Genomic DNA, 72089 nt, shown 5'->3' with positions numbered 1-72089 from the left:
ATTATAAGTGAAGCACATTGTGAACCTCATTTCTTCTATTTGAACAGAAAAGCAGACCACTTCTTCTTGTGGCTGAGGATTTGGAGAGTGATGCACTTGCTTTACTTATTCTCAATAAGCATCATGCTGGTTTGAAGGTAAGTAATTGTCTAGATTCTGGCTTTGCTTTAAGTTTACTTTTCCATGCATTACAAGATGTTTTATACTTTATATGACACCTCAACCTTATTAATTGTGAAATCTTATGTATTTAGGTGTGTGCCATAAAAGCTCCTGGTTTTGGGGATAACAGACGGGCAAATTTGGATGACCTTGCCATTCTTACCCGGTGGAGAGGTAAAACATTCTCATTGCTCTGGTTTTGTCCTTTAATAATTTTGTAGTCATTATTAACTATCAAAACTACAGGTTATCAGTGAAGAACGCGGCTTAACTCTCGACAAAGTCAAAGTTGAAATGCTCGGTACTGCAAAAAGGGTATGCATGTATCTATATAACATGCCTGATTTTCTTCTTTCTTCTGCAATTGACCTAATTATTGGCAGATCACTGTCTCACTTGATGACACAATAATTCTACATGGGGGAGGGGATAAGAAGCTGATTGAAGAAAGATGCGAGGAGGTATCCGTATTCTGATGCCCTATTTGGTTGTTTCTTCATTTTCTAAAAGCTTCAACTCATTTTAAATGTCGTTCTATTTATACGCTACCATGCATGTGCTTGTGCTATATAATAGTTTTTTGGGTTTGGGTGTGGGGGATGCAACTGTTATCTATTTGTGCTCTTATGATCCCTGCTTTCCTTTTTTGGCATTATGATTCTTGAAAACATCTACAGCTGAGGATGGCCATGGAGAAGAGCACTGCCGTGTGTTTGACAGGGAGAAAGCACAGGAGCGATTATCGAAACTATCTGGAGGTGTAGCTGTTTTCAAGGTCTATAATTCATATTTCTATGTTAAAGTGGCATGTGCATCTTATGCTGTCAAAGGTGAGTACTTATTAGTTGTTTTCTCAGGTTGGTGGAGCTAGTGAGGCAGAAGTTGGAGAAAGGAAAGATAGAGTCACAGATGCTTTGAATGCTACCAGAGCAGCTGTGGAGGAGGGTATTGTGCCAGGTGAAGAACTTCTCCCTCTTGGGTTTCAAATGACAATGCTCCAAGTCATAACATTAAACGTCTTTTGTTAGGTGGTGGGTGTTGCTCTCTTGTATGGTACAAAGGCTTTGCAGAATCTTCAAACTGAAAATGAAGGCCAAAAAAGAGGCGTTCAGATAGTTCAAGATGCTCTTAAGGTTTTATTTCTGACAACTCTATGCATGTGTTCCTGATCTCATTATCATGTTTAGTACCTCACAGTATCTATGACTGCACTTTAGGCACCGACTTTAACTATAGCTTCAAATGCTGGTTATGATGGCTCTCTGGTTCTCGGCAAACTACTGGAACAAGATGATGATAAGTTGGGATTTGATGCTTCAAAAGGTTTGTTCCTTTCAATCTTATGAAAATACTTGCTTCAAGCCATATAATTTGATCTTAGTTTCGTCAGGTTATACCGCACTCATTCTTCTTAATATGCACACACACTGTCATGCCATATTTATTTTTCGAAAAATACCCTGCCACTTCTTTTCTTTTATGGGAACGCACAGATCCTCCGCCCTGATCATTATCTTGTTTGGTGTGCTAAAACAGGTACATATTTGGATATGGTGAAAGCTGGAATCATTGACCCTCTAAAAGTAGTTAGAACAGCTTTGGTTGATGCTGCCAGGTGAAGCTCTAGTTACAAATATGTGCTTATACATGATCGTTTTATAAGTTTAACTGAACAAACATGCTTTTTGATCACAGCGTTTCATTGCTATTGACGACAACCGAGGCCTCTGTCCTGGAAAATCCAGATGAGAAAAAACCACCAAGTCGTATGCCGGACATAGATAATGACTACTAGGTAGTGTGTCCCTTTGTATGATTAGTTGCTTACTTCACAATTTCTGCTTAAGATAGCAGAGAACATAAATTGAGTTTGAGAGCCAAGGTTCGATTTTGATGAACTCTTATGAGAAATACATGAGGACGGCGATCAAATTATAAAAGAAAAGATAATAGGGCACGCAATTCTTGGTGTTCAAAGAAAAACAGTTGAGTTCTTTATTGCAGCTCTGGTTCCTTTCCTTTCCCCGGTTTTCCTATGTTACATGGATTACATTTTGGGCTGTTTAATGGATCTTTGGATCCCTGGTATCCTTGGAAGCAGTGGTGATCAGGACTTATTTGATTAAAAAAACAAGTAAATTTTTTAACTCAGATTTTCTTACTTTGAGGTGTTGGAATAACTTCAATTTTATTGGTTTAGATTTTAAATCCGAGTCTAGTTTCAATTTTATTGGTTCCTTCAATTATAGTACCCTCCCACCCGTTTTCAATTGCAAATGACAGAAGGCCAGTGCTTTCATGGATTCTGCATTGTGTTACAGGGACGAATGTAAGATTTTATATTAAGAAATGAATATAAGAGGAACTTGTAAAATTAAAGTGGAATGAATATAAAAGGAATTTGTAAAATTATAGGAATTGTCAGAACAATTTTTTATTAATAAGATACATAAGAAAAATCTAAAATTTATTGTAATTTTAAATTTTCGGAGGGAAGGTTACCTCTACCCATCACCTTTCTTCGATTCATTTATGAGTGATGTACACACTCAGGTTACGTGCAGGTACCTCCACGACGAGTCCACGGTGACCTCGGACAATCACACCAATAGCAGCCAAGGTATACTGCATATATTATCAGCTTAAGTTCGCTTCTTTCCCTTTACATATACATCTGGCGCGGTACTATGCGTTACAATTTTCTTTTTATTTTTTTTAAATTCGTATATTAAATTACAAGATAGATAAAAATATATTAAAATTAAATATATAAACATACTAATTTTTGTATTTTTTCTGATTTTTTTTAAATTCAAATAGATTAATTTGTAAGATTGATAAAAATACATTAAAATTAGATAAATAAACATACTAATTTTTTGAAATGCACTAATCGAACATTTGTGGAATGAATATTCCAATTCCGAGAATTAAAATATATAGTTATGTAACTTATGTTTTTTTGCATTATTATTATGAAATGTAATTTTCTTATTTATTTGTATTTTCGTAATGTTATTTATGAATGTTTTATTTATGTTTTTTATCTTGATATTTATTAGAAATATATATGTTTTATTTTATATTTGCAAAATCAATATTATAATAGTTAAATATTGTGAATAAAGTAGAGTTGATGATAATGTAGAGATAATGTTGGAGATGAATTACTGTTTCATCTTTAGAGTAGAGATAGAGACGTTGTAGAGTATAGATGAGGACTGGAGATGATATTAGACCATTTCACAATGACATTCTACCTAGTTTGGTACGCATAATGGAAAACATGTCGTAAACATGACATTTTCCCCTAAAGATAAATTACACTTATGATCAAATAATTATTGATTTAATAAATATACCTATCAATTTTTTTCAAAAAAAATAAACAATTTATCAATAAATATTTTTATTAAAATTAAAACGAACATATAATGTTATGTAATATAAAACGTTTTATCTCTATAATTTATATATTTTAATGATTTTATTTTAATTAAAACCAATTTAATAAATTAACTTTTTATAATTTCAAAAAAAATCGATAAATTAAAAATTATTATTGAATAAATGTATTCAGTCATAAACAATAATAAATTAGTGATAAATAATTGTCATATCTGAAAAGTAAATATAAAATAATACAATACTTTTAGAAGAAAAATAAATAATTTAGAAAAATAAAATAGTGAAAATTTTAAGTGTGAAAAATTAAATTTATTAACTTATTTTGAATTAGAATAAAACTAATAGAATATCTAAATTTATTAATGTTGGTGATATATTTGTAATAACTTTTTAATTGAATGATGTATTTGTAAATTTCAAAAGAAAATGAGCTATTTATTATTAAAGCTATAATTATATGACCTTGCGTGTCGTTTACCATTTATACAAATAACAGGTCACTCTTCAATAGTATATATATTTATCACGATATTTTCCTTCATCTCTCTTATTACACTCTCCAGATTATTGGCAGAGGGACTCAATCGAAAAGATTTTTCTCCGTGAAGTTTAAGGTTCCGATTCTCCTTTTTCTTGTGTTGCCTTGCCTATTATATGGTCTGCGGTTATTTCTCTTTTCTTTTATTGTTTATATTTTCCCTTTAATCTAGCGTTTGATGGTGAAGAGGAAACAGAAGGTAGGAAAGTAAAATTCTTTAGCTGGCTTGGGGATAGGTGGGCATTACAGTTGATTTGAATTTGAGAAAATGGATTCTTAACCAGAACTGCCTTTTTCCTTTGGAATCAAATTCTATTTATTTTTTAAGGATTTGTGTTCCTTATGAGAAAAATAAGTAACCGCTTGCAGTTCTTGTATAAATTTTGAGAAAAGATGAGTTGTAGTTTTCGTGATTTAGATTGATTTGCTTCTTTTGTTAGATTGTTGAAAACTTGCCTATGAGAATTGGAAATCCTAAGAATGTTCTATGGAAGTTGTGTGTCTAGAACCTGCAGCTAGGTTTTGCTGTTAAGTGCTTTCAAGGCTTTAGAACTGAAGTCTGGAATAAGTTAAAAATGAAGAATTGGAAGAGATTTTTCCTATATGGGATTGATTGTTTCATATTCAGTTATGCTTGTAGGTTTGTTGAATGCTTAGTCCTATGGATCAGAAATCAAGGAGGAAAAAGCTGCCCATATTTAATAGTTACCATTTTTCCTTAGTTAAGTAGGCTTTCTTGTTTATTAGTCAGCAAAATTCTAATCTAGATTCTAGAGTCAAGGTGCTTTAGATGTGAGTCGAACTATAACTGTAATTAGATGAATGGTTGTATCTAGGAATTCTTGATCTTCATCATGTTTAACAATCTGGCAGATTATTTCAGTCGTATGGCTTATTTGGTCTCATTAAACATTGCTGTTCAAGTTTAAAATCTGTAATCTCACGTACCAGTCCGGGATACATGGATGTTTCAATTCCTGTTGCTTTGGTTGACTTTTGTAGTGGGAATGTGTAAACTTGTGAAAATTTCAATCTTGGGGGGGGGGGGGATGAAGTAAAAGATTAGACTGTTCGGAATTCAGGCAGCCAATCAAAATTTTTTGTGATCTTCTATCCGTTTACATTTTCAATCATTTAATGCATGATACGGTAGCAAGCATGAAAGTTTTACGGGTTAGATTAACCGGATTTATTAACAGTTTTGATGTATATACTTCTTCGAATGAGAATAGACGTTTGAATTGTTGTCGAATTGTAAAATTTGCAGATTCTTTGACAAAAATATGGCTGTGAAACCAACAGTAGCATTGAGGGCTTTTCTTGTTGGAGGGATAGCTGTTTTTGCTAAATTAGCTGGGGCAATGAAGGCTGCCGGCGGTGCTAAGCTGGGTGCAGCCGCAGCTGCCATGACCGTGGCAGCATCTGCTGCAATGACAGGATCGAAACAGGACCCAAGTGATGGGTCTAAGCAACCTCCAAAATGATATGCCTTTTTTGGTCTTTCTTTCAGCAGCTTGTAGACATTTGTATTGTAGGTAGCATAGTTGGCTGCTCATTGGAGCTTGTCAAGAGCAGATGGCTATGCTTGGAATTCTATTTTTGGTCATTTCCGAGTTTGCTTTTTGAAATCAGTTGAAATAAGAAAACCAGCACGTTGCATTTGAATTAAGCTATATTGCTCTTTAAGTTCAATTGTGAATGTCTCTCATACCCAAATGCACATTCCCTCTGGGAAATGGAAACAATGTCAAGTAGTTCCTCTTAAAACGAGCACAACACAGTATGTGTGTATATATATATATATTTCGAAATTGTTTTGAGTTCTAACATCGTGAAAATCGTGTATTTGAGCCTTTCCATAGAAAAACACATACATCGTGATATGGGCCACCAATTGGGGCCTGGGTCCACTTCCAAATCGTGAGACGAGTTTTTTTTTTTTTTGTCTTTTTGTTAAAGCTATATAAAACCAAAAAGAATTACAGTAATATTTTGTTTGATAAATACAGTAATTAAACTGTAGAAAACACATTACATTTACTAGTTATTACTATTGTTTATAACTAATAAGGGAGCAAAATCCAGAGGGGGAAAAGCGAGGGATTTTATGAAGAGGTGAAAAGGGTGGAAGTTGAAGACAAGTCAAAGATAAAAGGGCATACATGCAGTACATACTAATAATTAAAACACAGAGGGATCATGTTTACAGGGACAAGTCAACTAGGTGTTTCTTTTTTACTATTCGTAATCATATGCTTCAATCCCCCACGCCATGGAAATACTCAAAACAACATCATCTTTTCTACCTACCCGATCACATCTTCCATTATTACCAACTTTTCTCGTATGCATATCTAACATACATGTATAATTTTAATCACTTTATTGACAAAAAGTAGGAGACATCACACATGGGATTAGGGGTTTGTGCTTTTATCCCACCATGCAAACCTCATCCCTTGCCCATACTATCATAATACCATTTCCTTCTACAATGTTATTATTATCGCCCCAAGCGAGGACTCCATGTGTGCAAATGACAAAACATGCCATTCTTTTAAACCGATCATGGATGTTAAAAAGAAAGTGGGCAAAAATTGCTCACTCCAACATTTATTATTAATCTTTAATTTCTCTACACGTGGAGAGAGACACATAAAGAAAGGGATGAACATGCATGCAAAGTGGGGATTTTTTTTCTTTTATATATTATAAATTTTTTCTAAACAAAAATGAAAAGACAGGTTCCGTTGGCACTATCAAAGTGAGCTCGTACATATGTTTAAATTGACCTAACATATCAACATGCATCTTTCCTCCCACAGGCCACAGTCCTCTATTATTGTAAAGGTTACAATCACTGTTCTTATGATAGCTTAATCATATCAACAGCTACCCTCTATTGCAAAAGTTCTTCAGGGACAAAAGGAAAAAGCAACAACAACAAAAAAGGGTTTTTTCTCTCTCTCTTGGAATAATAAGAGTAATGCACTACCATGATATCCCTTTCTTTAGCATTATTGTTCAACTTTTGGGTAATTATTAATGAACTTTTTTAGTCTCATTGCTATATTCACAGGGAGAAACCATTGGAGTTCAAATTTATAAATAGAATAATTAATATGGATCTAAGTTCATTTATAACATTAGGTTTTTAAATCTTGTGAATTTGATACTATTATCAAAGGGCAAAATCTCGTTGATAGTGCGTTGAAATTTTTTTATTCGTTAAATAGTGGGATCGCCAGATTAATTGCTAAAGTAGTGTCCTCTACAGTAACGGAGGTAGGTCGCCATGTACGCCCGGCGACCAACCAGGTCACCATGCACGCCCGGCGACCAACCAGGTCGCCATGCACGCCATATACTCACCATGCAGACGAGCCATACCCATGCAGACGCCATACAAGCCATATACTCACCATGCAGACGAGCCAGCCAACGGAGAACCATGCAGACGAGCCAGCCAACGGAGAGGTCGCCATGCGAGCCAGCCAATAGAGAGGTCGCCATGCAGTCTGGGCGACCTTGTAGGTCGCCATGTAGTCCCGGCGACCTTGTAGGTCGCCATGTAGTCCCGGCGACCTTGTAGGTCGCCCCCTGCGAACCATGCATGCACCAGCCGACCATGCATGCACCAGCCAAATAACTTCACGTGCTCCTGCTCCCGCTGCATGCCTGCATGCATGCCAAGATAACTTCACGTGCTCCTGCTCCCCGCTGCATGCCTACAGCATGCCATGTGATCCTAGCTCACGAGACGAGACCATGCATGAACAATAATTGAACCATTGTTGGTGAAATAATTGAGGCAGCCGGTTATATATGGGGTGCAAATTGCAAGAAGAAAGATCACACATAAAAGAAAGAAAGAAAGGGAGAAGAGATTCAGCCGAGAAAGAAAGAAAGGGAGAAAGAAAGGAAAGTAAGAAGAAAAAGGGAGATAAGGTAAATTTGTTTATATTTAAATTAGTTTATTATTATAAATGTTAATTAGTTTATTAGTTTAGGTTATATGATTGTTAGTTTAAGTTATAGTATACATAAATTAAAAATTATTTAATTAGTATATGTTTGATAGTTATATAGTTAAAAAATAATTAATTAGTTTGTTTTGTTAATAGTTAGTTATATAAAAAATTATTTAATTAGTTTTTGTTAGTTAAATAGTTAAGTTATATTTGTTTGTTGAATATATTATATAAAAATTAGTTAGTTTATTAGTTAGTTTTAGTTAGTAAGTTTATTAGTAGTATTATAATGAAAAAATAGTTTATTAGTTAGTTTTAGTTATATAAAAAAATATTTTTAGTTGTTTAAGGGTTTGGTGTTTACGTTTATATTTTAAAAAGTTTAGTTTGTTAGTTTATTAGTTTCTTATATTATAGTTATTATATTAAAGTTTAGTGTTGTAAATTAGTTAGTTTATATTAGATTATATTAAATGATTTTTTAAATATTGTTGTTTAATTTTTTTACAGATTCATTCCAATGGCTGACCAAATTCCACTGTTGAGGCTTGACAATGAACATATTTCAAGTCATTTGGGAATAATGGTGAATAAATATTTGTTTAATGAATTATAATTAATAATTTGAATATTATTTTATGATTGTGATAATTTTTTTGAAATATTTAATTGTAGGACGAGCAGCGAGTCCTTCGTCTTCGACTACATAAAGTGCCCAAGCCACACCCACTAATAGAAGAAAATTTGCAAGAGGCTGGATTTTGGTATGTCACATTTGTGCGAGATTACAAGTTGGTCCCAGGTTTGATCAGTGCGTTGATTGAACGCTGGAGACCAGAAACGCACGTTTCATTTGCCGTGTGGCGAATGCACGATAACTTTGGAGGATGGCAATGCAACTCGGGGTCCAAACTAATGGGATGCCGGTGGTAATGTCACATGAGTTTAATAAGGTGGAACAACTTTGCAACTTGTTTCTTGGGAAAGCGCCCGTACCACCAGAGTGTAAAGGGTGGCGGGTGAGGTTGTCATGGTTGAAGAATGAATTTCAACTTCAATCAAATAGTACGGAGCACGAAATTATATATGCACACGAGCATATATATTACAATTGATTGGGGGAATTTTGATGCCTGATAAATCCGGTAGTTATTTCACACTCAGTATCTTCTTTTTTTAACAAATTTTGAGAATTGTAGGCAATATAGCTGGGTTCGCGATATTGGCGTTCTTGTATCGTGAGATGTGCAAGGCGTCATTAGTCGTGAATGATAATAATACAGTAGAAATCGGTGGATGTCTGTTGCTTCTACAATCATGGGCTTGGCATAGACTTCCGTTTCTGACACCGATTAGTCGGACTGCGGTTGACTTTCCACTTGCCGGACGGTAATATGAATCCTCTATTTTAATATAAAATATTAATTAAAAATATTTATTTTGATTAAAATTATTGAACAAAATGTCTCTATTTTTGTTTTGATTGATATACAGATGGAGGCATAAAATTGAAGGCACAGGGTTGGTGCACAACAACATTAAAGAGTTCAGGTTGAAGATAGACATTAAGGCCAAAAGAAGGTATGCATAATTTGTATTTTTTAATTATTATTTTAATTAACTATATTATCTAATTTAAATAAATTTTATTGTTTTTGTAATTTTACAGTTTAATTGGAGACCATACATGAATGAAGAATTATTTGCGTTGATACCGCACGATATTTTAGATGGGTTTCAATATTGGTGTGCTGTTACACCATTGATCAATTTTGCTTTTGTTGAGATCCAATTTGGGATAGAGTGCTGAGGCAATTCCACTTCCACCAACCTATTCCGCGGAGTCCATGGGATCATGACCTCCTCCAAAACTTAGATGGTCGTCGTCCAGTGAATTGGGTTGAGACGCATGACGACCTGCACAGATTTGATGGTCGTCGTAAAGAAAGCGTTAATTGGGTTGAGAAGCATGCAACATATATTAATGCTTGGAACAATAGGGCTTCATTCATGCCAACTCTTGACGCCATTCAAGACGACGACTTTAATTTTGAGACTTCGGCTTACCTTGCTTATTTTTTGGATAATGGAAAGCCGTTCCTCACAACAATAGTAGAGAGGCGACAATTTTTGAGGTTTAAGAAAAGATTTGGTAAAGCTGAATACTCTCTACCGAGTGGGAGTGGGAGTTCATCTCTACAAACTGAAGCGGAAATGACCGATGTGGATAATAGCGCACCACAATCGTTGCATCACGCAGTTGATGACTCTACTGGCCCGGCATACATACCAGAGTTTGTGCAGCCTGAGGCACCCATCTATTCTCCTACGTTTTCGTCGACGTATGACTTTGAACACATGACAGTTCAAATACCCCCAATGAATGAGGGGGATGAGTACAATACTCCTGAGCCACAACGGCCACAACGTATCAGACGTCCGCCCCGACATTATCATTCAACAACACCCCGACATCGACAACAATTGTAAACTCGTTTGCTATTTATTACAAATTATTTATTGAAATTAGACTGCTTTTTTAACCTTAACAATGATGTTTAGTATCAAATATTACTAGTATCAAATAATTAGTATTAATCATTAGTAATAATTAGTAAATCATTAGTATCAAATCATTAAATATTTAAAAATCATTAATAAATTCGACTATGTATAAATTACTAAATCATCAAATCATTAAATATTTAAATCATTATTAAATCATTTTATAATGATTATTACTAAATCATTGTTCATTGTTCATTGTTCATTGAACCAAAAATCATTAGTTTGATAATTTTTTTTATGGTTAATTGAACCAAACATTGTTCATTGTTCAAGTCGTAAATCATTACTATCAAATCATTACTAAATCATTAATATCAATCATTAAATATTAATAATAAATTATTATTACTAATCATTACTATCAAATCATTAAAAATTAATAATAATTTCATTATTACTAATCATTACTAAATCATTACTATCAAATCATACATAATTAATAATAATTTCATTATTACTAATCATTACTAAATCATTACTATCAAATCATTAAAAATTAATAATAATTTCATCATTACTAATCATTACTAAATCTATAAATACATAGAAATTCATAGAAATACATATATCATTACTAATGATGAGGCCTATATCTTGGTAAATTAGGACAATTGTTTTTTGAATGGCCTTCACCCCTACATAATCCGCATCTCTTTGTTTGACCTCTCTCTCTAGCATGGAAATCCATACTGGTATGAATACGAGTGGACTCAGGTCGACCCTTTGGACTTCTGCGAAGCATTGGATTTGGCAGCCATTCGTCATGATCTTTTCTGAGCCAATATGATTCATTTGGTATCTGTCTGAACTCATAGCTGTAGACATTTAATATCCTACGTAAGTGAAAGCACTCATCAACATAAGTGTATGCGCTTACACCAGCATACATACATGCTGCGACTGCATGAGCACATGGATATTTCCATGCCTGAAAACGACCACAATCACACCATTTATGTCGTAAATCAACTCTAAATGTTTGGTCTTCTCCTCCGACGTTACGGCGTATGCACGACACGACAAAAGTATGACCAACTCGGTCGAAATTATGAACACCATTGATGTTGCCAATCGCTCATTTGCTTCCATTGATTCCACCACTGTAGGAGCCCAAGTTTTACCTCTATTATAAGACTCTCTATTTCTTTGCCTTTGTCCGACCAAACTTTACCCAATCTAAAGTACGTCTCTTTCATCACACTCGCAATTGGGAGATGGCGTGTACCTTTTAGTACCGAATTAATGGCCTCAGCAAGGTTTGTGGTCATATGTCCGTATCTCCGACCTTCGTCATATGCTTGTGACCATTTTTCCCGCGGTATTTTTGAAGCCCACTTCCAAACACGCTGATCATCGTAAAATACCTTCAAATTCTCCAATCTCTTATCAAAATTTGGTCGACGTAGTTCGTATCCTGTTTCATAATATACTGTGTTAAACCGCAATTAAAAAAACCATGTAAAAAATGCACAAATATTGAAAATAAAACTTACCCATGCTGACTATCTCGCTACGAATGTGTGCGTTATGAAATTGGTCGATACTATTCTTGCCAATATGACGGATACAATATGTCGGATATGCATACGGAGGTATCCAACGACTTCCTGGTCGTTCAATTGCCGCCAAAATACCCGTTCCTCTATCGGATATCAAGCAAACTCCATCTTCACGAACGACATATTGACGTAGATTGGTCAGAAAGAAATCCCAAGCCTCTGTTGTCTCTCCCTCAACAATGGCGAATGCAATTGGGAAGATATTTCGCTCACCATCTTGAGCAACTGCCATCAAAAGTACATGCCTATATTGACCATACAGCCACGTACCATCTACTTGGATCATACGTTTACAAAATGGAAATCCTTCAATACATGCCTTGAATGCCCAAAATAGTCTATGAAATATTTTCTTCCCTGGCAGAAGTTGACCTTCTTCGTCATATGCGGGCATGGTTTGAGACTTCACTATGGTTCCTGGATAAATCGCTTCATTGCTTGTAGCAAATGTGGTAGCTCATTGTACGATGTATCCCAATCTCCATACGTCAGCTTCATTGCCTTCATCTTCGCATTCCACACCTTGCCATATTTTACTTGATATCCAAATTGGCTTCGAATAGATGCAGCTAACACTGAACAAGATATCCTTGGATCCTTTTCAACCATCGCCTTCACGTATTCACATATTACATCGGAGTCCAATAGTCGGTGGTCTTGTTCGATGAAGTTTCGCAAACACGTGTGCGGACCATTGTACCTCGTGATGACCCAACATCGTGCCTTTGATTTTTCGACACTCTGATCTTCCACTTGCACTCTAGGCCATATTTTACACACTTCGCGTATAGGGTTTTCTGGTTGGACTCTGCAACATGGATATCAACATGGCATTTTATGCAGTACTCTTTAATCGCTAGGGTAGCTTCATTTTTCCTCTGAATTGCACCCCAACTGAAAATTCACCAGAATTATCGAATGATGCAGTCATTTGGTATGGAGGTAAATGTGGCATGTCTGGGAATTCAGGTGCCCTCATCGCATCATAGTCTATCTCGTACATGTGAGGAGTAGCTTCATACGGTGCCGGAACTTCATCAATTGCACCTCCACCAAAAATATTTTCGTCGCCGCCCAAAACGGGTTCTTCGGTTTCTTCATCTTCGCTTGAATCATCATGAATTTCTCCCCATCGATTTTCAGCGTCAATATCAACAACCAATTCCGGTATGTTTCTCGTCTCACACTCTTCTGTTGCAGATGTCCCCCGACTTCATTTACACTTTCCAATAGTGCCATAAAACTGTTCGGGAACCTGTATGTCGGCTCCTCAAACTGACTATATAAAGTCATTTCAGATGGATTTTGAGCCACACCTCTTGATGACCCAGGAACATCACATATGTTATGCACATCAACAAATAACTCAATAACTGCTATATTGGTTAACTCATGTAATCGAACCATGGTTCCAATATCATCATCTTCTTCAAGTGGAACTGCAGCATATTTGACTGGGTTGGGGCATATCATAAACCTATACCTCAAACCATCAACTGCAACTCGAATTTTTCTTTCTATCTTATGCTTCATTTCTATAAATGTGATGTCTTTTTTGAACATCATATTTATTGGTTTTTCAGACTGAAAAACTACTCCGATCTCATTTTCCATAATCTGTCCATTATAATGGACAATCGTGAAAAAGTTGTTGCTCATTTCCTTTCCTTTCCTTTCCTTTATTGTTTCTTTCTTCGAATCAATATGTGCGTGGAAAAATGTTGTGGAATAATGCTCTGTACGTGTAAAAAATTATTTCTTTAAACAACAATAAATTAAAAAATTAAATTTATATAATCTAATATATTATAATATAACTTAAACTAATAAACTTTTTCTTATTATAATATAATTTAGTTAAAATAACAAACTAACAAACTAATTAAGCACTAATTAACTTTTTAATATTTTAACTTAAACTTCAACAAACAACTTAATATACGTTTAAACACACTAACAAATTAATTAAATATTTTTACATTTAATAACTTAAACTAAGAAACTAATTAACTAATTTTTTATATAATCTAATATATAACTTAAACTAACAAATTAATATAATATAACTTAAACTAACAACTAATAATTTATACTAACAAACTAATTAACTAAATTTCTGTTTTATCCTAAACCCTAAACTAACAAACTAATTATTTCATAATTTCATATTAATAAACTAAATTAAACAATTAAAAATTACCTCACAAACGATATTTGAGCCTTTATCTCCATTTCCTCTTCTTCTTATTTTCCTTTCATTTCCTTTCTCTCGCCAAATTTTCTTTCTTTCTTATGATTCTACCCTAAACCCTCATATCCAATATATAATGATATTTCAACGGTTGGTAGGTAAGTTGCAATCAATTTGAGCTGTATAATTCACGTTAAAAGCTGTAAATTTTTCAACCGTTGAACGCTGCAATAATACAACACAGCTGATTTTATGCTGCACCAATACAGCTATGATAACAAGAGTGAACAGTCTCGAAGCTATGGCATGAGGGACAAGCTATGGCTAGAAGCTAGGGCACGAATCTATGACACTTTGCAGCTCAAATCATGCTGCAATAATACAGCAGATGTAAGAGGAATCACGCGAGGAGCAGGAGGAATAGGTTCTCCTGAGCAGCTGCAAGTGGAGAGGATTGTATGGCTACCTATCCTACATGGCCCAACGTTGTTCAGTCCAAGCATGGACTGCATGGTGACCTTTGGCGAGCTGGGCGTGTATGGAGGTCGTTGGGCGTGCATGGCCGTGCATGGAGGTCGTTGGACGTGCCTGGGCATGCATGGAGGTCGTTGGGCGTGCATGGGCGTGCATGGGCGTGCATGGAGGTCGTGGGGTAGGTCGCAGGGCGTGCATGGCGACCTGGTTGGTCGCCGGGCGTGCATGGCGACCTGGTTGGTCGCCGGGCGTGCATGGCGACCTGGTTGGTCGCCGGGCGTACATGGCGACCTACCTCCGTTACTGTAGAGGACACTACTTTAGCAATTAATCTGGCGATCCCACTATTTAACGAATAAAAAATTTCAACGCACTATCAACGAGATTTTGCCATTATCAAAGATATTCGGCAAAATCTCGTTGATAGTGCGTTGAAATTTTTTTATTCGTTAAATAGTGGGATCGCCAGATTAATTGCTAAAGTAGTGTCCTCTACAGTAACGGAGGTAGGTCGCCATGTACGCCCGGCGACCAACCAGGTCGCCATGCACGCCCGGCGACCAACCAGGTCGCCATGCACGCCCGGCGACCAACCAGGTCGCCATGCACGCCCTGCGACCTACCCCACGACCTCCATGCACGCCCATGCACGCCCATGCACGCCCAACGACCTCCATGCATGCCCAGGCACGTCCAACGACCTCCATGCACGGCCATGCACGCCCAACGACCTCCATACACGCCCAGCTCGCCAAAGGTCACCATGCAGTCCATGCTTGGACTGAACAACGTTGGGCCATGTAGGATAGGTAGCCATACAATCCTCTCCACTTGCAGCTGCTCAGGAGAACCTATTCCTCCTGCTCCTCGCGTGATTCCTCTTACATCTGCTGTATTATTGCAGCATGATTTGAGCTGCAAAGTGTCATAGATTCGTGCCCTAGCTTCTAGCCATAGCTTGTCCCTCATGCCATAGCTTCGAGACTGTTCACTCTTGTTATCATAGCTGTATTGGTGCAGCATAAAATCAGCTGTGTTGTATTATTGCAGCGTTCAACGGTTGAAAAATTTACAGCTTTTAACGTGAATTATACAGCTCAAATTGATTGCAACTTACCTACCAACCGTTGAAATATCATTATATTGGATATGAGGGGTTTAGGGTAGAATCATAAGAAAGAAAGAAAATTTGGCGAGAGAAAGGAAATGAAAGGAAAATAAGAAGAAGAGGAAATGGAGATAAAGGCTCAAATATCGTTTGTGAGGTAATTTTTAATTGTTTAATTTAGTTTATTAATATGAAATTATGAAATAATTAGTTTGTTAGTTTAGGGTTTAGGATAAACAGAAATTTAGTTAATTAGTTTGTTAGTATAAATTATTAGTTTGTTAGTTTAAGTTATATTATATTAATTTGTTAGTTTAAGTTATATATTAGATTATATAAAAAATTAGTTAATTAGTTTCTTAGTTTAAGTTATTAAATGTAAAAAATATTTAATTAATTTGTTAGTGTGTTTAAACGTATATTAAGTTGTTTGTTGAAGTTTAAGTTAAAATATTAAAAAGTTAATTAGTGCTTAATTAGTTTGTTAGTTTGTTATTTTAACTAAATTATATTATAATAAAGAAAAAGTTTATTAGTTTAAGTTATATTTAATATATTAGATTATATAAATTTAATTTTTTTAATTTATTGTTGTTTAAAGAAATAATTTTTTTACACGTACAGAGCATTATTCCACAACATTTTTCCACGCACATATTGATTCGAAGAAAGAAACAATAAAGGAAAGGAAAGGAAAGGAAATGAGCAACAACTTTTTCACGATTGTCCATTATAATGGACAGATTATGGAAAATGAGATCGGAGTAGTTTTTCAGTCTGAAAACCAATAAATATGATGTTCAAAAAAGACATCACATTTATAGAAATGAAGCATAAGATAGAAAAAAATTCGAGTTGCAGTTGATGGTTTGAGGTATAGGTTTATGATATGCCCCAACCCAGTCAAATATGCTGCAGTTCCACTTGAAGAAGATGATGATATTGGAACCATGGTTCGATTACATGAGTTAACCAATATAGCAGTTATTGAGTTATTTGTTGATGTGCATAACATATGTGATGTTCCTGGGTCATCAAGAGGTGTGGCTCAAAATCCATCTGAAATGACTTTATATAGTCAGTTTGAGGAGCCGACATACAGGTTCCCGAACAGTTTTATGGCACTATTGGAAAGTGTAAATGAAGTCGGGGGGACATCTGCAACAGAAGAGTGTGAGACGAGAAACATACCGGAATTGGTTGTTGATATTGACGCTGAAAATCGATGGGGAGAAATTCATGATGATTCAAGCGAAGATGAAGAAACCGAAGAACCCGTTTTGGGCGGCGACGAAAATATTTTTGGTGGAGGTGCAATTGATGAAGTTCCGGCACCGTATGAAGCTACTCCTCACATGTACGAGATAGACTATGATGCGATGAGGGCACCTGAATTCCCAGACATGCCACATTTACCTCCATACCAAATGACTGCATCATTCGATAATTCTGGTGAATTTTCAGTTGGGGTGCAATTCAGAGGAAAAAATGAAGCTACCCTAGCGATTAAAGAGTACTGCATAAAATGCCATGTTGATATCCATGTTGCAGAGTCCAACCAGAAAACCCTATACGCGAAGTGTGTAAAATATGGCCTAGAGTGCAAGTGGAAGATCAGAGTGTCGAAAAATCAAAGGCACGATGTTTGGGTCATCACGAGGTACAATGGTCCGCACACGTGTTTGCGAAACTTCATCGAACAAGACCACCGACTATTGGACTCCGATGTAATATGTGAATACGTGAAGGCGATGGTTGAAAAGGATCCAAGGATATCTTGTTCAGTGTTAGCTGCATCTATTCGAAGCCAATTTGGATATCAAGTAAAATATGGCAAGGTGTGGAATGCGAAGATGAAGGCAATGAAGCTGACGTATGGAGATTGGGATACATCGTACAATGAGCTACCACATTTGCTACAAGCAATGAAGCGATTTATCCCAGGAACCATAGTGAAGTCTCAAACCATGCCCGCATATGACGAAGAAGGTCAACTTCTGCCAGGGAAGAAAATATTTCATAGACTATTTTGGGCATTCAAGGCATGTATTGAAGGATTTCCATTTTGTAAACGTATGATCCAAGTAGATGGTACGTGGCTGTATGGTCAATATAGGCATGTACTTTTGATGGCAGTTGCTCAAGATGGTGAGCGAAATATCTTCCCAATTGCATTCGCCATTGTTGAGGGAGAGACAACAGAGGCTTGGGATTTCTTTCTGACCAATCTACGTCAATATGTCGTTCGTGAAGATGGAGTTTGCTTGATATCCGATAGAGGAACGGGTATTTTGGCGGCAATTGAACGACCAGGAAGTCGTTGGATACCTCCGTATGCATATCCGACATATTGTATCCGTCATATTGGCAAGAATAGTATCGACCAATTTCATAACGCACACATTCGTAGCGAGATAGTCAGCATGGGTAAGTTTTATTTTCAATATTTGTGCATTTTTTACATGGTTTTTTTAATTGCGGTTTAACACAGTATATTATGAAACAGGATACGAACTACGTCGACCAAATTTTGATAAGAGATTGGAGAATTTGAAGGTATTTTACGATGATCAGCGTGTTTGGAAGTGGGCTTCAAAAATACCGCGGGAAAAATGGTCACAAGCATATGACGAAGGTCGGAGATACGGACATATGACCACAAACCTTGCTGAGGCCATTAATTCGGTACTAAAAGGTACACGCCATCTCCCAATTGCGAGTGTGATGAAAGAGACGTACTTTAGATTGGGTAAAGTTTGGTCGGACAAAGGCAAAGAAATAGAGAGTCTTATAAATAGAGGTAAAACTTGGGCTCCTACAGTGGTGGAATCAATGGAAGCAAATGAGCGATTGGCAACATCAATGGTTGTTCATAATTTCGACCGAGTTGGTCATACTTTTGTCGTGTCGTGCATACGCCGTAACGTCGGAGGAGAAGACCAAACATTTAGAGTTGATTTACGACATAAATGGTGTGATTGTGGTCGTTTTCAGGCATGGAAATATCCATGTGCTCATGCAGTCGCAGCATGTATGTATGCTGGTGTAAGCGCATACACTTATGTTGATGAGTGCTTTCACTTACGTAGGATATTAAATGTCTACAGCTATGAGTTCAGACAGATACCAAATGAATCATATTGGCTCAGAAAAGATCATGACGAATGGCTGCCAAATCCAATGCTTCGCAGAAGTCCAAAGGGTCGACCTGAGTCCACTCGTATTCATACCAGTATGGATTTCCATGCTAGAGAGAGAGGTCAAACAAAGAGATGCGGATTATGTAGGGGTGAAGGCCATTCAAAAAACAATTGTCCTAATTTACCAAGATATAGGCCTCATCATTAGTAATGATATATGTATTTCTATGAATTTCTATGTATTTATAAGATTTAGTAATGATTAGTAATGATGAAATTATTATTAATTTTTAATGATTTGATAGTAATGATTTAGTAATGATTAGTAATAATGAAATTATTATTAATTATGTATGATTTGATAGTAATGATTTAGTAATGATTAGTAATAATGAAATTATTATTAATTTTTAATGATTTGATAGTAATGATTAGTAATATAATTTATTATTAATATTTAATGATTTGATATTAATGATTTAGTAATGATTTGATAGTAATGATTTACGACTTGAACAATGAACAATGTTTGGTTCAATTAACCATAAAAAAATTATCAAACTAATGATTTTTGGTTCAATGAACAATGAACAATGAACAATGATTTAGTAATAATCATTATAAAAATGATTTAATAATGATTTAAATATTTAATGATTTGATGATTTAGTAATTTATACATAGTCGAATTTATTAATGATTTTTAAATATTTAATGATTTGATACTAATGATTTACTAATTATTACTAATGATTTAATACTAATTATTTGATACTAGTAATTATTTGATACTAAACATCATTGTTAAGGTTAAAAAAAGCAGTCTAATTTCAATAAATAATTTGTAATAAATAGCAAACGAGTTTACAATTGTTGTCGATGTCGGGGTGTTGTTGAATGATAATGTCGGGGCGGACGTCTGATACGTTGTGGCCGTTGTGGCTCAGGAGTATTGTACTCATCCCCCTCATTCATTGGGGTATTTGAACTGTCATGTGTTCAAAGTCATACGTCGACGAAAACGTAGGAGAATAGATGGGTGCCTCAGGCTGCACAAACTCTGGTATGTATGCCGGGCCAGTAGAGTCATCAACTGCGTGATGCAACGATTGTGGTGCGCTATTATCCACATCGGTCATTTCCGCTTCAGTTTGTAGAGATGAACTCCCACTCCCACTCGGTAGAGAGTATTCAGCTTTACCAAATCTTTTCTTAAACCTCAAAAATTGTCGCCTCTCTACTATTGTTGTGAGGAACGGCTTTCCATTATCCAAAAAATAAGCAAGGTAAGCCGAAGTCTCAAAATTAAAGTCGTCGTCTTGAATGGCGTCAAGAGTTGGCATGAATGAAGCCCTATTGTTCCAAGCATTAATATATGTTGCATGCTTCTCAACCCAATTAACGCTTTCTTTACGACGACCATCAAATCTGTGCAGGTCGTCATGCGTCTCAACCCAATTCACTGGACGACGACCATCTAAGTTTTGGAGGAGGTCATGATCCCATGGACTCCGCGGAATAGGTTGGTGGAAGTGGAATTGCCTCAGCACTCTATCCCCAAATTGGATCTCAACAAAAGCAAAATTGATCAATGGTGTAACAGCACACCAATATTGAAACCCATCTAAAATATCGTGCGGTATCAACGCAAATAATTCTTCATTCATGTATGGTCTCCAATTAAACTGTAAAATTACAAAAACAATAAAATTTATTTAAATTAGATAATATAGTTAATTAAAATAATAATTAAAAAATACAAATTATGCATACCTCCTTTTTGGCCTTAATGTCTATCTTCAACCTGAACTCTTTAATGTTGTTGTGCACCAACCCTGTGCCTTCAATTTTATGCCTCCATCTGTATATCAAAACAAAAATAGAGACATTTTGTTCAATAATTTTAATCAAAATAAATATTTTTAATTAATATTTTATATTAAAATAGAGGATTCATATTACCGTCCGGCAAGTGGAAAGTCAACCGCAGTCCGACTAATCGGTGTCAGAAACGGAAGTCTATGCCAAGCCCATGATTGTAGAAGCAACTGACATCCACCGATTTCTACTGTATTATTATCATTCACGACTAATGACGCCTTGCACATCTCACGATACAAGAACGCCAATATCGCCGAACCCCAGCTATATTGCCTACAATTCTCAAAATTTGTTAAAAAAAGAAGATACTGAGTGTGAACATAACTACCTGATTTATCAGGCATCAAAATTCCCCCAATCAATTGTAATATATGCTCGTGTTGCATATATAATTTCGTGCTCCGTACTATTTGATTGAAGTTGAAATTCATTCTTCAACCATGACAACCTCACCCGCCACCCTTTACACTCTGGTGGTACGGGCGCTTTCCCAAGAAACAAGTTGCAAAGTTGTTCCACCTTATTAAACTCATGTGACATTACCACCGGCATCCCATTAGTTTGGACCCCGAGTTGCATTGCCACATCCTCCAAAGTTATCGTGCATTCGCCACACGGCAAATGAAACGTGTGCGTTTCTGGTCTCCAGCGTTCAATCAACGCACTGATCAAACCTGGGACCAACTTGTAATCTCGCACAAATGTGACATACCAAAATCCAGCCTCTTGCAAATTTTCTTCTATTAGTGGGTGTGGCTTGGGCACTTTATGTAGTCGAAGACGAAGGACTCGCTGCTCGTCCTCCTACAATTAAATATTTCAAAAAAATTATCACAATCATAAAATAATATTCAAATATTTATTAATTATAATTCATTAAACAAATATTTTATTCACCATTATTCCCAAATGACTTGAAATATGTTCATTGTCAAGCCTCAACAGTGGAATTTGGTCAGCCATTGGAATGAATCTGTAAAAAAAATTAAACAACAATATTTAAAAAATCATTTAATATAATCTAATATAAACTAACTAACTAATTTACAACACTAAACTTTAATATAATAACTTATAATATAAGAAACTAATAAACTAACAAACTAAACTTTTTAAAATATAAACGTAAACACCAAACCCTTAAACAACTAATAAAATATTTTTTATATAACTAAAACTAACTAATAAACTATTTTTTCATTATAATATACTACTAATAAACTTACTAACTAAAACTAACTAATAAACTAACTAATTTTTTATATAATATATATTCAACAAACAAATATAACTTAACTATTTAACTAACAAAAACTAATTAAATAATTTTTTTATATAACTAACTATTAACAAAACAAACTAATTAATTATTTTTTAACTATATAACTATCAAACATATACTAATTAAATAATTTTTAATTTATGTATACTATAACTTAAACTAACAATCATATAACCCTAAACTAATAAACTAATTAACATTTATAATAATAAACTAATTTAAATATAAACAAATTTACCTTATCTCCCTTTCTTCTTCTTACTTTCCTTTCTTTCTCCCTTTCTTTCTTTCTCGGCTGAATCTCTTCTCCCTTTCTTTCTTTCTTTTATGTGTGATCTTTCTTCTTGCAATTTGCACACCCCATATATAACCGGCTGCCTCAATTATTTCACCAACAATGGTTCAATTATTGTTCATGCATGGTCTCGTCTCGTGAGCTAGGATCACATGGCATGCTGTAGGCATGCAGCGGGGAGCAGGAGCACGTGAAGTTATCTTGGCATGCATGCAGGCATGCAGCGGGAGCAGGAGCACGTGAAGTTATTTGGCTGGTGCATGCATGGTCGGCTGGTGCATGCATGGTTCGCAGGGGGCGACCTACAAGGTCGCCGGGACTACATGGCGACCTACAAGGTCGCCGGGACTACATGGCGACCTACAAGGTCGCCCAGACTGCATGGCGACCTCTCTATTGGCTGGCTCGCATGGCGACCTCTCCGTTGGCTGGCTCGTCTGCATGGTTCTCCGTTGGCTGGCTCGTCTGCATGGTGAGTATATGGCTTGTATGGCGTCTGCATGGGTATGGCTCGTCTGCATGGTGAGTATATGGCGTGCATGGCGACCTGGTTGGTCGCCGGGCGTGCATGGCGACCTGGTTGGTCGCCGGGCGTACATGGCGACCTACCTCCGTTACTGTAGAGGACACTACTTTAGCAATTAATCTGGCGATCCCACTATTTAACGAATAAAAAAATTTCAACGCACTATCAACGAGATTTTGCCAAGATATTCAATGACGTATAAAGATAATAATTTATTATAATTATAATTTTTTATATGCTTTAAATATATATTTGCTGAGAAGATTTATTTATACAAAAGCATAGCACATTGACATTATTTGAAAAATATTCTACTATATATGCATCTCTTTGACATTAATCACTTTTATTTACCCCAAGGATGGTATTTAGTTGACAATATAAATGTTTTGTTTAAAACATAAATATATACTACATTCACTTCAATATATATATATATATATATATATATATATATATATATATAAAGATTTTATTTTTTCCCCACTCACATGTGAATGAACAAAAATAATGTATGTAAGAAAATATTTTTTTATCAAAATTCATTCAATAAATTATTCTTGATGGAATGGTAAAAAATTTATATATAAACTTACGAGTCCCCCCCACTTACACTCACATGGATCAATGATAAACTATTATTGGGAGGGGCAAAAGTCTTCCCACTTGCTCGTCCCTTATTATGAATTAACTTTTGTGTGTGTGTGTATATATATATATATTCACGTCATTAGATTTCAGCAAATGAGAGAGAGAGAGAGAGAGAGAGAGAGAGAGAGAGAGAGAGAGAGAGAGAGAGAGAGAGAGAGAGAGAGAGAGAGGATATTGTTAATTTTAAAGATAATCAAAAGTGAGATCTAAGGATTTGGGGATCACCATGAGTATGGACATGGCTAGTGGGAGCATCATGAGTTTACTTCTAGTGGAAAATTTTCACTTTAGCGTAAATATTAAAATGGTAAGAAAAAACTTGTCTTATAGTAAAATGTCAAATATTTGTAAAGAAACTACATCGATACTAAAAGTTTTGTGATATTTAATTTTTGGTTCAGTGAGGAACAAATATAAATTTATAATTAGGACTGAATATATATTTTAAAGTTTGGCTTCAATTTATAATTTTATTAAAAAAAAACTTATTTAATTATAAGGTCATTGTTGTAACATACAATAGAATGTGAGTTTGAATATACTTCAGAATGTATCTTCTTATATATAAGCGAAGAAAGAATCTATTTAATTTAAGCATTGTATCAAAACGAGTTTGGATTTTTTTAGTTAAATAAGCATTAAATTCGTGTTCAGGAGGATAAAGTGAGTTTTACGTAAAATTTTGGGACTCATCGCAAGTGACGGTAAAAAAGTGGATTGACCAAATGGAGGGAGAGAAAAAAAAAAGAAAAGAAAGAAATAATAAAAGAGAAAAATAAGAGATTATTTTTTAACTTTTTATAGGGGTTCAAAATGATATCGTTTTGATATGTTGTGTAATCTCATAATTTATGATTTAAAAAGTTAAAAAAATAATTTTAATTATCAAAACGATAAAATCAAGTTATGAGATGTGTCGTTTACCCATTGTACTGAAAAGAGGGGAAATGGAGAGGAGTTCCGTAGATGTTTCATGGCAAAGATAAGCCATGTTTATATCGTACAAATTGTTGAAGTTTTAGTTCGAAAATAGGGCATTCCGATGGTATAACTTTTTAAAGAGATGATCTAATCAAGCAAATTAAATTTCGATTTCATATTATAAAGTCATAAGTTATTAGAGGTGTCATGAAAATAGTGTATATACTATTAAAATTGTATTTTTAATTTGATGAGAGACATAGTTATAAGTACAAAAAATAACACATTCTTAATTCATGTATACAAAGGAGTTATGTTCCCCAAGAAATAGATAATCTCGTATTTACACTTATATCTAATAGTGAGTTTATACGGAAACTCTTTCTTCTTCGAAGATCACAACTAAAGAAAGACTCAAAGATTTCAACCTATAAATTAAGTCAAGTACAATTCCTCATCTAGTATTTATTTTATTATATATGATTTAGTATAATTAGATCCTAGTTTGATTTCATATTTATTATGATTTGGTTCAACTAATTTATCTTAAACTCAATCATAACAAATAAAAATATAAACACAATATTCTCTCGAAAAAAACGCTAACCCAATCATTGATTAAATATTTAAAAATAATAATATTAACTTATGAACTAAATTGACATTAGTTTATTAGTTACAATTTACAAGGCACTTGCGAATTGAAAGAACACCTAATTAATATGATTAAATTAGAAGACTAAAGCCACTAATTCAATGTCATATTCATCGTGACCTTGCTTCTTTTTTTCCCCTTTGGAAGCTGATTTTATATACTCACCATCTCATAAAAATGTCTTTTATTGATCTTTTAAAAATTAATTTTTTTAAAAAAATTTTGATCATGATTATTTTAAATATTTTAAAAATTAAATTTCATAAAATATATATTTGAAAATTACTTGATTAAAGGTTTTTAAGATATATTTTTTAGAAATTACAAATTTTTAAATAATAACCAGTTCAAGTTTAAAAAATTGAAGAAGAAAAAAGTCAATAATGAACGTATTTTATGGGACAGAGGGAGTATTAAACATCGACCACTAACTTTAAATATATATGGTTTTGACGTTTCAGAAAAATAATATTTGGCTTTATATATATTATTTATCTTAAAGATCCTAATAATAATAACATTTATTGGTCAAACAATTAATCTTTATTTTAATATTTTTTTAGGTCATAGATTCTACATTATCTAGAAGCATTTTCTTTCCTTCATATCTACTCGGATAGGATTAGAATTAGATTTAGAATTTGTAAAAAAAAAATTAGGTTTCCTTGGCAGGTCAGCATTTATAAATAATATGTAAAACTAGATATTCTAACATTATATTTAAACAAAAAGGCGGAATTAGTATGATGGGCTAATCATAAATGAATATCAAGATCTTACATTATATATTAGTAACTTTAGAGGTTCTTCCCTTTAGAAAGATGGTGGCAAAGAGATTATAAAATTTAAGATATGTTTGAAAAGAAATTGAAATTAAAAAAAGAAAGAAAGAAAAGTTGGCATATTACCTAACCTTGCCATGGTTTTTGAGACTGGTCGCGTTGCTCATCCGAAGTGTCGATGCAGTAAGTACTGGGACCAGTGATGTCGAGAATATCGGCATGAGAGAAAGCTGTAAGACCCAAGAAATCTCTTGTCAGGCCTTCACTCTGCTGAGTTGTAGCGTTTGTCGTCGTTGTTTTCGAGAATGATTCGTTGATGGAACTCCCATCTATCTTCTTTGTGTTCAAGATGCCACCACCAAATGCGAGATCATCGAAGGAATTAGTGGCCACAAATCCAGTGGCGGAAGACAAAGAATCAATCATGTCTTGGAGAAGGGAAGGAGTAGCACCTGAGACAACGTTGTCATGATGATCATCATCATCATCGCCTGCGATGGAGGCAGCAGGTTTACTGTTCCCGAAAGGAGGCAAGCCATGGATAAGTGCACCACTACTACCCACATGGAGTTCTTGTTCACGTGAAGGCAAGTCGAGTCCAAAACCAGCTGTTGTTGTGTTGTTGTTAGTGCCTGCAGAACCAGCAGACACGTGAGTCGGTTGGTGGGGTCTAATCAACGAGGCCGGTATTGTTGGTGACCCAATTTTAACGCTCACGGTCGAACCCATATGAGCTGCTTTCTGAAGCAATGCAGTGGCTGACATGTGAGGGGAAGGCACTGTCGTTTCATGGTATGGAGGAGGAGGGAGAGTGGGGACAAGACTAGGGTTAGGACTGGGGTTCCCATGTAGCGTTAAATCTTGATGATCTAATCTCGAGGAGAATATTGACGATGATGAGGAGGAAAGGTCTATAGGGTGCTGTGGGCCAGGACCAGCCCCGAGCATTGCTTGGCTGGCCAGCCATGGAGGAATCTCTGCCCCTGCCCTTAGAGGAGTGAAACTTTGCTGCTCTTTCTTAAGTGAAAATGCATGGGGATTGAACTGGGGCGCTTGTAAATTAATGTGAGACGAGGCTTCACCTTGCTGATGACCGAAAAGAAACGGGTTGGCTCGTGCATTCTCCACTGCCAAAGCTTCGCAGAATGCTCTATGAGTGATGAAACTATCCCTCCTGGAGAAGAAGAAAAAAACAAAGGTTTTAAAAAATAAACACAACAAAACAAAAACTAAACCAGTGATCATAAAGTGCTGTGACAATGGCAGAAATACTTTTCTCTCCCTTTTTCCTGCATCCCATTCATTTTAATTTTTTCTCCCTCTTTGAAAGGATAGGACAAACTGTCCACTCGCGCTAGTGCAGAAAATAAAATTTAATTCCATGTATATTCTTTCCATATCTCTCTCTCTTTCTCTCTCTCTCTCTACTCTCTAGGGTGTGAAAACTAGGAACTGCCAGATGTATATATTTGCTATTAATTCTTCAGTTTAAAAGTTTATCCGTGAGAACCGTTTTCGTTTCAAAGCTATACTTGAGTGCACGTCACAGTAAATGAAGATTTGATTATTGTTGTTGTGCTTCAATGGATATCACTATTGTGTTCATGGGGAGGATGAAGGGTTTAGTTATTTATTATACCTTGAGAAGAGGGTTCCACAATCACATCTATATTCTCTAGTGCCACAAATCTTGGAATGAGCCTTCCAATCCGATTGAACTGCATACTTCTTCGAACACTTTTCGCATTTCCACTTCTTTTCGCCATGTTTCCTCGAGAAGTGCTTCTTGATTCCAGTCAAGTCTCCGAGCGCTCTCGACGGATCATGGTGAACGCAATTTGCTTCCGGACACACGTATACCTTCTTCCTCACCTCTTTGCTTGTTCGTTGCTTTAACTTCCATGGCAGATTATGTCCTCTTCTATGAAGCTGAAGGTTCTGGTCTCTTTGAAACCCTTTGTTGCAGATCTCACACACGAATCTATTAGTCGCCATGAGTGTTTTAGGAGACAAAGCTATCACTTCTGCACCGGGTCTGGTTCCAAGAAATAAAAAACCCACCAAAAAAATGCATAAAAAAAATGAAAAGGAGACAAACAAAACAAGTACATAAAAAAAACCCAAACCTGGGTTGCCTGGTAGGTTTCTCTTCTTCTTGGCCGGCAGAGCTTGAGGTTGTTGAGTGGTGAAGTTTTGTTGAGGATAATTGGAACCAGCTTCAATTCTATTACCGGATGAACCACTGGCTTCACCAGATGCAGAAGCCGAAGTCAAATTCGACATATTCTCTTCAAAAACTCGTTCTTGTTGCTGTTGATGGTTGGAATAATAAGCCTTTTATCATCTTCTACTGCATGAACCAATGAACCAGACCTCCAGAATTGGCATCATGCGTCATGGATCTTGGTTTTAAACACACACAAAAAAAATAGTAGGGTACAAAAAGAAAATCCAAAGATAAAAAAAAAACCAAAACTAAATGATAAAAGAGAAAGAAATTGATACTTGATTAGCTAGGCTTAACATATATGAATGAATACATACGATAATCATCGTATTGTATTCAACCCAAGAGACAATGGGTGTTTTGTTGTTTAGAAATACTTTAAGAAGAAACAAATAGAGCAGGTAATATATTATAACTCATGTATATATATAACCAGATATAGAGCTCAAGCAGATCCTCCATCTCTGTCCGCTTTTAAGCTTCATGCTTTTAATAAAAAATAATCTAACAATAACCACACAAGAATTGAACCTGATCAACTCACGAAACTGAGGCAAAGAGAGGGAGAGACAGAGAAAGAGATGTGGATGAGATGAAATCCCTCTTTAATCCTCAAAGCTGTCCGAAAACAAGAACCCAAAACCACAAGCCAAAGGGGTGGGGAACCCTCTGATGTTCCACTTTCTGTCTTTTCCCTTCACACTCCTTACAATAATAATAATAATAATAATAAATTATGCTTGATAAATTATTAAAAATAACATCTTTTAATTTATTGAGGATTTCAAATTTGGTTATTTGCTTAGTAGGAAGCAAAAGGGAGGTGTTATACTATATATATTGACATCATGATCATGGGGTAGAGACCTTTTTCACATTTACAGTGAAATGATTGATCCATTGATTAAATATATATAAGAGGCATGGCTAAAAGTAAAATCCATTTCCCTCTTGCTTTCAATTCTACCTTTTTTTTTTTAGTTTCATGACCATGACTATAGTTTACTATTTGTATATATATATATATATACTGTGAAGGACTTGGCTTCATTCTCTGACAATTCTGCATGCTACACCAATTTCTTATTTAGTAAAAATAAGTATTAATAACCCCTTAGGTATTAGAGGTTAATAAGTGGAAAAGTGTGGACCAAACTCTAGATTCCTAACTTAACTGGATTCTTAGGATTGGGACTGGCTTTCTGAATGGAACTATTTAGTTGAAGTTTTTCTTTTTTCTAATGAAATTAACCTTTAACTTTATTATTTTTATCACTATAAAAGTATTTTCTAAACTAATAATATTAGTTAATTTTACTAAGAGAAAATATTTAAAATTATAAGAAGAATTTTTAAAAAATAATTATATAAATTAAATATTTTTAATATTTTAAAATGTACAAATTAACTGCTTATAAATAAAAGGAACTATATAAGAACAAGAATAAAACCCAAGAGAAGAATTCATATAAATGATAGATATGAAACAAACATTATTTGTCTACGTTTAAGGATAAATATCACATTAACCTAAAAATATATATAATTTGTTGATAAACTAACATTATTATAATTTAACTGTGATCTATATGTGTTTGGCTTCCTCGCCGTTGTGGGAAAAATTAATTTCTCATATAAGACATCCACCATATTATTTCTTAAACTATGACTTCTTATTGATCTAAAGACGTCGTGTACTCATGGGATCTTCTCAATTTGTCTGAAGACGTCATGCAATCGTAGAGTCTTCATATTTAGCTTGAAGAAGCATGGAACACTTGGCGTCTTTAGGTTGGTACTGTTCAATTCACCCTAGATGGGGAAATAATCTCCAAGTTGAACTATATTCAAAATTAAAAAATCTCACTTACATTATCTCAGTCATTTTACTGTGTTTATTAAGATATAATTTGAAAATCTAAAATAAAAATAAATCAGTAAAATATTTAAATAAAGATCATTTAAAGATATGGTTATCCCAAGTTATTGCTGATACTATTGTCAATAATACTTCGTAAGGTTAATGATAACTACGTCTTTTGATTAAAAGAAAAGAGATGAATATTAAGTCTAACCATTATAAATGACATTAATAAAGTTAAGCGCATATGTTATATAATTAGTTTTTATATAAATAGATAAAAAAAACATTTTAAAAATGGTTACAATGAGTATCTCCTTTGTCATTTTTTTTAGTTTGTATCGTTTTTCATAGATTAGATCAATTTTTTCTTTTTTAATTTTCTTTAGTTGGCAGTGACATCGACTTTGATGTTGGTTGCCGACCGCCAGTTCTCTTTTTTATTTATTTTTTCTTTTATTTTATAATAAGAATTATTCTATCTGTGTTGCATGTTTATCTCTATTTGTGTTGCACATTTATCTCTGCTTTTGTGACATATTTTTCGATTTTTTTCTCGGTCGTTTGTTCGTTCTTTTATTTATGTTTTCTCAGGGTTGTATTTGACGACGCCACAACTGATCAAGATGGTGCTTATTCGAAATCTCATTGATCTTCCCTGCTATGAACCTTTGGATTGAATTTGGATGCGTGATTTTACGTTTGTGGATAGTTTCTCACGACGCTCGGCTCTGATCTGCAGTTCTCAGTGGTCTTTCAATAAATTAATTTCCTTTTGTGGTTTGTTTGCCGATGCAATCAGATTTATCTGTATGTCTTTTGGTTGGGTTTTTAACATTTTCCATTTATGGTACTTATATGATCTAAAGCGGTTAGTTTCAATGTTATAAGAAAAATCCAAATTATGTATTTAGTTTATGATGATAGTTGTAAATTCTTATTTTAATTTCGGATATTTTTACTTTTTTAATAATACTAATTGCTTCTATAAAAGAAATTGTTACAATGAATATAACCATACAAATGTCATTAAAATACCATTTTAAATGAAATTTTGTTTATATTGCTTAATAATGATTTTCAATTGAAATCTAAACGAGCTTTAACGGGATAATTTTGTCTAAATCGTAATGTTAATAGAAATTAATCACCCCACACATCTGTGGAGGAATTTAAAATTTCACGAACTTAATATGGTGGCATATATCCTACATCTATTCTGTTGGATCCAAGTCTTGAATTAATATAGTTAATCATTACATCCGAAAATGAACGAGAAAGATCACAACAAATCCATGTAATTTTTTTTTGGGGGGGGGGGGGGAGGTACTCTACAATTGTGGACAGCTCGAGATTATGGCCCCAAAACATTACTATTAATTAATCTATCCTTTCCCATCCCATCACAAGAAAAGGTTAAAACATTTTAAAAAAATATATATAATTTGTTATTAATATTTCAGTAAAAATAAATTGACAAATAATAATAAAATCTTTTATTTCAATTTAAAAATATCGTTATTATGTTATTATATCTAAGTTTATTTGATAAAAAGTAAAAGTTCAATAATTAATAAAAATATAATAACTAATAAAAGTAAGGGCAAAAAAAATACTTTTGTCTTGAATAAAAGAGAAGTATCATGTCTACCGTGTAATATTTTTAAAATCGGACTGGACATTGAACCGATAAATGTACTGGTTCTCTGGTTCAACAGCGGTTGAACCGGATTTTATATAAAATAATATTATTTTTAAAATTTTACATAATATTCAAAGTAATATTAATATATATGTAACACTTTTTTTAAGTTTACAATATTAAAAGGTATAAAATATCACAAGTCATAACATATAAATTAAAAACCATAAAATCAAGTGAAACAAAATGATTCAAATCAACTACAACATAATATTTAAGGTAAAACATATTAAATAATAAATAATTATATAACTATAATCAAAAAAATAAAATTAGAGCTTAAAAAAATCATAACAAATGATGTCATTTGGTTTAATTTTTTTTTTTAAAAACAATCTCACATGACTAAGAAACATAGAAGAGCGTCCCAAAAGTTTAAAATATAAAAATATGAGAACAAAACAATCACACATGGCTAAGAAACATAGAAGAGCATCCCAACTTACTTTTATAAATAATAGAAGTAATTTGACATTCAAAATCATTGATCTTTTTGGTGAGCACACAACAAACTATTCTTTTGCTTCAATCGAGCTCAAATTTTAGGCTTCAATCGAACTTCTAAATTCTTTTTGAGTTCTAGTCTTTTCGAGTTCAAGTTTTAATATTATATTTCGAGTTCGAGTTGAACTTGATAATTTTTAGCTCGTGAGTTTTTGAGTCGAGTTAAGCTTACTTTTAAAGTTTTCGAGTTCGAGTCGAGCTCAACAACACTCGAATTTGACTTGGCTCGTTGAACAAACGACGTCGTTTGGTTTATTTTTTTTTAAAAGAAAAAAAGTGAACCGGCGGTTCAAATCAGTTTTGCCGGTTTTCAGCCGGTTCACCCCGGTTTTATCGGTTTTCAGCCGGTTCATTGCCAGCCCGGGTTTGTGAGATAACCGGACCAGACAGGCCACCGGTTCACGGTTCAACCGGCCGGTCCGGTCCGGTTTTGATAACCATGCTACTGTGTGATATCAATGATAGAAGGAATTATTGTTCTTTTTAAAGGTTTTGAATTCGAATAATTATATCTATATGGTATGTGTAACTAAGAAATATTCTAAACAAATATTAGCTTATAATCACCTAATATTAAGATATTTGCATGGCTATTCTCACATTTTAAATTGTTAAATTAGATAATTTATTAATTTATAAAACCACCTTTAACAATTTATATACATAAAAGATGCACACTGTCATTACAGCAGACATATCAATAGCCGCATTTTTAGACTTATAGTGACGTTTAAAAGCGCTACTAAAAAGTCTCTCGACGTGAAAAAATACAACAAGAAGCATCATTAAAACAAACATTACAACTATTAGTGGCGTTTGTGAAACAAAAATGCCGCAAAAGGTTAGATTAGTTAGCGGTGTTTTGGGCTTTAGGGTAATATTTTTTGTTCTATCTATGTAAGACAAAAAAATCCATCTTGGAACTTCTAATTAAGATATGAATGCACTGGTTGCACACAAAAATTGTTTAGGCCATATAGCGGTGGGTTTTAGCTAAAGACACCACAAATGTATACTCCTTTAGTGTTGTTTTTCATCCTAAAACGTCACTAATCAAAATTGATTTGTAAATATTGTTTTCTGCACTTTACTACCCAAATTTAAAATATCCTGTAACAATATCTAATATCAAATTTGAAATTTAATTATGACTCGAATAAAGTAAAAATACTTAACAACATACATAAACCAAAGTTTACAAACATTCAAGTGAAATGTAATGTAGTTTAACCACTAGAATAAACAAAGCATGAACCTAAGAAATCGCCTAGGGTAGTGAATTTTGCGCTTGATTCATCATCTGCTTCATAATTTCAAGTTGATTTTGAAGTTCTTCATATTTTTTTCTAATATGTTGCTTCACTCGTTTTTCTCTATGCTTTTCTCGCTTCAGCTTCGGCCTTCATTTGAGCAAAATTTTCACCCGCTTGAGTCAATTGTTCTTTTAATCAATTAATTTCTGACTGAGAAGACTGGATGTACGATGACATATACTGAGACGAACTGGATCTAAAATATTTGGTCGGGATAACAAATGATCCTTTATAGCAAACTCAACCATATCTTTCAGGACTGAAAACTTTAGTAATAACTTGACTTTCTATCTCGTCCACATTAATAGAACCATGAGATGAAACCATAGCTTCATACTATACCCTTTTATCACTCAATTTTTCCTAGTAATCAATTAAGAATTTAGAACTAATTTAAACATTATTTAAAATAAAAATGTTATATAACATAATACAAATTTTATTTCTAGTAAATATACCATAATTTCTACAGCTTCAGGAGTCCTAAGAGAACCACCTTTTTTTACCCTTAAAAAAGTACTTAAATACTTTCTTAATCCAACAGTAAAAAACAATGTAACTTTTATATATATTACCCTTAATTTACAGTTATAGAAGCTGAACGAATTGATCAAGAAGTCAAAAGAGGAAGGGCAGTGTTGCAGACAACTTAAGGCGATGAATTACAACGATGCAGCAGAATTGAACAAAATAGCATATGAAAACAAAAATCAAGAAGCGAGACATACCTGATGTATTGTAGTTTAACAACTAGAGTAAACTCGTTAGATTTGATGAAGAAGCCGAAAGCGGAATGGATAGATGAATCTGAAGTCTAATTCCGATGGCAATGAAAATAAAATTTTGTTTAATGCAAAATATTTCTTGAATCAACAAAAAGGTAAAGTGCGACGGAGAAAAGAGACGTACTAGAAGTTGGCGGCGGAATTGCCCGTCCAGCTCAGTTGGTAAGAGCGCAAGGCTCTTAACCTTGTGGTCGTGAGATTGAGTCCCACGGTGGACAATTCATAATTCTGACTGCCGGAGGTCTCCCACGGAAGCTGCTCTCAACCTGGCATTGAGGGCAGGCTACTATCCTACCTCCCCTTATCCCATTACATATGGGAATAGGGTCAGCTAATTAAAAAAAAAACTAGAAGTTGACGACGGTGGCGTGATGTTGCGCTGGTGGTGGCTTTCATTGTGGCTCCATGTTAGGGTAGGAAAATTAGAAAAATGGCAATGAAAAAAATTAGGGATGTGAAACTGGGTTGGTTAAATGACTGGACAATTGCGGCGTTTTTTAAACAAACGCCACTAACGTACGATGAAATTGCGGTGTTTTCTATAAAAGGCCACTGAAGTACGCAAGGTAGTGGTGTTTACCCACAAATGCCACCTTACGTTTGTCTATTGCAGCATCTCTGTTAAAAACACCACTAAAGGTAGATGAGTATCGCGGCACATTCCCGTAAACGCTGTTAATATTTTTATTTTGTGACGTTTTATCCATAAACGCCGCGTTATGTAAAAAATTAATGGCATTTTCTTTTTTAAAAAAAAGCCACTAAAAACACCGTTAAAGACTTGTTTTGGTGTAGTGTGTACACTCGCATTAGAAAATTAAATTTTAGTGTTGAATAAATTTGTTCTCAAAAATGAATTCTTGAGTATATTTGTATTGAAAACAACCTTTGTTTTTGAGTATATTTTTTGCTTAATGCAATTGACTTTGAATGGGGAGTTTTAAACGCAAACGCAACGAAAACAACATATCTTAAGCACCGTTTTCTCATGTCAATATATCTTAAGCACCGTTTTGATTCAAAACTAAAAAAAAAGGCATAAAAAAGGTGAACAATGTCGAAAATCAATTTAAAATTTTAGTTTTTGATTTAATTTAATTTAATTTAGTTATAGGTTTGGATATGTGATGAATAGTAGTATAACAGTTACCCTATTAGTCAAAAGAATTTTATGCAATGTCATGAGTTGAGACTCTCCTAAATGATATATGACAAAAATAAAATGCAAAAGAATTGCATAAATGTTTTTCCAATTCTCAAACGAATATTCGTTTGAAAATACATTATAAATGTTTTTTTATACAGGTAGTTTTAAATATTTTATTGTTTAGAACACTATCAAGTTCTCATTAAAAACAAAAAAAGAAACAATTATTTCTCCAAAGACTTCTTTTTCCAAACAAGAGTGCTAAACCCTTGAATTATATAACCCCAGCGTACCCAATGATTCACGAGTGGAATATTAAGAAATTAAATATTCTATAGATAGAAAAGAGAGGGAGGCCCCACACTAAATGATTGAGAAATGCCTGCCCCCTTTAAGAATCCGTGGCCATCACCCCACGAGGCAAATCAACACCCTACGCGTGGAAGATAAGATCAATCGTCTTCCTTTTAGTCAACGGTTCTGATATAAGGTCCATTGTGACCGCACTTTCACGGTATGCCTTTCAAGCACACCCGTGAAAGGGACAAACGGAGGACTGAGTTCGACCCACTTGTACACGTGGACTATGATAATTGGAAGAACTTTGACAGACCCATGCAAGTTGCGTCAATTGGGACTTTTCCTCTTTCTATGTGATTGCCTTACGTAAAAAAATTCCAATATTACCGCCTGGGTCCCTATGCGACACTGACAATCTACGATATGCAGTGCCAAAATCACCCTACAAGAATACAAAATTTTCATTTCAACCATATCATATCATCAATATTTATTCATTAGTAAATAAAATACCCCTCCAACTCTTAACTCTCTGTCTCAAAACAATAGTGTAACTTGTAGGAGCCAACGAGCCATCGTTATCAGCTGGATCGCCCATTTGTGTTATTGATTTAAGAGCCACGTTAAATGATTGAAAAGTAATCTGATATCATAATTTTCTAATAATTAATTTTAGATTATTATAAAATAATATTCATTTATAATCTTTCTTAATCATTGACAACACATACACATCATACAAACACAAGAATAATATACCATTTATTCACCTGAAATCATTTGATAGTATCATTTTTATAAATGAAATTATTCACACTTTTAATATATTTTTGAAGCATCTCGTTTAGACCGGTGTCATTTAACTTACATCTCAATCGAGAAAATATATTTTTTAATAAATTAAGAAAGTATCACAAACCAACTTACCTTAGTGGTTGAAAGAATCATAGTTGTTTTAGAGGTCACGGGTTCAAGCACCAATGATTGTAGTAGGGTGATTGAGTATTCATTGTCAAATAATTGAGACTTGAGGGTATTTAAAATAAATATTACTTTTTGTAATCACTTTAGTTTAATAAAATAAATAAATTAAGAAAGTACATTTATAACAATTAGTATATATATAAGGTTACATCCATATCTCAATGGTATTTATATTAATGAAAAACTATTACTAAAAATATTAGTTCTCTAATTTATAACAAATTTTAAAAAATTTATAAAAGAATTTATATAAAGTAAATATTATTCACATGTGTATGTTTTAATAATAGTAATTAAAGAAAAGAGAGAGAGAAAAAGATTGAACACTGGCAATTCCAGTGTAAAATTCAAAGTCGCAACCGACAAAAGATCTTCCCAAATTTTGTTGGGGTACGATGGAGGGGGGTAATAATTGAGACACTTTTTGTTGGGGGTGAAGCAAACTCTCTTATCTTCAACTTGTTAAAGTTTTTCTTAACAAGCTCATGCATGACATGTAGATTACAAGTTCTGAAAAAAAAACACACACACACATAAATCTATTTCCAGGGAGAATTACTGATTTTCCACTTTGCTTTTAAGTGGCTTCCAGAAAAATCATTAAATAGATACCCTTAAATGCCACTTCACCCAGTTCCGATTGCATGAGCGACTATCTATTGTTTCAGCCTTTTTTTTTTTTTTGGATAATTGAAAAATTTATTACCCAAAGGAACAGTGTTCTGCTACAAAACAATCATCAATGGAGAAACAACGTAAAGTCAAGAACAACCTATTCACAAAACAGAGTATATGTTATTCAATACTCTATTTCTTACAAAGAGTAATATTAACACTATCAAGTCTATTAATATTCCAACCTCTAAGTTGAATTCCGACAATCTCATTGATAGCTTTAAGAATTTCTGTTGCATTTCTAGAGATTCTTTTGAACAACCTTATTAAATAATACAATGTATAGAGTTTTTTTTTTGTGTTTTTTATTTTATTTACATTATTCTATATTAGATTATCTCACATTCAAAGATTTTTTAGAGTAAAACACAAAATAATAAATCGTAAAAAAGAAATGACCATAATATTTTTATATATTGTTATACTTCCATGTTTTCCATGATGTTACATCAAAGTGTTCAGAAAAAAATATTTATATTTGATCATAGAAATACCCATAAAATTTTAGTATATTTAGATACATATAACATCAATAATTTTAAAATATAAAATATCACTCTTTTATATATAAAAAAGCTAATATTATAAAACATGTATGTGTGTTGATTTTTTTAGGATTATTATTGTTCCTCCTAACACATTTTTAATTGAATCAAACTTTGCATTGGAGTAATTATTTATTATGAAATTGTTAAAAATAGTATTTACTTCAATTATTTTATAATTTTAAAATTTCTAAAGAGAAATCTTTTTACTATTTTAAATTATTACTATTTTAATAATTAATCTTTAAATAATATCAAAACCATGAATAAAAAAATATATTTTAATAATAAAAGATTTTAAATGTAAAAGAAAGGAAACATAATAAAAGGCACTAATGACTAAAATAAAATTCAACGAAAACTAAGGGGCTAGATTCACAAATTTAAAAAAGAAAAAGCCTTGAAATGAGGACCAAAATGTGTTACTTTAAACATGGACATGACCCTTATAATGATTAACCCAAATAAAGAAAAATGGGCTGATTCTATCCCTAAACGACAACATGTGAAGTATTTTAATAAAATTTAATTAGGTTTAATATAAACCCACACTTCATTTTTAATAACCCTCTGCCGCCGTTCACTCTCTACACAACCCACTTCCCCATTTTCTTTCTTTTAAGTCTCCCTTCTTGGAGCTGCTTTTCACTAGCAAGTGCTTGCAGTTCCGTGGGAGTTAAATCCTCAAGCTTGACAGTGCGGTTGGGTTTTAACTCAAATGAAACTAGTAATTTCCCTGGAGCTTTTGTTTTTTCTCCTAAAAGAATGAGAATTAAGAAGTTCTCAGTAGCTTGCTCTTCTTCTACTACTGATCCATTGTTGGTTAAAGCTGCAAGAGGAGATCCTGTAAGTCGGCCTCTTGCATGGATGATGCACCAGGCAGGAAGGTATATGGCTGTTTACAGAAAGCTTGCAGAGAAACATCCGTCCTTCAGAGAGAGGTATGAGACAACTGATCTCATTGTGGAAATTTCTTTGCAGCCTTGGGAAACTTTCCGTCCTGATGGAGTTATAATTTTCTCTGATATTCTTACTCCACTGCCTGCATTCGGTGTCCCGTTTAACATTGAAGAAGTAAGGGGTCCTGTCATTCATTCACCGATGCACTCTGAGGATTGCTTGAAGGCATTGCATCCTATTGACTTGGAGAAACTACATTTTGTTGGGGAGTCCCTTAAGATTTTGCGCCAGGAGGTTGGAGATCATGCAGCAGTGCTGGGTTTTGTCGGAGCACCTTGGACAATTGCAACTTATATAGTAGAGGGAGGTACAACCCGCACTTACACAAACATAAAGAGTATGTGCCACACATCACCAAATTAATATTTAATATTTAATAATTAATAAAATAAAAATAATAACAATAAAAATCCCGGACAAAACGGGTGTCTACACTATATTCTATATTGAGATAATTTTGCTTTATAGTTTTATTATTTTTATAATTATTTTTGTTTTGATTCATATTACAATAGTACAAAGGTTTCTCCAACTTTAATTTAAAGGTAATTGTTTGTTTTCTTTTAAATTTATTTTCTTCGTTGTTAAATATGGTTTTTTCGATATTAATGAATTCATATGGTTTAGGGTTAGTTTTATTATTCGATTTCTGATTTTTTGTTAAACGCTGATGTTTTTTACAAAATAATTGTTAGTTTTTTCTTTTAAATTTTGCTAAACGCTGCTGCTTTTTACAAAATAATTGTTAGTTTTTCTTAAATTTTGCTAAACGTTGCTGCTTTTATTATTCGATATTGTGCAATTTGATTGGAAAACTCATTCAAAAACCTGTGCATGTCTTGTTTCCTTTTCACATTGATAATTCTTTATTTAATAAATAAATGTTTATGATGTAAAATTTCACCTTCACAAGGTATTCTCAAACTCTGCTATGTATTTATGCTTCCTTTAGGTGCATGTGTTTGTGAATTTTGAATTTATATCATTCTTTTTGTTTATGTTAATTTATTTACATTTCCATTTAAACTGATTGAAAATATTGTTATTAGCATCATTTCAGTGTAAGTTTTCAAAATTCTGTAATTTAGCATAATTATTAATGTAGTTGAATTGCAAATGAATCATTCTCTCAGTGTAACCGAACTGTTGTGTTTATGAATTAAGTTGTAGAATGCTCTGCCAGTGGAGAGCAGCTGTGCTATAATAATTGATGATTTTGGTTGCGGTTTAATGCGTCTTTGCATTTCCCTCTAATATCTAAGAGCAATCGATTGCAAAAGCTGGTGAAAGTATTTATAATAGTTTTTCTATATGTTTTAGGATGACACCAGGCAAAGTATCTCGTAAAAGGATTGGAACACAAGAAAATGAAACTCAAAAAGTCTCTGGTAAACTAAATCGAACCCAATAATCTGAACCTCAACAAGTTACTGGTGCTCCAAACCAAACACATGAAGAAATTGATCCAGATACAACAATTGAAAATTCAAGTGCCATCACTTCAATTTTCAGGTAAACAATATAGTTAATCAAATAAAAATTATTATATATAATATTAATTGTAGTAACTAATATTGATTATCTTAATTTGTAGCTTCAAATGATACCACAAACTCAACATCAACAGAATCACAATCGACTCAAGGTTTGGATTGAGATTGTTACAACGAAATATTCTACAAGTCATATTATTATCATATTATTTTTATTTTCTGTAAACATTTTTATATTTATAGAAATGAAATTATTATGTATTTAGTGAAATATTTGTTTAAATCTTATTATTTTGCAATAAGTGAACTATTTTATTTTTTATTTAAATTTGTATAAATAATTTTATTTTAATATATATTGTCATTAAAAAATGTCATAGAATATAAATTATTTGTGTTTTGCTACAATATCTCATTCGTCACATATAAGTTGATTTTAATGCATTATTTGTGACAATATAAATTATCAATAATGAAATCTTATTTAATTTAGTGACGTAACCAACTGTCATAGAATATAAATTATAAAGTGACGTTATGCATAAACGTCATTCATAATATTATTAGGTAACATTTATATTATGTCACTAAAAATATGACAATATCTCTTTCGTCACATATAGGTTGATTTTAATGTATTATTCGTGATTATATAAATCATTAATAACGAAATTTTACATAATTTAGTGACATAATTAGTTGTCATTGAATATTAATTATATAGTGACGTTATATATAAATGTCATCCATGCTACTATTAGGTGACGATATACTACGTTACTAACAATGTGACAATTTTATTTTCGTCACGTATACAATGAAATTATTGTGGTGTTGATGACGATATGATTTATTAATGACGAAAATGTACATCATTTGGTGACAAAAGTAATTGTCACTGAATGCAAATTAAACTGTGACGTTATCTATTAGCATCACTATATATTTAACAATACATGACGATAACACATACATCGTCACTTTTGACATTTAGTGACACACCTAGGGTGACGATCATCGTGACATTGACTTTTACGTTACAAAATACATCTAGTGACATAAATTGAAGTTTTAATGACAATAACCTAGATGCCACTAATAAGAAATTTTGTTGTAGTGATATAATTCATACAATATGAGCGTCGGTGGGGTATTTTTAATTATTTTTTAGGTGTACGGCCTCAATCTCAATTCTCAAATCTTAGTTAGCATTTCCTGGAAAGAAGGCCTTTCAGGGAACAAAATGGAAAAAATGTTCAATATAACATGCGGATCACAAAAATAGTTTGATGTATACACAATTATTTGATGGATGGGTAGTAGTCTTTCTTTTAAGTTTACTAAGAAAATCAAGGAAAATCGACGGTTAGCGATTAATATACTCCTTTTGTTCCCTAAAATATGTCAACTATTAATTTTTTTTAAAATTTTAGTTAATTGTTATTTAAATTTTATTACTGATACAAATATGTAAAAATATATTTTAAAATTTTCCAAATCAAGTAGTTTTTAAATATATAATTTATAAAAATTAATTATTTAAAAATAACCATGGTTAAAATTTGAAAATTTTGATTTTTAAAAAATTAATAAGAAATATTTTTATGAGACGGAGGGAGTAAAAAATACCAACGGTCGAGTTAATATTACTTAAATTGCAATATTAAATTAATCAAATATTTTAATCTTAGTATATATAATATTCGAATCTATCGAGTGACATCAGTAGTTAAAATAGAAGTTGTTATTCCTTGATGTTATGAGTTTGAATAATTACGTGTGTAGAGTGTGTATGCGTTGTTAATAATTAAGAAATATTATAAGCATATATCATCTTGTAAGACCATTAAAAAACAAATATAATGCTCAAATATACATTTTCTAAATTTATTTTTCAGCAAATTATGCATTTAGTACCTAAACTATTAGTTTTAGTTCATTTTAGTACCTAAACTTTCATTTTTTTTTTTCAAAATCATACCTAACTTTTAGTTTTCATTTCATTTTAGTACTCCAACGTAATAAACTTAAATCGTTTAGTACCTAAACTATCAGTTTTGGCCCGTTTTAATACTTAAACTTCCAATTTTTTCAAAACTTAATATTAAATTTTGAACAAGGTACTAAAATAAAAAAATAAAGGTTGTAACGACGAGATACTAAAATGAAACAAAAACTAAACATTAGGTATGATTTTGAAAAAAATTAAAGTTTAAGTACTAAAACGGATCAAAGCTGATAGTTTAAGTACTAAAACGGGTCAAAACTAATACTTTAGGAACTAAACATGTAATTTACCCTTATTTTTTATTTTAATCTTTAATGAAATGAAAAATTTGCAAAAGATTGCTATTTTAGGTTCTCCAAAAGTTTAAAGAAGCAACAGGCCCAAAATATATATTGAAAAAAAGCTCATATTTGGGTTAGAGAGTGGCCAATTGGACTCAATCTAGAACAATCTGGATTCAATCGTTTCATCTCCAGTTTGTTATTCAGATAAAGTGACCGAAAACCCCGGACTCAGCTAAAACCCTACTATTTTTTTTTAACTTGGAAGCCTTAAGAACCTCAGCGGAAGCTCTCTTTGAAGTCTCACTTTTTATCACTCTATTTACTAAATTCTCGTTGCGTAAAATAAAACCCATCTCACTCATGTATCGAGTAGCTTCAAAATTAGCTTCATCTATTAGGTAATGCATCTGACGGATTACATTTGGTTCATGTCAATGCCTGTGAATGGGTTTATTTATTTATTTTATATATCTGATCAATTATCTTTATCTTTTATTTTGGCAGTTCCTCGACTTCGAGAAAACTGGTAAGAAATCATAATATCTTACTTGATTTTCCTTTCATTTTGATTTCTGTTCGTGTGGTGAGGAAATGTGGGAAATAGAAGAAATGACATGAAAAATAATAGACAATTTCTAGGACCAAATAGTTGCATTTTCTTTAGGTAAATAAGTGTTTTTAGATACTTTTGTAACTATGGAAATTTAGAGATGGGTCATTAAATAGTTAGAAAGGTTTTCGTTTTTTTTCCCTTAAAAGTAAAAATATATGTTTATTTGGGTTTGGTTTTGATTGATATGAATGAATCTTAACTTTTATTTGTTTTGGTTGCTTAATAATTTGAATTGTACAGGTTTATAGTAGGGTGATTTGCAACAGGAATTATGTGGCAAAAGATATCAGTTTTGGGGTTGGGGCACGTGCGGCTATCCTGCAGGGTGTGTCCGAGGTTGCAGATGCCGTGAGAGTCACAATGGGACCAAAGGTAATAGACATGAAAGAAGACCAAGAGTTCAAATTCATTCTTAATATTATGCCTTGTCATAGTATTCATTCTGTTTTATTGGTTCAGGGCCGTAATGTAATTATTGAGAGTAGTCGAGGCTACCCTAAAGTCACAAAGGATGGTGTTACTGTTGCCAAAAGCATCAAATTCAAGGATAAGGCTAAAAATGTCGGTGCAGATCTTGTAAAGCAGGTTGCAAATGCCACAAATAAAGTGGCTGGAGATGGTGATTTCTATTATTTCCTTCCTTGTTCCATTAATGTGCTTTAGCTGAACATTGATCAATCAAATGTACCAATGTTTTCAGATCAAGACATTCATGTTAGAAAGTTGTTTAGTGAGACTTGTACCCAAAAGTAACTCTTTTTTCAGCAAAATAATTGATGCTTAAGACAAGTCAACTAAGCCTCAATCTTCATTCCATGTTAATCTGGATTGGAGAGTCCTTGATAGGAACCTGCTGTTACAAAAATATTCCTGGAAAGTGTGGCATAAATGACCTAGATTTGTTTAAAGTCTTTGACAATGTTAAGAATCTAGAATCCTAAATATGCAGGGCATCTGTGGATAGAATAAGTGAGCAATCTCTATAACATTCAGGCTCAAAGCATGGATAGGTTCAGTTGTATTTGTAGCATGATACATGAGGAAACCTTTTGTTTTTATTACGGAATTGACATTTCTTTGAAATTTCTTCCATAATATCTGATAGATTGCTGAAGATCTATTAACTATAATGCATCTGTTCGCAGGTACAACCTGTGCAACTGTCCTAACTCAGGCAATTCTTTTGGAAGGCTGCAAGTCATTGGCTGCTGGCGTAAATGTGATGGACTTGCGAAAAGGAATTAATATGGCAGTTGATACAGTCATATCTGACTTAAAAAGCAGGGCAGTAATGATAAGCACTCCGGAGGAAATTACACAGGTTTATTGATGTGGGATCTGTGGCTCTTTATCTCTCATACCCTTGATTTATTCTGCATTAGATTGTTTTTGGTATGTTTTAAATAGGTTGCCACTATTTCTGCAAATGGGGAACGTGAAATTGGAGAACTAATAGCAAGAGCAATGGAGAAAGTTGGGAAGGAAGGGGTCATTACGGTCACTGTAAGTCCAATTTTCTTTTTTTAACATTATTTTAATGGTGATAAAATTGTGAATAACAATGATTACTTCTTAAACCACATCTAATTTGGCGTATCTAATGTTTTCCTTAAATTTTAGGATGGGAATACTTTAGACAATGAATTAGAAGTGGTGGAAGGAATGAAGCTAGGCAGAGGCTACATCTCTCCCTACTTTATTACTGATCAGAAGACCCAGAAATGTGTAAGCCCTTTGTGTCCTTTTTCCAATATTTTTTACTGAAATATTGGGATACTTGTTCATTGAACCAAAGTGAGGTTCCCAATGTAAAACCCATGCTCAAAATTATTTTTGTTTCTCTTATTTTGATGTTGTCACTTGTCAGCTTGGAGGAGGGGCCTCGTGGAAAAATCATAAATCATTTCCCTTACTTTGCTTAATTAATTTGAAGATCAGATTATTGCTATATTAAAGGTTATAGTGCATAGTTCATGGCTTTGCATGCTAATGTAAAAGACTGCACTTTTAAAAGCATAGAAATTTGAATTGTCTTATCTCCTTAACCTTTTCGCTTCTTTTTTTCCAGTTACATATAGCATACAAACCTCTATTGATTGTAATAATATCACAAGCATGTAAAAAAGCATTGATTTAAAGAGGCTTCAATTTTATGATGGCAGGAACTTGAGAATCCCCTGATTCTCATTCATGACAAGAAAATTTCAGATATTAACTCGCTTGTGAAGATATTGGAGCTGGCTATAAATGTAATTCATCTGTGGACTCGTTTACATTTATGATTATAAGTGAAGCACATTGTGAACCTCATTCTCTTCTTCTATTTGAACAGAAAAGCAGACCACTTCTTCTTGTGGCTGAGGATTTGGAGAGTGATGCACTTGCTTTACTTATTCTCAATAAGCATCATGCTGGTTTGAAGGTAAGTAATTGTCTAGATTCTGGCTTTGCTTTAAGTTTACTTTTCCATGCATTACAAGATGTTTTATACTTTATATGACACCTCAACCTTATTAATTGTGAAATCTTATGTATTTAGGTGTGTGCCATAAAAGCTCCTGGTTTTGGGGATAACAGACGGGAAAATTTGGATGACCTTGCCATTCTTACCGGTGGAGAGGTAAAACATTCTCATTGCTCTGGTTTTGTCCTTTAATAATTTTGTAGTCATTATTAACTATCAAAACTACAGGTTATCAGTGAAGAACGCGGCTTAACTCTCGACAAAGTCAAAGTTGAAATGCTCGGTACTGCAAAAAGGGTATGCATGTATCTATATAACATGCCTGATTTTCTTCTTTCTTCTGCAATTGACCTAATTATTGGCAGATCACTGTCTCACTTGATTACACAATAATTCTACATGGGGGAGGGGATAAGAAGCTGATTGAAGAAAGATGCGAGGAGGTATCCGTATTCTGATGCCCTATTTGGTTGTTTCTTCATTTTCTAAAAGCTTCAACTCATTTTAAATGTCTTTCTATTTATACGCTACCATGCATGTGCTTGTGCTATATAATAGTTTTTTGGGTTTGGTTTGGGTGTGGGGGATGCAACTGTTATCTATTCGTGCTCTTATGATCCCTGCTTTCCTTTTTTGGCATTATGATTCTTGAAAACATCTACAGCTGAGGATGGCCATGGAGAAGAGCACTGCCGTGTTTGACAGGGAGAAAGCACAGGAGCGATTATCGAAACTATCTGGAGGTGTAGCTGTTTTCAAGGTCTATAATTCATATTTCTATGTTAAAGTGGCATGTGCATCTTATGCTGTCAAAGGTGAGTACTTATTAGTTGTTTTCTCAGGTTGGTGGAGCTAGTGAGGCAGAAGTTGGAGAAAGGAAAGATAGAGTCACAGATGCTTTGAATGCTACCAGAGCAGCTGTGGAGGAGGGTATTGTGCCAGGTGAAGAACTTCTCCCTCTTGGGTTTCAAATGACAATGCTCCAAGTCATAACATTAAACGTCTTTTTGTTAGGTGGTGGTGTTGCTCTCTTGTATGGTACAAAGGCTTTGCAGAATCTTCAAACTGAAAATGAAGGCCAAAAAAGAGGCGTTCAGATAGTTCAAGATGCTCTTAAGGTTTTATTTCTGACAACTCTATGCATGTGTTCCTGATCTCATTATCATGTTTAGTACCTCACAGTATCTATGACTGCACTTTAGGCACCGACTTTAACTATAGCTTCAAATGCTGGTTATGATGGCTCTCTGGTTCTCGGCAAACTACTGGAACAAGATGATGATAATTTGGGATTTGATGCTTCAAAAGGTTTGTTCCTTTCAATCTTATGAAAATACTTGCTTCAAGCCATATAATTTGATCTTAGTTTCGTCAGGTTATACCGCACTCATTCTTCTTAATATGCACACACACTGTCATGCCATATTTATTTTTCCGAAAAATACCCTGCCACTTCTTTTCTTTTATGGGAACGCACAGATCCTCCGCCCTGATCATTATCTTGTTTGGTGTGCTAAAACAGGTACATATTTGGATATGGTGAAAGCTGGAATCATTGACCCTCTAAAAGTAGTTAGAACAGCTTTGGTTGATGCTGCCAGGTGAAGCTCTAGTTACAAATATGTGCTTATACATGATCGTTTTATAAGTTTAACTGAACAAACATGCTTTTTGATCACAGCGTTTCATTGCTATTGACGACAACCGAGGCCTCTGTCCTGGAAAATCCAGATGAGAAAAAACCACCAAGTCGTATGCCGGACATAGATAATGACTACTAGGTAGTGTGTCCCTTTGTATGATTAGTTGCTTACTTCACAATTTCTGCTTAAGATAGCAGAGAACATAAATTGAGTTTGAGAGCCAAGGTTCGATTTTGATGAACTCTTATGAGAAATACATGAGGACGGCGATCAAATTATAAAAGAAAAGATAATAGGGCACGCAATTCTTGGTGTTCAAAGAAAAACAGTTGAGTTCTTTATTGCAGCTCTGGTTCCTTTCCTTTCCCCGGTTTTCCTATGTTACAATGGATTACATTTTTGGGCTGTTTAATGGATCTTTGGATCCCTGGTATCCTTGGAAGCAGTGGTGATCAGGACTTATTTGATTAAAAAAACAAGTAAATTTTTTAACTCAGATTTTCTTACTTTGAGGTGTTGGAATAACTTCAATTTTATTGGTTTAGATTTTAAATCCGAGTCTAGTTTCAATTTTATTGGTTCCTTCAATTATAGTACCCTCCCACCCGTTTTCAATTGCAAATGACAGAAGGCCAGTGCTTCCATGGATTCTGCACTGTGTTACAGGGACGAAGGTAAGATTTTATATTAAGAAATGAATATAAGAGGAACTTGTAAAATTAAAGTGGAATGAATATAAAAGGAATTTGTAAAATTATAGGAATTGTCAGAACAATTTTTTATTAATAAGATACATAAGAAAAATCTAAAATTTATTGTAATTTTAAATTTTCGGACGGAAGGTTACCTCTACCCATCACCTTTCTTCGATTCATTTATGAGTGATGTACACACTCAGGTTACGTGCAGGTACCTCCACGACGAGTCCACGGTGACCTCGGACAATCACACCAATAGCAGCCAAGGTATACTGCATACATTATCAGCTTAAGTTCGCTTCTTTCCCTTTACATATACATCTGGCGCGGTACTATGCGTTACAATTTTCTTTTTATTTTTTTTAAATTCAAGTATATTAAATTACAAGATAGATAAAAATATATTAAAATTAAATATATAATTTTTGTAATTTTTGTAATTTTTTGTATTTTTTCTGATTTTTTTAAATTCAAGTAGATTAATTTGCAAGATTGATAATAATACATTGAAATTAGATAAATAAACATACTAATTTTTTGAAATGCACTAATTGAACATTTTTGGAATGAATATTCTACTTCCGAGAATTAAAATATATAGTTATGTAACTTATGTTTTTTTGCATTATTATTATGAAATGTAATTTTCTTATTTATTTGTATTTTCGTAATGTTATTTATGAATGTTTTATTTATGTTTTTTATCTTGATATTTATTAGAAATGTATATGTTTTATTTTATATTTGTAAAATCAATATTATAATAGTTAAATATTATGAATAAAGTAGAGTTGATGATAATGTAGAGATAGTGCTCGAGATGAATTATTGTTTCATCTTTAGAGTAGAGATAGAGATGTTGTAGAGTAAAGATGAGAACTGGAGATGATATTAGACCATTTCACAATGACATTCTACCTAGTTTGGTACGCATAATGGAAAACATGTCGTAAACATGACATTTTCCCCTAAAGATAAATTACACTTATGATCAAATAATTATTGATTTAATAATCTACCTATCAATTTTTTTCAAAAAAAAAAAAAAACAATTTATCAATAAATATTTTTATTAAAATTAAAACGAACATATAATGTTATGTAATATAAAACGTTTTATCTCTATAATTTATATATTTTAATGATTTTATTTTAATTAAAACCAATTTAATAAATTAACTTTTTATAATTTCAAAAAAAATCGATAAATTAAAAATTATTGTTGAATAAATGTATTCAGTCATAAACAATAATAAATTAGTGATAAATAATTGTCATATCTGAAAAGTAAATATAAAATAATACAATACTTTTAGAAGAAAAATAAATAATTTAGAAAAATAAAATAGTGAAAATTTTAAGTGTGAAAAATTAAATTTATTAACTTATTTTGAATTAGAATAAAACTAATAGAATATCTAAATTTATTAATGTTAGTGATATATTTGTAATAACTTTTTAATTGAATGATGTATTTGTAAATTTCAAAAGAAAATGACCTATTTATTATTAAACCTATAATTATATGACCTTGCGTGTCGTTTACCATTTATACAAATAACAGGTCACTCTTCAATAGTATATATATTTATCACGATATTTTCCCTTCATCTCTCTTATTACACTCTCCAGATTATTGGCAGAGGGACTCAATCGAAAAGATTTTTCTCCGTGAAGTTTAAGGTTCCGATTCTCCTTTTTCTTGTGTTGCCTTGCCTATTATATGGTCTGCGGTTATTTATCTTTTCTTTTATTGTTTATATTTCCCTTTAATCTAGCGTTTGATGGTGAAGAGGAAACAGAAGGTAGGAAAGTAAAATTCTTTAGCTGGCTTGGGGATAAGTGGGCATTACAGTTGATTTGATTTTGAGAAAATGGATTCTTAACCAGAACTGCCTTTTTCCTTTGGAATCAAATTCTATTTATTTTTTAAGGATTTGTGTTCCTTATGAGAAAAATATGTAACCGCTTGCAGTTCTTGTATAAATTTTGAGAAAAGATAAGTTGTAGTTTTCGTGATTTAGATTGATTTGCTTCTTTTGTTAGATTGTTGAAAACTTGCCTATGAGAATTGGAAATCCTAAGAATGTTCTATGGAAGTTGTGTGTCTAGAACCTGCAGCTAGGTTTTGCTGTTAAGTGCTTTCAAGGCTTTAGAACTGAAGTCTGGAATAAGTTAAAAATGAAGAATTGGAAGAGATTTTTCCTATATGGGATTGATTGTTTCATATTCAGTTATGCTTGTAGGTTTGTTGAATGCTTAGTCCTATGGATCAGAAATCAAGGAGGAAAAAGCTGTCCATATTTAATAGTTACCATTTTTCCTTAGTTAAGTAGGCTTTCTTGTTTATTAGTCAGCAAAATTCTAATCTAGATTCTAGAGTCAAGGTGCTTTAGATGTGAGTCGAACTATAACTGTACTTAGATGAATGGTTGTATCTAGGAATTCTTGATCTTCATCATGTTTAACAATCTGGCAGATTATTTCAGTCGTATGGCTTATTTGGTCTCATTAAACATTGCTGTTCAAGTTTAAAATCTGTAATCTCACGTACCAGTCCGGGATACATGATGTTTCAATTCCTGTTGCTTTGGTTGACATTTGTAGTGGGAATGTGTAAACTTGTGAAAATTTCAATCTTGGGGGGGGGGTGAAGTAAAAGATTAGACTGTTCGGAATTCAGGCAGCCAATCAAAATTTTTTGTTATCTTCTATCCGTCAATCATTTAATGCATGATAAGGTAGCAAGCATGAAAGTTTTACGGGTTAGATTAACCGGATTTATTAACAGTTTTGATGTATATACTTCTTCGAATGAGAATAGACGTTTGAATTTTTGTCGAATTGTAAAATTTGCAGATTCTTTGACAAAAATATGGCTGTGAAACCAACAGTAGCATTGAGGGCTTTTCTTGTTGGAGGGATAGCTGTTTTTGCTAAATTAGCTGGGGCAATGAAGGCTGCCGGCGGTGCTAAGCTGGGTGCAGCCGCAGCTGCCATGACCGTGGCAGCATCTGCTGCAATGACAGGATCGAAACAGGACCCAAGTGATGGGTCTAAGCAACCTCCAAAATGATATGCCTTTTTTGGTCTTTCTTTCAGCAGCTTGTAGACATTTGTATTGTAGGTAGCATAGTTGGCTGCTCATTGGAGCTTGTCAAGAGCAGATGGCTATGCTTGGAATTCTATTTTTGGTCATTTCCGAGTTTGCTTTTTGAAATCAGTTGAAATAAGAAAACCAGCACGTTGCATTTGAATTAAGCTATATTGATCTTTAAGTTCAATTGTGAATGTCTCTCATACCCAAATGCACATTCCCTCTGGGAAATGGAAACAATGTCAAGTAGTTCCTCTTAAAACGAGCACAACACAGTATGTGTGTATATATATATATATTTCGAAATTGTTTTGAGTTCTAACATCGTGAAAATCGTGTATTTGAGCCTTTCCATAGAAAAACACATACATCGTGATATGGGCCACCAATTGGGGCCTGGGTCCACTTCCAAATCGTGAGACGAGTTTTTTTTTGTCTTTTTGTTAAAGCTATATAAAACCAAAAAGAATTACAGTAATATTTTGTTTGATAAATACAGTAATTAAACTGTAGAAAACACACCACATTTACTAGTTATTACTATTGTTTATAACTAATAAGGGAGCAAAATCCAGAGGGGGAAAAGCGAGGGATTTTATGAAGAGGTGAAAAGGGTGGAAGTTGAAGACAAGTCAAAGATAAAAGGGCATACATGCAGTACATACTAATAATTAAAACACAGAGGGATTATGTTTACAGGGACAAGTCAACTAGGTGTTTCTTTTTTACTACTCGTAATCATATGCTTCAATCCCCCACGCCATGGAAATACTCAAAACAACATCATCTTTTCTACCTACCCGATCACATCTTCCATTATTACCAACTTTTCTCGTATGCATATCTAACATACGTGTATAATTTTAATCACTTTATTGACAAAAAGTAGGAGACATCACACATGGGATTAGGGGTTTGTGCTTTTATCCCACCATGCAAACCTCATCCCTTGCCCATACTATCATAATACCATTTCCTTCTACAATGATATTATTATCGCCCCAAGCGAGGACTCCATGTGTGCAAATGACAAAACATGCCATTCTTTTAAACCGATCATGGATGTTAAAAAGAAAGTGGGCAAAAATTGCTCACTCCAACATTTATTATTAATCTTTAATTTTCTCTACACGTGGGAGAGAGACACATAAAGAAAGGGATGAACATGCATGCAAAGTGGGGATTTTTTTCTTTTATATATTATAAATTTTTTTCTAAACAAAAATGAAAAGACAGGTTCCGTTGGCACTATCAAAGTGAGCTCGTACATATGTTTAAATTGACCTAACATATCAACATGCATCTTTCCTCCCACAGGCCACAGTCCTCTATTATTGTAAAGGTTACAATCACTGTTCTTATGATAGCTTAATCATATCAACAACTACCCTCTATTGCAAAAGTTCTTCAGGGACAAAAGGAAAAAGCAACAACAACAAAAAAGGTTTTCTCTCTCTCTCTTGGAATAATAAGAGTAATGCACTACCATGATATCCCTTTCTTTAGCATTATTGTTCAACTTTTGGGTAATTATTAATGAACTTTTTTAGTCTCATTGCTATATTCACAAGGGAGAAACCATTGGAGTTCAAATTTATAAATAGAATAATTAATATGGATCTAAGTTCATTTATAACATTAGGTTTTTAAATCTTGTGAATTTGATACTATTATCAAAGATATTCAATGACGTATAAAGATAATAATTTATTATAATTATAATTTTTTATATGCTTTAAATATATATTTGCTGAGAAGATTTATTTATACAAAAGCATAGCACATTGACATTATTTGAAAAATATTCTACTATATATGCATCTCTTTGACATTAATCACTTTTATTTACCCCAAGGATGGTATTTAGTTGACAATATAAATGTTTTGTTTAAAACATAAATATATACTACATTCACTTCAATATATATATATATATATATATAAAGATTTTATTTTTCCCCACTCACATGTGAATGAACAAAAATAATGTATGTAAGAAAATATTTTTTTATCAAAATTCATTCAATAAATTATTCTTGATGGAATGGTAAAAAATTTATATATAAACTTACGAGTCCCCCCCACTTACACTCACATGGATCAATGATAAACTATTATTGGGAGGGGAAAAAGTCTTCCCACTTGCTCGTCCCTTATTATGAATTAACTTTTGTGTGTGTATATATATATATATATATTCACGTCGTTAGAATTCAGCAAATGAGAGAGAGAGAGAGAGAGACAGACAGAGTATATTGTTAATTTTAAAGATAATCAAAAGTGAGATCTAAGGATTTGGGGATCACCATGAGTATGGACATGGCTAGTGGGAGCATCATGAGTTTACTTCTAGTGGAAAATTTTCACTTTAGCGTAAATATTAAAATGGTAAGAAAAAACTTGTCTTATAGTAAAATGTCAAATATTTGTAAAGAAACTACATCGATACTAAAAGTTTTGTGATATTTAATTTTTGGCTCAGTGAGGAACAAATATAAATTTATAATTAGGACTGAATATATATTTTAAAGTTTGGCTTCAATTTATAATTTTATTAAAAAAAAACTTATTTAATTATAAGGTCATTGTTGTAACATACAATAGAATGTGAGTTTGAATATACTTCAGAATGTATCTTCTTATATATAAGCGAAGAAAGAATCTACTTAATTTAAGCATTGTATCAAAACGAGTTTGGATTTTTTTAGTTAAATAAGCATTAAATTCGTGTTCAGGAGGATAAAGTGAGTTTTACGTAAAATTTTGGGACTCATCGCAAGTGACGGTAAAAAAGTGGATTGACCAAATGGAGGGAGAGAAAATAAAAAAAAAAAAAGAAGAAGAAAGAAATAATAAAAGAGAAAAATAAGAGATTATTTTTTAACTTTTTATAAGGGTTCAAAATGATATCGTTTTGATATGTTGTGTAATCTCATAATTTATGATTTAAAAAGTTAAAAAAATAATTTTAATTATCAAAACGATAAAATCAAGTTATGAGATGTGTCGTTTACCCATTGTACTGAAAAGAGGGGAAATGGAGAGGAGTTCCGTAGATGTTTCATGGCAAAGATAAGCCATGTTTATATCGTACAAATTGTTGAAGTTTTAGTTCGAAAATAGGGCATTCCGATGGTATAACTTTTTAAAGAGATGATTTAATCAATCAATTTAAATTTCGATTTCATATTATAAAGTCATAAGTTATTAGAGGTGTCATGAAAATAGTGTATATACTATTAAAATTGTATTTTTAATTTGATGAGGGGCATAGTTATAAGTACAAAAAATAACACATTCTTAATTCATGTATACAAAGGGGTTATGTTCCTCAAGAAATAGACAATCTCGTATTTATACTTATCTCCATCAGTGAGTTTATACAGAAACTCTTTCTTCTTGAAAGATCACAACCAAAGAAAGACTCAAAGATTTCAACCTATAAATTAAGTCAAGTACAATTCCTCATCTAGTATTTATTTTATTATATATGATTTAGTATAATTAGATCCTAGTTTGATTTCATATTTATTATGATTTGGTTCAACTAATTTATCTTAAACTCAATCATAACAAATAAAAATATAAACACAATCTTCTCTCGAAAAAAACGCTAACCCAATCATTGATTAAATATTTAAAAATAATAATATTAACTTATGAACTAAATTGTCATTAGTTTATTAGTTACAATTTACAAGGCACTTGCGAATTGAAAGAACACCTAATTAATATGATTAAATTAGAAGACTAAAGCCACTAATTCAATGTCATATTCATCGTGACCTTGCTTCTTTTTTTCCCCTTTGGAAGCTGATTTTATATACTCACCATCTCATAAAAATGTCTTTTATTGATCTTTTAAAAATTAATTTTTTTAAAAAATTTTGATCATGATTATTTTAAATATTTTAAAAATTAAATTTCATAAAATATATATTTGAAAATTACTTGATTAAAGGTTTTTAAGATATCTTTTTTAGAAATTACAAATTTTTAAATAATAACCAGTTCAAGTTTAAAAAATTGAAGAAAAAAAAGTCAATAATGAACGTATTTTATGGTATAGAGGGAGTATTAAACATCGACCACTAACTATTAAATATATATGGTTTTGACGTTTCAGAAAAATAATATTTGGCTTTATATATATTATTTATCTTAAAGTTCCTAATAATAATAACATTTATTGGTCAAACAATTAATCTTTATTTTAATATTTTTTTAGGTCATAGATTCTACATTATCTAGAAGCATTTTCTTTCCTTCATATCTTATCGGATAGGATTAGAATTAGATTTAGAATTTGTAAAAAAAAATAGGTTTCCTTCGCAGGTCAGCATTTATAAATAATATGTAAAACTAGAATATTCTAACATTATATTTAAACAAAAAGGCCGAATTAGCATGATGGGCTAATCATAAATGAATATCAAGATCTTACATTATATATCAGTAACTTTAGAGGTTCTTCCCTTTAGAAAGATGGTGGCAAGAGATTATAAAATTTAAGATATGTTTGAAAAGAAATTGAAATTAAAAAAAGAAAGAAAGAAAAGTTGGCATATTACCTAACCTTGCCATGGTTTTTGAGACTGGTCGCGTTGCTCATCCGAAGTGTCGATGCAGTAAGTACTGGGACCAGTGATGTCGAGAATATCGGCATGAGAGAAAGCTGTAAGACCCAAGAAATCTCTTGTCAGGCCTTCACTCTGCTGAGTTGTAGCGTTTGTCGTCGTTGTTTTCGAGAATGATTCGTTGATGGAACTCCCATCTATCTTCTTTGTGTTCAAGATGCCACCACCAAATGCGAGATCATCGAAGGAATTAGTGGCCACAAATCCAGTGGCGGAAGACAAAGAATCAATCATGTCTTGGAGAAGGGAAGGAGTAGCACCTGAGACAACGTTGTCATGATGATGATCATCATCATCATCGCCTGCGATGGAGGCAGCAGGTTTACTGTTCCCGAAAGGAGGCAAGCCATGGATAAGTGCACCACTACTACCCACATGGAGTTCTTGTTCACGTGAAGGCAAGTCGAGTCCAAAACCAGCTGTTGTTGTGTTGTTGTTAGTGCCTGCAGAACCAGCAGACACGTGAGTCGGTTGGTGGGGTCTAATCAACGAGGCCGGTACTGTTGGTGACCCAATTTTAACGCTCACGGTCGAACCCATATGAGCTGCTTTCTGAAGCAATGCAGTGGCTGACATGTGAGGGGAAGGCACTGTCGTTTCATGGTATGGAGGAGGAGGGAGAGTGGGGACAAGACTAGGGTTAGGGCTGGGGTTCCCATGTAGCGTTAAATCTTGATGATCTAATCTCGAGGAGAATATTGACGATGATGAGGAGGAAAGGTCTATAGGGTGCTGTGGGCCAGGACCAGCCCCGAGCATTGCTTGGCTGGCCAGCCATGGAGGAATCTCTGCCCTTAGAGGAGTGAAACTTTGCTGCTCTTTCTTAAGTGAAAATGCATGGGGATTGAACTGGGGCGTTTGTAAATTAATGTGAGACGAGGCTTCACCTTGCTGATGACCGAAAAGAAACGGGTTGGGTCGTGCATTCTCCACTGCCAAAGCTTCGCAGAATGCTCTATGAGTGATGAAACTATCCCTCCTGGAGAAGAAGAAAAAAACAAAGGTTTTAAAAAATAAACACAACAAAACAAAAACTAAACCAGTGATCATAAAGTGCTGTGACAATGGCAGAAATACTTTTCTCTCCCTCTTTCCTGCATCCCATTCATTTTAATTTTTTCTCCCTCTTTGAAAGGATAGGACAAACTGTCCACTCGCGCTAGTGCAGAAAATAAAATTTAATTCCATGTATATTCTTTCCATCTCTCTCTCTCTTTCTCTCTCTCTCTCTACTCTCTAGGGTGTGAAAACTAGGAACTGCCAGATGTATATATTTGCTATTAATTCTTCAGTTTAAAAGTTTATCCATGAGAACCGTTTTCGTTTCAAAGCTATACTTGAGTGCACGTCACAGTAAATGAAGATTTGATTATTGTTGTTGTGCTTCAATGAATATCACTATTGTGTTCATGGGGAGGATGAAGGGTTTAGTTATTTATTATACCTTGAGAAGAGGGTTCCACAATCACATCTATATTCTCTAGTGCCACAAATCTTGGAATGAGCCTTCCAATCCGATTGAACTGCATACTTCTTCGAACACTTTTCGCATTTCCACTTCTTTTCGCCATGTTTCCTCGAGAAGTGCTTCTTGATTCCAGTCAAGTCTCCGAGCGCTCTCGACGGATCATGGTGAACGCAATTTGCTTCCGGACACACGTATACCTTCTTCCTCACCTCTTTGCTTGTTCGTTGCTTTAACTTCCATGGCAGATTATGTCCTCTTCTATGAAGCTGAAGGTTCTGGTCTCTTTGAAACCCTTTGTTGCAGATCTCACACACGAATCTATTAGTCGCCATGAGTGTTTTAGGAGACAAAGCTATCACTTCTGCACCCGGGTCTGGTTCCAAGAAATAAAAAACCCACCAAAAAAATGCATAAAAAAATGAAAAGGAGACAAACAAAACAAGTACATAAAAAAAACCCAAACCTGGGTTGCCTGGTAGGTTTCTCTTCTTCTTGGCCGGCAGAGCTTGAGGTTGTTGAGTGGTGAAGTTTTGTTGAGGATAATTGGAACCAGCTTCAATTCTATTACCGGATGAACCACTGGCTTCACCAGATGCAGAAGCCGAAGTCAAATTCGACATATTCTCTTCAAAAACTCGTTCTTGTTGCTGTTGGTGGTTGGAATAATAAGCCTTTTATCATCTTCTACTGCATGAACCAATGAACCAGACCTCCAGAATTGGCATCATGCGTCATGGATCTTGGTTTTAAACACACACACAAAAAAAATAGTAGGGTACAAAAAGAAAATCCAAAGAGAAAAAAAAAAACCAAAACTAAATGATAAAAGAGAAAGAAATTGATACTTGATTAGCTAGGCTTAACATATATGAATGAATACATACGATAATCATCGTATTGTATTCAACCCAAGAGACAATGGGTGTTTTGTTGTTTAGAAATACTTTAAGAAGAAACAAATAGAGCAGGTAATATATTATAACTCATGTATATATATAACCAGATATAGAGCTCAAGCAGATCCTCCATCTCTGTCCGCTTTTAAGCTTCATGCTTTTAATAAAAAATAATCTAACAATAACCACACAAGAATTGAACCTGATCAACTCACGAAACTGAGACAAAGAGAGGGAGAGACAGAGAAAGAGATGTGGATGAGATGAAATCCCTCTTTAATCCTCAAAGCTGTCCGAAAACAAGAACCCAAAACCACAAGCCAAAGGGGTGGGGAACCCTCTGATGTTCTTCTTTCTGTCTTTTCCCTTCACACTCCTTACAATAATAATAATAATAATAATAAATTATGCTTGATAAATTATTAAAAATAACATCTTTTAATTTATTGAGGATTTCAAATTTGGTTATTTGCTTAGTAGGAAGCAAAAGGGAGGTGTTATACTATATATATTGACATCATGATCATGGGGTAGTAGACCTTTTTCACATTTACAGTGAAATGATTGATCCATTGATTAAATATATATAAGAGGCATGGCTAAAAGTAAAATCCATTTCCCTCTTGCTTTCAATTCTACCTTCTTTTTTTAGTTTCATGACCATGACTATAGTTTACTATTTGTATATATATATATATACTGTGAAGGACTTGGCTTCATTCTCTGACAATTCTGCATGCTACACCAATTTCTTATTTAGTAAAAATAAGTATTAATAACCCCTTAGGTATTAGAGGTTAATAAGTGGAAAAGTGTGGACCAAACTCTAGATTCCTAACTTAACTGGATTCTTAGGATTGGGACTGGCTTTCTGAATGGAACTATTTAGGTGAAGTTTTTCTTTTTTCTAATGAAATTAACCTTTAACTTTATTATTTTTATCACTATAAAAGTATTTTCTAAACTAATAATATTAGTTAATTTTACTAAGAGAAAATATTTAAAATTATAAGAAGAATTTTTAAAAAATAATTATATAAATTAAATATTTTTAATATTTTAAAATGTACAAATTAACTGCTTATAAATAAAAGGAACTATATAAGAACAAGAATAAAACCCAAGAGAAGAATTCATATAAATGATAGATATGAAACAAACATTATTTGTCTACGTTTAAGGATAAATATCACATTAACCTAAAAATATATATAATTTGTTGATAAACTAACATTATTATAATTTAACTGTGATAAATATCACATTATTATATCTATATGGTATGTGTAACTAAGAAATATTCTAAACAAATATTACCTTATAATCACCTAATATTAAGATATTTGCATGGCTATTCTCACATTTTAAATTGTTAAATTAGATAATTTATTAATTTATAAAACCACCTTTAACAATTTATATACATAAAAGATGCACACTGTCATTACAGCAGACATATCAATAGCCGCATTTTTAGACTTATAGTGACGTTTAAAAGCGCTAAAAAGTCTCTCAACGTGAAAAAATACAACAAGAAGCATCACTAAAACAAACATTACAACTATTAGTGGCGTTTGTGAAACAAAAAATGCCGCAAAAGATTAGATTAGTTAGCGGTGTTTTGGGCTTTAGGGTAATATTTTTTGTTCTATCTATGTAAGACAAAAAAATCCATCTTGGAACTTCTAATTAAGATATGAATGCACTGGTTGCACACAAAAATTGTTTAGGCCATATAGCGGTGGGTTTTAGCTAAAGACACCACAAATGTATACTCCTTTAGTGTTGTTTTTCATCCTAAAACGTCACTAATCAAAATTGATTTGTAAATATTGTTTTCTGCACTTTACTACCCAAATTTAAAATATCCTGTAACAATATCTAATAACAAATTTGAAATTTAATTATGACTCGAATAAAGTAAAAATACTTAACAACATACATAAACCAAAGTTTACAAACATTCAAGTGAAATGTAATGTAGTTTAACCACTAGAATAAACAAAGCATGAACCTAAGAAATCGCCTAGGGTAGTGAATTTTGCGCTTGATTCATCATCTGCTTCATAATTTCAAGTTGATTTTGAAGTTATTCATATTTTTTTCTAATATGTTGCTTCACTCGTTTTTCTCTATGCTTTTCTCGCTTCAGCTTCGGCCTTCATTTGAATAAAATTTTCACCCACTTGAGTCGATTGTTCTTTTAATCAATTAATTTCTGACTGAGAAGACTGGATGTACGATGACATATACTGAGACGAACTGGATCTAAAATATTTGGTCGGGATAACGAATGATCCTTGATAGCAAACTCAACCATATCTTTCAGGACTGAAAACTTTAGTAATAACTTGACTTTCTATCTCGTCCACATTAATAGAACCATGAGATGAAACCATAGCTTCATACTATACCCTTTTATCACTCAATTTTTCTTAGTAATCAATTAAGAATTTAGAACTAATTTAAACATTATTTAAAATAAAAATGTTATATAACATAATACAAATTTTATTTCTAGTAAATATACCATAATTTCTACAGCTTCAGGAGTCATAAGAGAACCATCTTTTTTACCCTTAAAAAAGTACTTAAATACTTTCTTAATCCAACAGTAAAAAACAATGTAACTTTTATATATATTACCCTTAATTTACAGTTATAGAAGCTGAACGAATTGATCAAGAAGTCAAAAGAGGAAGGGCAGTGTTTCAGACAACTTAAGGCGATGAATTACAACGATGCAGCAGAATTGAACAAAATAGCATATGAAAACAAAAATCAAGAAGCGAGACATACCTGATGTATTGTAGTTTAACAACTAGAGTAAACTCGTTAGATTTGATGAAGAAGCCGAAAGCGGAATGGACAGATGAATCTGAAGTCTAATTCCGATGGCAATGAAAATAAAATTTTGTTTAATGCAAAATATTTCCTGAATCAACAAAAAGGTAAAGTGCGACGGAGAAAAGAGACATACTAGAAGTTGGCGGCGGAATTGCCCGTCCAGCTCAGTTGGTAAGAGCGCAAGGCTCTTAACCTTGTGGTCGTGGGATTGAGTCCCACGGTGGACAATTCATAATTCTGACTGGCGGAGGTCTCCCACGGAAACTGCTCTCAACCTGGCATTGAGGGCAGGCTACTATCCTACCTCCCCTTATCCCATTACATATGGGAATAGGGTCAGCTAATTAAAAAAAAAACTAGAAGTTGACGGCGGTGGCGTGATGTTGCGCTGGTGGTGGCTTTCATTGTGGCTCCATGTTAGGGTAGGAAAATTAGAAAAATGGCAATGAAAAAAATTAGGGATGTGAAACTGGGTTGGTTAAATGACTGGACAATTGCGGCATTTTTTAAACAAACGCCACTAACGTATGATGAAATTGCGGTGTTTTCTATAAAAGGCCACTGAAGTACGCAAGGTAGTGGTGTTTACCCACAAATGCCACATTACGTTTGTCTATTGCAGCATCTCTGTTAAAAACACCACTAAAGGTAGATGAGTATCGCGGCACATTCCCGTAAACGCTGTTAATATTTTTATTTTGTGACGTTTTATCCATAAACGCTGCGTTATGTAAAAAATTAATGGCATTTTCTTTTTTAAAAAAAAAGCCACTAAAAACACCGTTAAAGACTTGTTTTGGTGTAGTGTGTACACTCGCATTAGAAAATTAAATTTTAGTGTTGAATAAATTTGTTCTCAAAAATGAATTCTTGAGTATATTTGTATTGAAAACAACCTTTGTTTTTGAGTATATTTTTTGCTTAATGCAATTGACTTTGAATGGGGAGTTTTAAACGCAAACGCAACGAAAACAATATATCTTAAGCACCGTTTTGATTCAAAACTAAAAAAAAGAGCATAAAAAAGGTGAACAATGTCGAAAATCAATTTAAAATTTTAGTTTTTGATTTAATTTAGTTATAGGTTTGGATATGTGATGAATAGTAGTATAACAGTTACCCTATTAGTCAAAAGAATTTTATGCAATGTCATGAGTTGAGACCCTCCTAAATGATATATGACAAAAATAAAATGCAAAAGAATTGCATAAATGTTTTTCCAATTCTCAAACGAATATTCGTTTGAAAATACATTATAAATGTTTTTTTATACAGGTAGTTTTAAATATTTTATTGTTTAGAACACTATCAAGTTCTCATTAAAAACAAAAAAAGAAACAATTATTTCTCCAAAGACTTCTTTTTCCAAACAAGAGTGCTAAACCCTTGAATTATATAACCCCAGCGTACCCAATGATTCACGAGTGGAATATTAAGAAATTAAATATTCTATAGATAGAAAAGAGAGGGAGGCCCCACACTAAATGATTGAGAAATGCCTGCCCCCTTTAAGAATCCGTGGCCATCACCCCACGAGGCAAATCAACACCCTACGCGTGGAAGATAAGATCAATCGTCTTCCTTTTAGTCAACGGTTCTGATATAAGGTCCATTGTGACCGCACTTTCACGGTATGCCTTTCAAGCACACCCGTGAAGGGACAAACGGAGGACTGAGTTCGACCCACTTGTACACGTGGACTATGATAATTGGAAGAACTTTGACAGACCCATGCAAGTTGCGTCAATTGGGACTTTTCCTCTTTCTATGTGATTGCCTTACGTAAAAAAAATTCCAATATTACCGCCTGGGTCCCTATGCGACACTGACAATCTACGATATGCAGTGCCAAAATCACCCTACAAGAATACAAAATTTTCATTTCAACCATATCATATCATCAATATTTATTCATTAGTAAATAAAATACCCCTCCAACTCTTAACTCTCTGTCTCAAAACAATAGTGTAACTTGTAGGAGCCAATGAGCCATCGTTATCAGCTGGTTCGCCCATTTGTGTTATTGATTTAAGAGCCACGTTAAATGATTGAAAAGTAATCGGATATCATAATTTTCTAATAATTAATTTTAGATTATTATAAAATAATATTCATTTATAATCTTTCTTAATCATTGACAACACATACACATCATACAAACACAAGAATAATATACCATTTATTCACATGAAATCATTTGATAGTATCATTTTTATAAATGAAATTATTCACACTTTTAATATATATTTTTGAAGCATCTCGTTTAGACCGGTGTCATTTAACTTACATCTCAATCGAGAAAATATATTTTTTAATAAATTAAGAAAGTATCACAAACCAACTTACCTTAGTGGTTGAAAGAATCATAGTTGTTTTAGAGGTCACGGGTTCAAGCACCAGTGATTGTAGTAGGGTGATTGAGTGTTCATTGTCAAATAGTTGAGACTTGAGGGTATTTAAAATAAATATTACTTTTTGTAATCACCTTAGTTTAATAAAATAAATAAATTAAGAAAGTACATTTATAACAATTAGTATATATAAGGTTACATCCATATCTCAATGGTATTATATTAATGAAAAACTATTACTAAAAATATTAGTTCTCTAATTTATAACAAATTTTAAAAAATTTATAAAAGAATTTATATAAAGTAAATATTATTCACATGTGTATGTTTTAATAATAGTAATTAAAGAAAAGAGAGAGAAAAAAAAGATTGAACACTGGCAATTCCAGTGTAAAATTCAAAGTCGCAACCGACAAAAGATCTTCCCAAAATTTTGTTGGGGTACGATGGAGGGGGGTAATAATTGAGACACTTTTTGTTGGGGGTGAAGCAAACTCTCTTATCTTCAACTTGTTAAAGTTTTTCTTAACAAGCTCATGCATGACATGTAGATTACAAGTTCTGGAAAAAAAACACACACACACATAAATCTATTTCCAGGGAGAATTACTGATTTTCCACTTTGCTTTTAAGTGGCTTCCAGAAAAATCATTAAATAGATACCCTTAAACGCCACTTCACCCAGTTCCGATTGCATGAGCGACTATCTATTGTTTCAGCCTTTTTTTTTTTTTGGATAATTGAAAAATTTATTACCCAAAGGAACAGTGTTCTGCTACAAAACAATCATCAATGGAGAAACAACGTAAAGTCAAGAACAACCTATTCACAAAACAGAGTATATGTTATTCAATACTCTATTTCTTACAAAGAGTAATATTAACACTATCAAGTTTATTAATATTCCGACCTCTAAGTTGAATTCCGACAATCTCATTGATAGCTTTAAGAATTTCTGTTGCATTTCTAGAGATTCTTTTGAACAACCTTCTATTTCATTCATCCCATAGAGAATAGAGAAATGCACACCATACAAGTTTCAAAATTGTGATAAGTAGGGATTTACCTTTCCAAGCATGAGAAGCCGATGCTAAGAAGTTGTTCCATGACATAGAAGGTGACCTTAATCCGGAGAGTTACAAAATGGCTTTCCAAAGAGAAACCGTCAGAGGACATTCAAGGAATAGATGGTCTCTTGTCTCCCGGTCCTCATTGCACAGAACACACACGCCATCGGTTATAATGCCCATACGTTGAAGCCTATTCCTAGTTGGTATTCTGTCCAAGATAGCTATCCAAGCAATCATGTTGTATTTTGGTATGTGAAGAGGAAACCAAATTAAATTATGCCAAATAACTTTGTCCCTCTTTACTCTAATCTCATCCCAAATGGTGCGAGTCGTCATTGCTCATGTAGAAAAAACAGTTTGTGCTTCTCTTTTAAGTTTTAGCAGTTTCCTGAAGCTCCAACTAGCATTAGTTCCACCTTCTGAGTGCCAGAAGTCTCTATCTTTTAACAAGTAGGATTTGATCCAAGCAACCCACAGTGAGCCCTCTCCTGCTAAGATATTTCTAATGAGCTAAATCATACACGATTTGTTCCATGTTTTTAAGTCCTTTAAGCCGAGACCTCCTTCAGATTTCGAGGTGCATATCAATCTCCAGCTTAATCTAGCGCCAGTAGAAGCTTTGTATGAACCTTTCAAGAGAAAACGAGAACATAGTTGCTCGATCCTGTTTATAATAGATTGTGGAACAACGTGAATTTTGATTTTAAAAGATCGGGTTGGTTTAGATTTTACGTTTGTAAAGGATTAACTGGCTGGGGAAGACGAAGCAAAAAGAGCATACCATGTTTTGCCCTTTTGTGCTTCTACATAAGAAAACGATGTCGTTTCTATGGCCGAGCAACTCAGATTTGGACTAGTACGTTTGGGCTTGGGCGACAATGAAATTACAATGTTATTTGGATTTATGGAATACACAGCCGAATTTAGAAGCCCGGTTTCTTCGACGCAGTATTTGCAATCTATATCCCGACAGAAAAATTTCAAAGAATTTAGGTTATATACATGCATTTTAATAAATTAATATATTTTGTCATTTAAGTCTCTAAGTGGTTTTGGTCAAGTTAAGTCTTTAACATTTTCAACGTTATGATTTAGGTACATACATCTTAACACCTGTTCAAAAATATGTTAAAAATCAACCAACCAAAAAATATTCACACGTGATATGATTTTTTATTTCTTTTAATTCTCTAAAAAAATAAAATCCAAAAATTTACAAACAAAAAAATCTATATTATTCATAAAATATCCCAAGACGAAGACTAGAAATAAGACGAGATAGATCGTGAGTTCTCAAGTCGAGTTTTATTTTAGATTTTCCGAGTCTAGTCGAGCTCGACTCAACACGTTTATAGCCCCACCCAAGACCTTTAATTCTGACGTCTACTACCATCATCGACAATCAACGACTCAACTATCGGGCACCACCCGCCAATCACTTACCCACCTATTGAGATGAATGTGTGTTTGGGCTTAATGATTTAGGATTTGAACTTGGATTTGGATTTAATAATATGGGTTTATGAATTTTAGGGGTTTGAAGCTACAATTAATGATTGACGGTGAGTGAGTAGACGATTTGTAACATCCTTAGCTCATAAATGTCTCGTAATACGAATTAAAGATATCACATCAATTCAAATGATATTTTTTAAACTTAAATGCTTAAAAAATTTGTTTCATTTAATAATTTTATTTTTAACTTTAATTTTTTTCTTAATCATATAAATTTATAAAATACTATTTGACCATAGAAAACAAATTCAATTTCAGTCAGTAATTAGGCAGTTCAGTGTTGTTTTATATCCATATACAATTGACTAATACCGCTTGATTTTAAACCATTTAAAATATAATATTTATACTATTTACTCATAAATACGATTAATACTAAAATTAAACAAAACTAAAGAAATAACTCTAATTACTATTAAATATAATGCACATGCCACTAATAAGTCAAAGTTAGATTGTCTTATTGATACTGTCGGTATGTTTGATTTTCCATAACATGCTGACAAGCTCCTTACTTCACGTCCATTACTTTATTCGAACCTACGCATGAAAATCATCACGCGCTAAGTAAAAGTTAGTGAGATAGAAGTATAACTAAAACATAAAATCCATAAAATATAAACAATAAACTAAAAATTAAAAAAACAATTAAAATTTCAAACCAGGCTAGTTATGTCGTTTTCCTTCTGAAAACCTGAAAATCATCATCTCATGATTTTATCAAAAATCATGTAATTTATCATCAAATATCAAAAATAACTTTTGTTCTTTTCATTCGAACATATTTCATATCTTTTTTCCAATTCTATGTTTTTCTTTTATATATTGTCATAACTTTCACACTTACTGTTATAACCCAATGTATATGTAAGAGAATACAATGTACGTGAGTATAAGGTGCGCACTAGGCACAACACAGTGCCGAATCATAACTGAAACTGCGATATGATGCACTTCAGTTCAATCATAACCTGAGCACCAATGGTGTTGAACATTGGTACACGAACGTACCAAAGCTGAACTGATAATTGATAAGCACTCACTTAATGGCATGCAAAATGTACATACGACTCTCAATGCAACATACAATGAGCTTATATTTATCATCATAAAATCATTTATTAAGCTACGTCTGATAACTGTAAAACATCTTATAACTATAAACATCTAATAGTTGAAAATCATCTGATAACTATAAATATCTGATAACTGAAAATCATTTGATAATTGTAAACTTTTAGAATTCATCATCATAAATATTATACTTGGACAATTCATACCCAAAAGCTTTCATAAAACTTGATGAAAAATATTTATAGAAATATTTCATACTGAAAATTTATAAATCATACTAGAAAATAAAATGAGGTTGACTTATCGCAAGTCGTCATCGATCGTAGTAATTAAATAAATAAACTAGACTCATTTGAATAATTTACTTATAAATCAAATATAAGTCTCACTAAACTTTAAAAATTGCTTCCACTACACAATTTATTGAAATTTCATATTCTGTCAGTTCGCACTACCTTCAAAGAAATATTATTCTATATTAATCTATATATTGAAAAATTATTCCATTTACACCACTGAAAAACTAGACCCGAATACTAATCTAACCATATAAGACACTCCGTCTAGTTCCACTTGTACAATTTATAGCGGATTTTCAATGTTGTCTGACATAAGCTGTTTTAGATAGAATCTACTGTCCTGTTTTCTGACCTATCATTGATTAAAAATTCATATCTTTTTATATACTCCTCGATATCAGTTGTCGTTTGTTCTAAACTTACTGTTCAAAACATAATTTCTAGGCAGATTTTACCAACTAGTGTCTTTAACTTATTCACTAGTTCTATTAGCTTACTAAATAAACATATAAATTTGAATCACACTTCACATAATACTAAGAGTCACTTCTTAATGTAACTCCGACATTGACTCATCACAAGTCAATGTTTGATCGAAACATATATACAGATGAAATGCACTTACCTTTGGCTCACTATCAAATCTTCTCCACAATAATCTTCTCGATCCCAAACTTTTTCCTTCCCTTCTAAGCTACTTGAATCACTAAATTTATCGTGGACTGACAACGTCATATAGTAACATAGAATATTCAAACTATTCGTTAGTATCGAACTAACATAATCTAAACTTAAATATAAAATTCGATAAAAATAAATCAGATACTTAAACTGATATAAAACTAAATCGTACTTTCATTATAATTTCAAACTTCTCAAAATATTCCTTAAATTCCATGAATATTTCGTTTCACTATCAACTCTTCAACTTTTATTAATTTCATAATCCAATCACTAATTATGAATTCTTTTTAGAATTCGTATCAACTTTCCTATTTAACTCATAATGACTCTTCACCATTATGATCATTTCACATTAATCACATAAAATTTCCAGCACCTCAATAAAATATTCAAATCAACACTTAAACATTCAAATGCTTGCAATTTCATCCTAAACTTTCTTAGACTTTCCAAATTCAACCACATAACTTGATAAACTTGAAATTAAATCTCAACTTAACAATTAAACCCAAAAATCAACATATTAAATAAATTTCCAGAATTACGATAATTTACTCAAATGATACTTTCACTTTTAACAAACTTAAAATCAAGTCCCCATAATATTAAGACTTTTTGAATTCCGCCCTCAAATTTTACCAAATTTGCAATTTGGTTCCAAACAACTTTCCAATTTAAATTTCCATCATTTTCAACAATAAAAAAAATCAGCATTAACCCTTCAAATATTATATTCTTGCAATAATATCCCACAATTCTCAAAGCTTGTATATTAACCCTTTTACTAACCCAAGGCTCCAAGTTGATCCAAATTGATCTCCAAATCACATATAACACTTCTAATATCAATTTTAGACCATAGGAATTTTTTCAATATTTTTCCATAATTTTCCCCAATTGGCTGAATATCACTATGTACATAGGGTGAATTTTCATTCAATTTCAAACATGAATTCAACATCCTTATATTAAATTCATGCTATTCTAACCATAACCATCAAATTACATCAAAATCCCAACATTTCCAAAAACTAATTATGCCAAATGGTATACAAACATGTACATGTCAAATTAATCATCATACATATCTTAGAATTAATCTCCAACCTCAAAAACATAAAAATCCTTTATCAATCTTTCAAAATCCTAAAACCCCACATAAACCCTAATTCTCAATCTCAACACACAATCATCTTCACCATGAAATATTAGCACCAAATGATAGAGAAATTCATGTAGACTAATTTTCTATTTCGCAACTTAATCCAAATATTAATCATGTAGCTTTAAAATCAAAGTAAAATCCTTACCTTGGAAACCCTTGAACTTTCGACCTAAGGAGAAAATGGCTGAAAAATGCTTAATTCTGTTGTTAATTCTAGTATTTAATATCTAATACACTTGGCAAAAAGTTAATTTAATTGAATTTAAAATTCAATTAATGAGAAATTCAAAAAATACCATTAATGTACCTTCACAATTACCAAATGCCATTGAATTTTCTTCCAATAAAATATTCCTTAGTCAAAGATGAATCAACTTGGCTTTTAATTTTTACTTTGGCCATGCAATTTTCAAAAAATACATTTTAATCCCTATTTTCCACTATTTAACTAAATCTGAAAAATTACTCTATTCTAAGCTAAATTTATTTAATATAAAATATGAAAAAATATTTCCACCATTTCTAACATCATTCAAATTTTTGTAAAATTCCGGCTCGATCCGATTATCTCATTTCAATGCCGAACTTTATCACTTTATAACTTTTAGCACAAATCCCATACCGAAAATATGATTCCCAAGAAAATCCTTGTTTTAGGTCAATATGTTCATTTACGGGCTAAAATATATAACTTTTAAAAATTACATTTTTAGTCCCCAAACTTTTACAAAGTTTATACTTTAGCCTTTAAACTTTCAAAACTTATATTTTAGTCACTAGTCAAAATTTGAGGTATTACACTATTGGTGGGAGCAACAACGATGGTAGACAACCTACGCTGGAATAGATGCTTGAGGATTTAGGATTTTGATATTTTTTGACATTTTATAAATATTTTAGATTTTTGAAATAATTTTATTTTTATTTTTTTTGAATTGTTGATTAACGATCGTTATTTTGTAAACACTTAAATTGAAAGGAAAATAAACACCTAATTGGGAAGAGGGTTTTTTTTTGTATGAAGCCTATTTTCAATTTTCAAATTCATTCCAATTTGGGATATATATTAAGCATATGAAGCTCTACTATTGAAGTTCCAATAACAAATTAATTAAAAGTTCAATAATGACAGGCATCCGGCTGATCTCCACCAGCATTGTGCAATCTGCGAATTACAATAACCAAGCTCAAAAAATCGACTTAACCCCATGGGATCTTCAGTTCATTCTTGCAGATTACTGTTATTTATTATAAAAGTATAATAGTAATAAATTAAAAATATAATTAAAATATAGTTATATTAATTATCACTTGTTTATGAATTTAAAAATATAATCAAAATCTACACCAATCAAGTGACTTCGGTGGTAAAAAATATTATTGTTATTTATCGAGGTTTCGGGTTCGAGCACCAGAAATGCCAAAGGCGTAAGCGTTTAATCTCAAATGGTTAAGATTTATCTCTGAACAAATACTGCATTGTACTTACCTCATATTAATCAAAACATATAATTAAAAAATCTAATTATATTTTAATTTTAAAAAATTAATAAATTGATACGTAGGTCATTCCGGTTCTTCCTTATCACCTAAGTTACTTTCTATAACATTAATTATTGTTCTAAATCACTTATTAAGGTTTCTTTAATAACACTAATCAAACAATTTTAGTGGTTAAGATTTATTATTATCTCTTAAAATCTTAGAGTTGAAATCAAATATATCAAGGATATAAACATTATTATCAAATAATTAAAAATAATTAAATAAATGTTTTTTTATATCCACGTTAAATTAAAAAAAAAAATCTTTTAAAATACTTATATATACGTGCATTTATATATATGATTTTTTTAAACAAAATTATTGTCGCGTACCAATTTGTTATCAAATTAATTATAGAAAAAAACTATCTTTAAATTAGTAACGGGATAGAATTACAGCAGTAAAATTTCTAAAGTAATGACGATGGAGGAATCAAGAAAGATGGTCTCTAAGATAGTGGCTCGTGTATCTGTTCCAAAGTCCATCAGGGGAGGCCATGTCTTTTGATAAAAGAATATCAGGTTCTCACTCCATAATGGGATAAGGTTTCATTCCACTAGTCCAATGCCTGGCCTTTTGCTTTCCTCTCTTCCGAATTATTCAATTTGAAAAATGTCTGAGTTTTGGATGGACTGTCCCCGAAAACGGTTTTCTGAAACAGAAAGTGTTTGAATTAGAATGCAGTTTGATTATCGTTCTCTTGCCAGTTAAATACCATTAGGAAGAACAATAAAGTTGCATTTGCTTGCACAATTATTAAAGAGAAACCAAAATAACAATGATAATTGGTATAAGCTCTGGTACAGGAGTATAGTAGTATACTATCTTTCGATCTTTGCCAGTTATAACAGTTTTATTATCCATCTCAAAACTCTTTCCAATTCTCAATCTCTCTTCTGAAGCGGTAACCTTATCAATCGAAGAAGAAGAGGAAGAAGAAGAAGAAAAATGGGTACCCAAAGGAAGACCCTCTTCTTCGTTTTTTTACTGTTGCTATCCACTACTCACTCCTTCTATCTCCCCGGTGTTGCCCCTCGCGATTTCCAAAGGGTACCCTATTTTTCTTTTCTATTTTTGTTCTACATCTCTCTGGGTTTATCTTAGCTTTCTTATCGTTAACTTT

General features: G+C 32.8%; 4 protein-coding genes, 3 long non-coding RNA genes and 2 pseudogenes across 8 annotated transcripts; 6 read left to right on the top strand and 3 right to left on the bottom strand.

The window, feature by feature from the left end:
* The window catches only part of LOC120131425, an 11672-nt pseudogene extending 9487 nt beyond the window's left edge, over window positions 1–2185 (top strand).
* A 1915-nt stretch (window positions 2186–4100) lies between these two features.
* Window positions 4101–5773, top strand: LOC120131426. The gene is made up of 2 exons (XR_005516916.1): window positions 4101–4184; window positions 5376–5773. It is a non-coding gene; the product is annotated as an uncharacterized LOC120131426 (long non-coding RNA).
* A 13896-nt stretch (window positions 5774–19669) lies between these two features.
* LOC120131427 lies at window positions 19670–33188 on the bottom strand. Its single transcript, XR_005516917.1, has 4 exons — window positions 33178–33188; window positions 32845–32851; window positions 28871–29044; window positions 19670–19680 (listed from the first exon to the last, which is right to left on the bottom strand). It is a non-coding gene; the product is annotated as an uncharacterized LOC120131427 (long non-coding RNA).
* Window positions 26050–28864, bottom strand: LOC120131422 (zinc finger protein GAI-ASSOCIATED FACTOR 1-like). The gene is made up of 2 exons (XM_039148415.1): window positions 27752–28864; window positions 26050–27286 (listed from the first exon to the last, which is right to left on the bottom strand). Exons 1-2 carry the CDS (start codon window positions 28393–28395, stop codon window positions 26239–26241), a joined length of 1692 nt encoding a protein of 563 aa, XP_039004346.1. The 5' UTR covers window positions 28396–28864; the 3' UTR covers window positions 26050–26238.
* Window positions 32200–39478, top strand: LOC120131423 (uroporphyrinogen decarboxylase 1, chloroplastic-like). The gene is made up of 2 exons (XM_039148416.1): window positions 32200–32204; window positions 38794–39478. Exons 1-2 carry the CDS (start codon window positions 32200–32202, stop codon window positions 39476–39478), a joined length of 690 nt encoding a protein of 229 aa, XP_039004347.1.
* Window positions 39479–43260: 3782 nt separating this feature from the next.
* Window positions 43261–47986, top strand: LOC120131421 (chaperonin CPN60-like 2, mitochondrial). The gene is made up of 18 exons (XM_039148414.1): window positions 43261–43298; window positions 43405–43426; window positions 43754–43885; window positions 43973–44132; window positions 44659–44834; window positions 44921–45016; window positions 45134–45238; window positions 45676–45762; window positions 45846–45935; window positions 46053–46133; window positions 46206–46274; window positions 46343–46420; window positions 46642–46737; window positions 46820–46919; window positions 46992–47095; window positions 47180–47285; window positions 47500–47578; window positions 47659–47986. Exons 1-18 carry the CDS (start codon window positions 43261–43263, stop codon window positions 47756–47758), a joined length of 1719 nt encoding a protein of 572 aa, XP_039004345.1. The 3' UTR covers window positions 47759–47986.
* Window positions 47987–49921: 1935 nt separating this feature from the next.
* Window positions 49922–51582, top strand: LOC120131902. The gene is made up of 2 exons (XR_005516956.1): window positions 49922–50001; window positions 51178–51582. It is a non-coding gene; the product is annotated as an uncharacterized LOC120131902 (long non-coding RNA).
* A 4235-nt stretch (window positions 51583–55817) lies between these two features.
* Window positions 55818–58783, bottom strand: LOC120131695 (protein indeterminate-domain 7-like). Of its 2 annotated transcripts, XM_039148626.1 has the most exons (4): window positions 57984–58783; window positions 57497–57893; window positions 56940–57031; window positions 55818–56495 (listed from the first exon to the last, which is right to left on the bottom strand). In XM_039148626.1, exons 1-4 carry the CDS (start codon window positions 58138–58140, stop codon window positions 55987–55989), a joined length of 1155 nt encoding a protein of 384 aa, XP_039004557.1. In that variant the 5' UTR covers window positions 58141–58783; the 3' UTR covers window positions 55818–55986. The 2 variants fall into 2 exon arrangements, with proteins under 2 accessions (XP_039004557.1, XP_039004556.1); XM_039148625.1 differs by having other exon boundaries at window positions 55818–57031; window positions 57984–58292.
* A 12855-nt stretch (window positions 58784–71638) lies between these two features.
* LOC120131867 overlaps window positions 71639–72089 on the top strand; it is a 9064-nt pseudogene continuing 8613 nt past the window's right edge.

Source organism: Hibiscus syriacus, unplaced genomic scaffold (assembly GCF_006381635.1).
Source record: "Hibiscus syriacus cultivar Baekdansim isolate YM2019G1 unplaced genomic scaffold, ASM638163v2 tig00110556_pilon, whole genome shotgun sequence".
NCBI classification, from domain to species: domain Eukaryota; kingdom Viridiplantae; phylum Streptophyta; class Magnoliopsida; order Malvales; family Malvaceae; genus Hibiscus; species Hibiscus syriacus.
The sequence above is the reverse complement of the archived record's forward strand: the minus strand, read 5'-3'. Positions and strand labels throughout refer to the sequence as shown.

What these genes read in the sequence shown, in the direction of transcription:
- LOC120131422 (XM_039148415.1), bottom strand. Translation starts at nt 28,395, where the DNA reads ATGTCGAATTTGACTTCGGCTTCTGCATCTGGTGAAGCCAGTGGTTCA. An exon ending in TGTGGAACCCTCTTCTCAAG is followed by an intron (nt 27,287 to 27,751) that starts GTATAATAAATA and finishes CTTCTTCTCCAG; the next exon opens with GAGGGATAGTTTCATCACTC.
- LOC120131421 (XM_039148414.1), top strand. Translation starts at nt 43,261, where the DNA reads ATGTATCGAGTAGCTTCAAAATTAGCTTCATCTATTAG. An exon ending in AAATAAAGTGGCTGGAGATG is followed by an intron (nt 44,133 to 44,658) that starts GTGATTTCTATT and finishes ATCTGTTCGCAG; the next exon opens with GTACAACCTGTGCAACTGTC. An exon ending in TAGTTCAAGATGCTCTTAAG is followed by an intron (nt 47,096 to 47,179) that starts GTTTTATTTCTG and finishes ACTGCACTTTAG; the next exon opens with GCACCGACTTTAACTATAGC.
- LOC120131695 (XM_039148625.1), bottom strand. Translation starts at nt 58,140, where the DNA reads ATGTCGAATTTGACTTCGGCTTCTGCATCTGGTGAAGCCAGTGGTTCA. An exon ending in AAACCTACCAGGCAACCCAG is followed by an intron (nt 57,894 to 57,983) that starts GTTTGGGTTTTT and finishes TCTTGGAACCAG; the next exon opens with ACCCGGGTGCAGAAGTGATA. An exon ending in TGTGGAACCCTCTTCTCAAG is followed by an intron (nt 57,032 to 57,496) that starts GTATAATAAATA and finishes CTTCTTCTCCAG; the next exon opens with GAGGGATAGTTTCATCACTC.